This window comes from Prunus persica, chromosome G2 (genome assembly GCF_000346465.2).
Source record: "Prunus persica cultivar Lovell chromosome G2, Prunus_persica_NCBIv2, whole genome shotgun sequence".
NCBI lineage: Eukaryota > Viridiplantae > Streptophyta > Magnoliopsida > Rosales > Rosaceae > Prunus > Prunus persica.
In genome coordinates this window covers 9,446,666-9,518,754 of record NC_034010.1, presented here as the reverse complement: position 1 = coordinate 9,518,754, position 72,089 = coordinate 9,446,666, and the positions used below count along the sequence as shown (strand labels likewise).

The following is a 72,089-nucleotide window of genomic DNA, read 5'->3' as shown; positions in this document are numbered from 1 at the left end:
GAACCCTGACCACCTGTACAACCTGTTGAAGGAAAATTGTGATCTTCCCAATATAATTTCACCACCACTAATTAAATAATGGGGTTTTATTATTTTAGGTTCGACCCATTCGAGACGCAAGTCTCTTAATTACAATCCCTTGCTTCAAGGGAAAACCCTTTGATTCCATCATAAAGAAACAGAACGTGTGTGTTTGATTTTGCAGCTGCTCCCAAGTCCAACCTCAGGATGCCTACGTATCCCTTGCGGGAATCAAGCCACTCGTAGTTCAAAGATTCATGATGAATAAATGACTCATCGCAAAACGAAGAATTTGAATGAGTTTGATTGAGGAGTGTTTGAGTGAATTTAGCTGAATAAACCAGGGATTCGATATGGAAATATGTTTGGGATGGTTGCATCTAGATTGAATCTCTAGATTGCCTACGTACCCTTTTAAGGGATCAAACCAACGTAGTTCGAAAATTTAGAAATTAATGGGTAAGTGTGGCCCAATAATTTAGAGTTGGTGTCTTTGAGACGATTTGAAGATTTTCATAGGTAGATGACCTATGGGAAAAATTTGGAAATTAATGGGTATGTATGACCCAATAATTAAGAATTTGTATCTTTGAGATAATTTGGGGATTTTCATAGGTAGGTGACCTATGGGAAAATTTTTGAAATTAATGGGTAAGTGTGGCCCATTAATTGAGAATTTGTGTTTGAGATATTCGAATCTAATCTCATTGGAATTTTCATGGGTAGATGACCCATGGGAAAATTTTGGATGGTTTTGTACCACTTTTTCTTTTTGTCAATGTCCCAGAAAATTAATGAGCAATTTTGATTAACCCACTAATTTTCTAAAGTTGACATTTGCACTTGGACCCAAATATGGCTACAAGGATTTTTTTATAACTAATCCATTAACCATATGATAGGAAATTTGGGCTTTAGGAAATTTAATGGGTAATTATTTAGGTTACCCATTAATTGTATGGGCTTCTGAGAGTCAATGGATAATTATTCCCTGACAGCCCATGAGCAAAGAGCCCAGAAAACTTTGATCCAGCAGGCGATTAAAACAACCTGATAGCTATCCAACTCTTTATAGAGTTTGTTTCTAAGTAAAATCAGACCTTGCAGTCCCATCTTTATCTGGAATACTTGTGATCAGCCCGAATTAAAAGCAAACATTGTTACTGTTCAGTCTTTAAATAAAAGTTCACGAAGTCCCAATCGGTATTGCAAACAACGGGAGAAAACCAGAAGAAGAAAAAAAGACTGCTGCAACACATCAAGAGGTTTCAGACTTTTTTTGTCTTTTTCCTCTTTTTTTCTCTGCAACATCAAGTTCCTTGTGTCCTTTTGTTTTTTCTTTTCTTCCAATCTCCAACAAAGTGGCGTCATCCACCTCCTTCTTCTTCTTTTTTTTTTTTTTTGCTTTGACTTTTCTCCTTTTTTATGACTGTAGCAAACCTCTTTTTTTTTTTTTTTTTTATTGTCATACATCATGATCTATATTTTAGTTGTTTGCTAAGAAACCAACAGATGGGGGATTCAATGCATGGGCTGCCCCAACGTGGCCCTTCCCAAGTTCTGCTCCTTTTAACCCAGCGAAGTGGCGTACAGCTACCTTCTTTCCTTTTTTTTTTTTTTTTCCAAAGCTGCCATATGGAACTGGCAACAAAAACGTGGCCACTCTTTTTTTAAAAATTTCTTTCACACACCCAGAGCCCAACTAGTTTTAAGTTTTGTTTGTTGTGGCCAACAGTACCCCCCGAAGCTTTCTCCCCTTTTCTCTTTCGACAGGAGTCTTCCTTCTTCTTTGTTATTTGCTGCTGCTATCTGCAGCATCAGGCCGAGCCACAGCCAACATGGTTGTCTTCCTTTTCAAGCACAGTTTATTTTTTTGTTTGCTGTGAGATTAAACCCTCAGTGATTTTGTTTGTGGGTTTTGTACCCAAATTGGATTTGTGCTCTTGAGAACTCACTGAATGAGTTTTATGCCCATGTTTTCTTTTAGCTGTCTTTTTTTGTTTGTTATTGCTATATACAACACCAAGCCCTCCTCCCGAAACGGGGCTGTTTTCCTGCTTTAATTTTTTCCTGTCTGTTGTGATTGTGTGCCCAACAAGAGGATCATCTAAGAGAGAGAGGGAGAGAGGCTGTGACAGAAAAACATGGCCTCTATTTTCTTTCCCCTTTTTTTTACAGATCTTCATTTTTTTTTCTGCCTATTCTTTTCTTCATGACTAACATCCTTTACATTTTTTTGATGGAGTTTGCTCAGAGAGAAAAATAAAGGCCTTCTTAAGCAGAGATGGAGAGGAGTGGTGAGAGAGCCCAAGAGGTAATTCACGCTCTTTTTTTTTTGTGTACATTTTTGGAATTAGCCCTCCAAACACCATTTTCATTTCAAAGGATTTCCTTTTGCTCGGCAGAGCTTTGTTAAACAGGAATCCTCTCATGGATTTGTTGTTCATGATTTAAGGGTTGCCACCCATTATGGATTTATCATCCAAGAGTTTTATTTGAGGGTTGCCACCCAATATGGATTCATCATCCAAGAAAAATGATTTGAGGGTTGCCACCCAACAAGAATTAATTGACAGGATCCATATACCTGTGAAAATGTCTCCTCTTGTATTTGTGCTCCTGCAATTTTCCTCCTGCAGCAGTTTTCTTCTTCTGTCGTCTTCTGCCCTCTTTCTTTTTTAGTGCAGAATATTTATACTGAAAACTGAATAATCAGCTCCCCCAAAAATAGGAGCCACTAAACTCTCTTAAACGTTTTCATTGGTTTAGACCCCCACCTTTTTCCAAACTTCCCCCCCACCAATCCAATCCCACGTTCCAATACTTTTTGTGATTTTTATGATTTTTTTATTCCAACAGATGCCCCCTCAAGCTTTGTGCGTGTGGCACTTTTACGCGTGCAAAGCTTGAGATGTCTTTAACTAGCATTATAAGCTAACATATGTATATATATATTTTTTTATCTTTGATTTCAGGTGATGGATGCTTATGGAAATCTTCACAAGGAACATGCTTCTGATGAATATGGTAGGGCCATCGCCTTTGGCCCCCAGTACATGAGATCTTGTCCTCTGAATTCGCTCAGGCTTATGGTACCTCCTGAGAGTCGGACAACATGGTTCACCACAGATCACGTGAGTAATGGACATCTCAAATTCAACCCCATGAAGAAGACCGAGTTATTCAAATTTCTCAAGCAAAGGGCCCATGTTTTCTAGCCCACTCTTTGATGAAAGTAAACAATGAGATTGAAGGAGATAAACAGTGTCTTCCTAGAGATGAATTTTATCCGGTTATGCACAGGATGCTTCGTAACAAAATTTCATGGGGAAGCAATTTCAGATTTTTCGGTTGGGCTAACTTTCGATCCTTTGTACTGGAGTGGACGGAGTCTATTTTGAGTGACTTTGGTGATGTCCTTCATCAAGCTGATATATATGGGGCTGTGGCCATTTCTCGGTACTCCTATGATTTTTGCCCTAATGTTTGGAGAGCATTCTGCAAGTTATGGGGGCCTTTATCCAACACATTTCATCACGGGAACGGTGAAATGGGCATTTCCTTATACGACCTAAAAGTTATTGGCGGGTTACCAATTTTGGGTCTCCCCTATGATGAATTTATCCCTTTAAACAGAGAATTATGCCGTGAAGACTTGTATCCTTCAACCATTGGTGAACTTTTGAAAATCCATGCTCAACTATGTGTTTTCCATAAGAAAGGGAAAGTTTTCCACGATCAATGGATTGAGCATTTCTTTGGAGGGGAAGCCATATATGGTGCTGCGGGGAATAAAAATAACATAGTTCCCAAACATAAGGCCAAAGACCTCAAATTTCCCTTGAACATTTCACGTGAAGGACAGTTGGCTGCTTTTTTAGCTTTTTGGCTTAGCCGTTTTGTTTTGCCCCTTGATAATGCTATAAGGCCAGAATGTTTCTATATGGAAAGTTTGATGGCGAGAGGGTTTAGAGTTTCACTTGCTCCAGCAGTGTTGGGACTTATTTATCATGCCCTCGGTACAGTTGCTACTCATCGTAGGGGTCCTGGTTTAGCAAATGCATATCTTCCCATTCATTATGTGATTGGATGGTTAGGGGAGCACTTTCCTGATCTGATCGACCGTCGGAGTGACAATGATTTTCCAGCACATTACCCTCTTCTAGCGAGGTATAGTCAGATTGAAGCCAAATATGTCAGCTCTAATCAAGCTAGAATCATCTTCAGGAGTGAGTTTATGGTTTATCGTCCCAGTGTCTTCCTTGCACAAGAAGATTGCATTCTTTTAGACACAGAGAGCCTTGCGGACGATGCCTTTGAATTCTTGGTTTGTATGCGCTCTGCACTACTTCCTGTAAGGTTAGGTGGCGATCTTTGGTTGGAGCCTTACTACCCAAATAGATTTGCTCGCCAGTTTGGCTTTGATCAAGGAGTTCCGGAGAACAAACTTTTATTTAGTGTATGTGAGAGGCAGCGATGCGGGATTGAGAAGTTGGCGAGAGCCCAAGTAGTCCTTCTGCGCAAAGATACCACAGCGCGTTTCTATATTCCGTGCTCCACCCGCATTGGGGAATGCTCTTGGTGGTATTGTAGATGGTGGATGACTGCATGTGCACCTTATATGGGCTTTTCTGTGTCAAAAATTTTCTCAGTGGTAGACAGGCATGTCCCAAGGAAGGACCACGTCTTTGTGACTGATAATTTGAAAAGTATTTCGACCGGCATGAGCAAAAGCGGCTTTAATTCATCTTCACTTCCTCGTGGTGCTTCTTTGAGCAGAGGACACAAGAAGAGAATTCCCAATGCTAAAGGGGAACATTTCTCAGGGGTTAATCACGTGATGCACCAATCCCAAAGGATTAATCGAGACTCACACCACAAACGGGCGCGACATGCAGATCACAACAAGGTTAAGGATGAAAGCTCTAGCCATGTTCTTGACGAAGAGAGTTCTAATCCGGTGCAGGGGGAAATGAGATTTGACGACATCCTTTTTTCTCGTGAAATGGAGCCTATTAACGTGGATAACCTAGCCTTTGAAGTCATTTCTTCAGGTGAAGAGGAAAATATTCATCATGAGAGTGCTAACCCCAACATGGGTGGTAGTGGGTCAGACTTCCTGGCTGAAGTGTTTGAATTTCAACAAGTTCAGAATAGCCCAGCTGATGATCAGTTTCCTGAAAGTGTTGGGCCTATAGTAGTTGTGCGGCCCCTCCAAAATTTGGTATCAGTTGAGAACTTTGTTCATCAGATTTTTGGGAATGGGGTAAACCAGAATAGGCGGGAGTTTATCAGTAGAGAAATTGAAGGTATCTTTAGCAGACTTTACTCCTCAGAGACACCTGCTCAACTTCATATGCACCATTCTGAGATCATCAAGGCCCTTCGACTTTTGGGGTCAACCGTTGACATTCTTGGGTGTGGTGAAACTGCATTTAAGCAGTTTGCCCAGCTTGTTGATTGGATTTTTGAGCTTGCCAGGCGACATTCCAAGAGCAGTGCCTATATTGAAGCCTTAGGAGATGTGAATATTGATGTGATTCATGATTTGATCTGCCAACACGAGGAATGTTTAAACACCAAGCTGGCTCTTGAGGGAGAACTTACAGAGGTTGCTAAAGAGATTGAAGACTTGGATGTCAAGGAAGTTACCATCAGGGAAGCAGAAGAGAGAGTTCGCCAAATGCAGGAAGAGCATGAAGCTAAGAAAACTTCCCTTAATATGCAAAAGATGAACTTGGAGATTTCTTTGGAGCATCAGAATGAACAAGCAATATAGCTTCAACAATCCAGAATTGATGCTAAAGAAGATCTACTTCCCCATATCGGGAGCACTCGACTGTCAATGAAGGCTCAAGAGCAAGAGATCCACCGCCTAATCAATGCCCTGTTTTCTTCTTGTAGCGAGCTCTAAGTGATGAGCCTACTATCATTATTATTTTTTTGTTTAGCATGATTTTTCCCTTCAATAAATGTTCTTGTGGTATGGTTTATCCACCAAAAATTTGTAGGTAGGCCTTTGCTTCAGTATTCTTTTGCTCTTGTAATGTAATTTTTCCACCAAGAACAATTTTCAGAATAAAGATTTTGTCGGATTTTGGTTTTCTATTTCACAGTTTATACTCGTGCGAAATTGGAGTTTTTTGCGTAGTATACAACAGTTTAACCACGTGCTAACACCATCGGTGGACAAGAATGAATTCATGATAGTTTACGGCTGCATCTAGCTTTTGGGCTAGCTTGCCTACGTACCCTGTGAAGGGATCAAGCCGAACGTAGTTCACCCTCCTTGAATTGAGGTAATGAAGGGGGATTTTGGGTCTTGTGACTGAATCTAGCTTTTTAGAGACTAGACTGCCTACTTACCCCTTTTTTAGGGATCAAGTCAACAGTAGTTCTTTGCTTGGGCCGCCCTTTCGGGTTTTCAACCCACAAAGCCTAATATTAATTTTTTTTTTTTTGGTGCTCTAATTTTTGCTTGGGCCGCCCTTTCGGGTTTTCAGCCCAACGAGCATTTTTTAATTTACCCTAACTTTTGCTTGAACAGCCCTTTTGGGTTTTCAGTCCAACGGGTCTGTTTTTGGTGGGCCCTTTCAGGTTTTCAGCCTAACGAGCTTTTTTTTAAACATCAGGCGTAAAACTTCTTGACGAATTTCCCGTTCACACAAGGATATACGCACTTGCCTTCGGAGTTTGATAACTCGTAGGCACCCTTGGAGAAAACCTTAGTAATGACGTAGGGCCCCTCCCACTTGGGTTCAAACTTACCATGCATTTTCCTAGTAATGACGAAGGGTCTTCGGACAGTTAAAACCAAGTCTCCAATTGAGAAAGATCTGAACTTAACTTTTTTGTTGAATGCCCCTGCCACCTGAGCCTGATATATTTCGAGCCTTTGTTGAGCCGTCAATCTTTTCTCATCGAGAGCTTCCAGTTCTGCCAGTCTCACATTTGCGTTCTCGTCGGGGTTTGTTAGCTGTAATGCTACCCTTAACAATGGCAATTGGACTTCTAACGGTAGAACAGCCTCGGAACCAAACACCAAATTATACGGTGTACATCCTGTTGAGTTGCGTATGGTCGTCCTGTAAGCCCATAATGCTTCAGGGAGGCGTTCATGCCAATCTCTTTTGTTTCCTGAGACCATCTTCTTTAGGATATTGCACAATACTTTATTGAAAGCTTCAGCTTGACCATTTGACGACGGATTGTAACTCACGGAGAACGAGTGTTGAAACTTATACTTTTTGCACAACTTGGTCATGGACTTGCATTTGAAATACAATGCATTGTCAGATATAATCTTCGATGGAACCCCATAACGGTAGATGATGTGGTTCCTTATGAAGTTTGTAACATCGTCTGCTCATACCTCATTTAAAGGAATTGCTTCAGCCCATTTAGAGAAGTAATTAGTCGCGGCCAAGATGTATTGGTGTTGACGTGATGACTTAGGCTTTATCATGCCAATAACATCTAATCCCCAAGCTTCAAATGGCCAAGACAAAGTTGTCGGATGCAATTGTTGGGGAGGTTGGTGAATAAAGTCTCCATGTAATTGGCAATCTTTACATGTGGTTGCAAATTTTATTGAGTCTCGGACCATTGTTGGCCAGTAATAACCCAATCTCTTCAGTTGGTTCGAAAGTTTTGGACCAGCTTGATGAGCACCACAAGTGCCAGCATGAGTATCATGAAAGGCCTTAGTTGCATCTTGTTTCGACAGACACCTTAACAACATACCATCAAATGATCTTTTGTACAAGGTATCATTTAAGTACAGAAATCGAGTGGCTCTGCGTCGGACTTCAGCCTTTTTCCTTGAGTCATTTGGCAACTTGCCAAGTAGTAGATACTCGATTATGGGATGGCGCCAATCAAGATCATCCGGTTCCTCCTCACATTCGGAGGACGTAATAACATTTGAATCCACAACTTCTTCAATTCTCTCTATAGCTGGGGGTAGTAAATAACGTTCCCCAACGGTGACTTGGATATCCCTTTCGCTAGGTAGTGTTAACGATGCAGCCAAATTAGCTAGTGCATCAGCTTTATCATTTTCTAACCTCGGGATGTGACTAACATGAATGTCTTGAAACTGTGACATGAGATACTTCGCCCTTTCATGGTATGGGACAAGAGTAGCATTTCTGACTGCATATTGACGATTCAACTGTCTGACGGCCAACTGTGAATCACCATATGCTTGCAAACAATCAATATGCATCTCGAGGGCAATTTCAAGGCCAATGATGAGTGCCTCGTATTCTGCCACATTATTCGAACATAAAGCTAGTAAGGAGAATGAGTATGGGATTAAGCCCCCAGACGGCGTGATGAATACTGATCCTGCCCCAGCTCCGTTTCTTCTTGCTGCCCCATCAAAATATAGTTGCCATGTAAGTGCTTCTATTGTGAACACCTCCTCATCAGGCAAATCTGCAGGTAACTCCATGTTGTCGGGAGTAGGATGAGCAGCCAAGAAATCAGCAAGAGCTTGCCCTTTGATCGCCTTTTGTGGCACAAATTTTATCTCAAACTCAAAGAGGAGGAGTGACCACTTGGCTATTTGCCCAGAGAGCACAGGCTTGGACATTAAATATCGGAGCGGATCTGCCTTGGAAATCAAGATGACTCTATGAGAGAGGATGTAGTGTCGTAGTTTCTGGACAGCAAACACTAATGCAAGGCAGACCTTTTTGATAGGGGTGTAATTTTGTTCTGCCCCTACGAGTTTTCTACTCAAGTAGTAGAGTGCATTTTCCTTTCCATCATCATTGTGTTGAGCGAGCAATGCCCCCAACGAGCGTTCTAACGCTGCAATATACAAGATTAAAGGCTTCCCTTTAATTGGCGCCATAAGAACTGGCGGATTTAATAGGTATTGTTTAATGCTTTCCAAGGCATTTTGACATGCTTGATCCCATACAAACGGAACATCCTTCTTCATGAGCCTCGAGAATGGTTGGCACCTTCCAGAGAGATTTGAGATGAACCGTCGTATATAGGCTAGTCTCCCTTGCAACCCTCGCAACTCCCTTAAATTTTGAGGGGGAGGCATTTCACAGATTGCCTTGATTTTTGAGGGATCAATTTCAATTCCTCGATGTCGGACGACGAAGCCAAGGAATTTGCCTGAAGTTACCCCAAATGCACACTTCAAGGGGTTCATTTTCAACTGGTGCTTTTGGAGTCTATCAAAAACTCGTTTTAAGTCACTCAAATGATGTTCCCTTTTCCTGGTTTTAACCACCAAATCATCAACGTAACACTCAATAGTATTGTGAAGCATGTCATTGAAAATTGTTGTCATAGCTCTTTGGTAAGTTGCCCCAGCATTTTTCAACCCAAAAGGCATCACAGTGTAGCAATATATTCCTTTTGGAGTGCGAAAGGCAGTTTTTTCTTGATCCTCTGGAGCCATTTTTATTTGGTTGTAACCTGAGAATCCATCCATGAACGATAGAGCACCAAAACCGGTTGTTGCATCTACCAATAATTCTGTGACTGGGAGCGGAAACTCATCTTTTGGGCATGCGTCATTGACATCTCTATAGTCCACGCATATACGCAGTGCCCCAGTTTTTTTTTTTAAGGACTGGAACAATATTGGACAACCAAGTGGGATAGTGGACTTCTCGAATAAAACCGGCAGCAATAAGCTTATCAATCTCAATTTCTATTTGGATTGTTAGCTCTGGCCGAAAACGGCGTGGCGCTTGCTTCACCCATCGAACCTCGTTAGGTATCCCAAGTTTGTGAACTGCAACGTTTGGGTCTAACCCTGGCATGTCTTGATAACTCCATGCAAATACGTCTCGGTACTCTTGCAACAGTTGTGTGTATTCTTCTAACTCTTGCGGTGTTAACGAAGCACTGACAAAGATAGGTTTTGGGTCGTCAACTGTACCAAGATTAACTTCTTGCAGATCATCAATTGTGGCTTGACCACCCTCCTCCATTTGGGGTGGAGCTGGTTGGACTATGTCAATGAATCCCTCGATATCTGGAGGATCATCATCTTGGCCCACTGCTTCTTTGAAAGAGGTGCAATTGACTTGGACAAGGTCATCCTTTATTTTCACCCTTTTGACCTTCTCGATCACGGCTTTCTCTTGACTCCTAACCTTCCATTTTCTTTTATTATGGACTTTCCCTTGTTGAGAATTGGAAGGGTTTTCCAAGCGGTGAAAGACTGAGATGCGGGATGGCTGTCTGCTCCCTAAGCGTTTGAACACAGAGACGCGGAGCGGCCTTATATTCACCTCATCTTCTCTAAACATAGCTTGTTCCATATTAGTGAGTATCTCGGACTCGGAAACTTCCAGCTGTGGCCTTCGAAGAAACACTTTGAGCACACCACTCTCATTTTGAACTGTGAGGCCAGCATTGCTTTTCTTTGTTTTACGGCCTGTAAGTTTTATCTTTAATGGAGTAAATGTTGTTTCTGGCAATGATTCTTTTTTGTGAAGAACTATACGTTCACTCAGGCCCTTGTTTTTGCCAAAAGTAGTCAAAATGACCAAATCGTCCCCTGGGATAGACTGATTGATCTTACGAAGAGGACGAATGTAGCTTGCCGTCATCAGTGACTCCATTGTTTGTTTCGAGGAGCTTGTTTCCTTTTCACTAGGCTCCCTTTTTAAAGTCTTGACAATTATCTTTGGCTTGGGAGCCTTTGCAGTCGGGATGTCTTCCACTTTTGAGAATGACGTACCACGAGGTTTTAGCTTCACTCGAATTACGTTTGAAGGTTTGGGTACTTCTACCTTTTGTGCCTTTCCTGTTTCAACAGTCACTCTTTCCTCTTTATCAACCTTTGATGGCTGTGTGAATGAGATACCTGGTGGACTGTAAAATTTTGCATCCGAGTAATTTACCTCTTCGCCTCTGAACGGGTCCATGTCAGCTGAAACGCTCTTGACTTCCCCATCCATCGAGTATTTGAAGCACTGGTGAAGTGTGGAAGGGACTACGCCATATGTATGGAGCCATGGGCGTCCTAGGAGAACATTGTATGAAGTGTCAGCATCGATCACATGGAATAGGGCATCTGAATATAGTTCCCCTATTTCCACTTGCAGTGCGATAGAACCCATGGCTTTTTGCCCAAGTTGATTGAACCCTTGAATAGTCAGCATAGATGGAGATAATTGTCGGGCACTCATCCCTATAGCATGGAGTGTCTTTAAAGGGATAAGATTCACAGCCGAACCACAATCTAACAAGATTCGATTGATGATCGTGCCTCCAACTTCGCCAGTGACATAAAGAGGTCGATTATGGAATTTGGATCCAATCAAGAAGTCATCTTCACCGAAGGTAATTGCTGCCAGACACGATGCACAAAACTTCGAGGTTTCAGTTGTATGGACATCTATTGATTTGAAACATGATTTGTACAAATCCGGGCTCTTTAAAGCCATTACAAGTGCTTCTCTAAGCTCTCTCGACATTTGTAAAGCGTCATAAACACTTAAAGGAGCAGGGATACGCTTAAGATGAGCCAAGATATCATACTTAAGTGCATGTGATTGTGAAGGCTCTTTTGTTTTACTAGTGTCGGGCTTAAGGTCTTTTGCTTTTGAAGAGGACGGTGGAACTTCCACTGCAACAGCTTTTTCCGACAAGGAGACCTCAATCTCTTTCACCTTTGACTTCTTCTCGGTTTTAAAGGGATCAGCTTCCTCATTTTCTTGTTGTTTATTGGCAGATGGGATGCTCCGACCGGAGCGGAGGTTAATCTCATCAACCTCTGCATCAACCTCATATTCTCCCTCAGAAACCATATTGCATTGGATAATTTCTTCCTCAACCTCGGATTCACTCGAGAAGAACTCAACTGGCAAGAATTCAATGAGTGTGACAGGGACCCTTGCGGGTTGCTCATATTCATCCTCTTGAGGGATATGAACCTTCTTTTGCACCTTCTTCTTTTTCCTTTTATTCTTCAAGGCTGGCATTCCTCGAATCTTGACACCAGGACGAGAAACAGATTTGTGATTGGGTGGGAAATGTTTGGCCATGTGCTTGGCTCTTTTAACAAATGTCTTCCACCCCTCAGCAGATTCGTCGGCCGAAGAATCTTCCCATACCTCTAGACTGGGTGCAGTCATAAGCTCATGAAGAGCGGAAATTTGAAGATCACTAGACCACGGTGCATTTGGATAGGCATGTACAATTGTAACCCCATTGTCAGTATTAATACCTGTAAGTTTCACTCCGTCTAGTGGTGTAGTGGTAGGTGTGAGCTTTTCCTCTATCATATTTGCCGCAGCTGAATGATGTTGGGGAGAAGAGTCTATCACCAAGCCACCATTGTTGAGGAGCTCTTGAATTTTGTCTTTCAGGATATAACAATCCTTGAGCGTATGACTGATGAGGCGGTGATACCGACAATACCTAGGGTCATTTGTCTTGTTAGCCTCAGCAGGACGCTTTGATTCTGGCAAAGCAATACCATTGGAGGCCAAGAGTTGGTCAAAGATTTCTTCTACATCCTCATCGTCGAAAGAATATTTAACCTCTTTGCGCTCTTTGAGAGTGAGCCTTTTGGGTGGGTCTTTGCTTTGGCCTTTGTCATTTCTCTTTTCTGTTTTGACAAAAGTGGCCAATGACTCTCCTTTTGCAGACTTCTATCATTTTTCTTCTCCCCAAATTGAATTTTTTGGGTCGCGGACTTTTGACGAGCAATTTGTCTTTCAACATTGCTCGCCTTTGACACCAAGGCATCAAATGATTGGGGTTCAGCAGTGGCAACAAAAGTCGCAATATCTGGTATGAGGTTGTTGTAGCACATTTGCACGGCTGATTGCTCGGTAATTTTCTCCGGGCATTGAAGATTGAGGCTCCTCCATCTCATTATGAAGTCATTAGCACTTTTCCCTGGCTTTTGGGTAGTTTGAGCTAGGTCCATGATCGAGACCTTCTTCTTCGAACTGACAAACTGTGCCAAAAATGCTTTTTGCATGTCGTCCCGTGTCAGGATGGAACCTGGCGGCAGTTGTGTATACCAAGTGAAAGCTGACCCTTTTAGGGATTGGACAAATTGACGCACCAGAAGAGCGTCTGACTGAGATGTCTCGCCACATGCTGAGTAAAAATGTGCCAAATGTTCATGGGGTGAGCTACTTATGCCATCAAATTTATCAAATATAGGCCGTTGATAACCCTTCGGGAATGGTATGGCATCATAGTGAGAAGGGAAAGGTTTTTGATACCCTTGAACAGGAGGTGCTATAGACAATTGGAACTCACGAATTCCTTCAGCAATTAACACGTTTATGTCATTTGGGGAAATTATGCTCGTAGAGCTTTCTGCTTTTTCCTCTTTTGTTTGTTGTTCATGGGCGGTCGATTCATTTGTTTTGCCCATGTCTTGCTCACCTATGATGTTTTTTCCTTTCAGCCGAGCGGATAGTAACGCTATTTCCGCGTCTTTTTCTGCCAACTTCTGCTGCATTTCCCTTCGCAGGTCTTGCATCATTTCTTGGATTAAAGGTAACTGGTCCTCAGTATTAGAAGTACCAGTCATCATGAATTGCATGCTTTCCACTCCCTCATGAAGTTTGGCCCCGTGGGATGATATACAATCATTCTCTTGAGTTTGAGATACAGGATCATCATAGAGAGGATTCCATTGCAAATAATCATCCAAGGTTGAGCTTAGACTGGATAACTCGGGAATAATCGTCCCAACCATGTTTCGGGATTTAGAACGAGTCAATGGACCCACGTAGGTCCTCAACTGATCTTGAGGTTTTGGGACTCCCCCTTGTGATACGGGAATTTGATCCCTTGAAACATCAGTTATCTTCACCTTTTTCACTCGTTTCCTTTGTGGATGAGGTATGTTCACCACCTTCTTTTTCATGACGATGGCTCTGCTTTTACCCTTAGGAGAACATGGGTAAACCTCTTGTAATGTGGATTCCACCACATGGGCTCTAAGGCTTGATGGAGGTTCGGCCCCTTGGACCTCGACATTCTTCACGAAGTCGTCCTTTTGACCTTCACCTCTAGCTTCGTTGGTGGAAGTCATCAGAACAGAATCTGTAGGATATAGATTGACTGGAATTGATCCAATCATGATTTGGACAAATCGGGAAGTTTTTGTTCTCTTGGGAGTCGGCACAGCCAGGGTGGTTAAGGTGTTCTTGCCCTCAGTCATTATTGGGCTTGTCCCAGAAAGCTGGGATAAGATTGCCTCAATAGACTCCTTTTTTGCTTCTTTCTTTCTTAAAGCACGCGCAGCCCTCTTTCTTCCATTTCGGAGAGCGTTCTTGGACGGAGTTTTCTTCAATTGGGTTTTGACGACCTTAGGAGTGGCCTGAGGTCTGGCCCTCTGAGTGGGCTTTGGAACAGCGCACTTGATGAGGCTCACACCAACAATGAAAGTCTTTTTGAACCCTACTCGTTTGGTGCACGCATTCTTGGTAGTTTCAATTTTGTGGAAGAAAATCGTTACTTGTGGTGCCATCGTATCTGGTTTTGTTAACCTGTGAAAAACATAAATAAATAAAACAAACATTAGTCACTTTATGATTGGAGATGAAAAGGTAAATGGGTCCCACTGGGCGTGCCAAAAATTATGTTGAAGGAAAATTGTGATCTTCCCAATATAATTTCACCACCACTAATTAAATAATGGGGTTTTATTATTTTAGGTTCGACCCATTCGAGACGCAAGTCTCTTAATTACAATCCCTTGCTTCAAGGGAAAACCCTTTGATTCCATCATAAAGAAACAGAACGTGTGTGTTTGATTTTGCAGCTGCTCCCAAGTCCAACCTCAGGATGCCTAAGTATCCCTTGCGGGAATTAAGCCACTCGTAGTTCAAAGATTCATGATGAATAAATGACTCATCGCAAAACGAAGAATTTGAATGAGTTTGATTGAGGAGTGTTTGAGTGAATTTAGCTGAATAAACCAGGGATTCGATAAGGAAATATGTTTGGGATGGTTGCATCTAGATTGAATCTCTAGATTGCCTACGTACCCTTTTAAGGGATCAAACCAACGTAGTTCGAAAATTCAGAAATTAATGGGTAAGTGTGGCCCAATAATTTAGAGTTGGTGTCTTTGAGACGATTTGAAGATTTTCATAGGTAGATGACCTATGGAAAAATTTTGGAAATTAATGGGTATGTATGACCCAATAATTAAGAATTTGTATCTTTGAGATAATTTGGGGATTTTCATAGGTAGGTGACCTATGGGAAAATTTTTGAAATTAATGGGTAAGTGTGGCCCATTAATTGAGAATTTGTGTTTGAGATATTCGAATTTAATCTCATTGGAATTTTCATGGGTAGATGACCCATGGGAAAATTTTGGATGGTTTTGTACCACTTTTTCTTTTTGTCAATGTCCCAGAAAATTAATGAGCAATTTTGATTAACCCACTAATTTTCTAAAGTTGACATTTGCACTTGGACCCAAATATGGCTACAAGGATTTTTTTATAACTAATCCATTAACCATATGATAGGAAATTTGGGCTTTAGGAAATTTAATGGGTAATTATTTAGGTTACCCATTAATTGTATGGGCTTCTGAGAGTCAATGGATAATTATTCCCTGACAGCCCATGAGCAAAGAGCCCAGAAAACTTTGATCCAGCAGGCGATTAAAACAACCTGATAGCTATCCAACTCTTTATAGAGTTTGTTTCTAAGTAAAATCAGACCTTGCAGTCCCATCTTTATCTGGAATACTTGTGATCAGCCCGAATTAAAAGCAAACATTGTTACTGTTCAGTCTTTAAATAAAAGTTCACGAAGTCCCAATCGGTATTGCAAACAACGGGAGAAAACCAGAAGAAGAAAAAAAGACTGCTGCAACACATCAAGAGGTTTCAGACTTTTTTTGTCTTTTTCCTCTTTTTTTCTCTGCAACATCAAGTTCCTTGTGTCCTTATTTTTTTTTCTTTTCTTCCAATCTCCAACAAAGTGGCGTCATCCACCTCCTTCTTCTTTTTTTTTTTTTTTTGCTTTGACTTTTCTCCTTCTTTTTTATGACTGTAGCAAACCTCTTTTTTTTTTTTTATTGTCATACATCATGATCTATATTTTAGTTGTTTGCTAAGAAACCAACAGATGGGGGATTCAATGCATGGGCTGCCCCAACGTGGCCCTTCCCAAGTTCTGCTCCTTTTAACCCAGCGAAGTGGCGTACAGCCACCTTCTTTCCTTTTTTTTTTTTTTTTTTTTCCAAAGCTGCCATATGGAACTGGCAACAAAAACGTGGCCACTCTTTTTTTTTAAATTTCTTTCACACACCCAGAGCCCAACTAGTTTTAAGTTTTGTTTGTTGTGGCCAACAGTACCCCCCGAAGCTTTCTCCCCTTTTCTCTTTCGACAGGAGTCTTCCTTCTTCTTTGTTATTTGCTGCTGCTATCTGCAGCATCAGGCCGAGCCACAGCCAACATGGTTGTCTTCCTTTTCAAGCACAGTTTATTTTTTTATTTGCTGTGAGATTAAACCCTCAGTGATTTTGTTTGTGGGTTTTGTACCCAAATTGGATTTGTGCTCTTGAGAACTCACTGAATGAGTTTTATGCCCATGTTTTCTTTTGGCTGTCTTTTTTTGTTTGTTATTGCTATATACAACACCAAGCCCTCCTCCCGAAACGGGGCTGTTTTCCTGCTTTAATTTTTTCCTGTCTGTTGTGATTGTGTGCCCAACAAGAGGATCATCTAAGAGAGAGAGGGAGAGAGGCTGTGACAGAAAAACTTGGCCTCTATTTTCTTTCCCCTTTTTTTTACAGATCTTCATTTTTTTTCTGCCTATTCTTTTCTTCATGACTAACATCCTTTACATTTTTTTGATGTAGTTTGCTCAGAGAGAAAAATAAAGGCCTTCTTAAGCAGAGATGGAGAGGAGTGGTGAGAGAGCCCAAGAGGTAATTCACGCTCTTTTTTTTTTTTTTGTACATTTTTGGAATTAACCCTCCAAACACCATTTTCATTTCAAAGGATTTCCTTTTGCTCGGCAGAGCTTTGTTAAACAGGAATCCTCTCATGGATTTGTTGTTCATGATTTAAGGGTTGCCACCCATTATGGATTTATCATCCAAGAGTTTTATTTGAGGGTTGCCACCCAATATGGATTCATCATCCAAGAAAAATGATTTGAGGGTTGCCACCCAACAAGAATTAATTGACAGGATCCATATACCTGTGAAAATGTCTCCTCTTGTATTTGTGCTCCTGCAATTTTCCTCCTGCAGCAGTTTTCTTCTTCTGTCGTCTTCTGCCCTCTTTCTTTTTTAGTGCAGAATATTTATACTGAAAACTGAATAATCAGCTCCCCCAAAAATAGGAGCCACTAAACTCTCTTAAACGTTTTCATTGGTTTAGACCCCCACCTTTTTCCAAACTTCCCCCCCACCAATCCAATCCCACATTCCAATATTTTTTGTGATTTTTGTGATTTTTTTATTCCAACACAACCTGCGCAAGAAACCTGATGAATCCCTTCAAGATTACATCAAGAGATTCAAAGCAGAAAAGGCAAACATCGTAGGGAGTGATGATCGAATCGTATCCTCTGCATTCAAGAAAGGTCTTCCAGCTGAACACGACTTATACCACGAGCTGACTATCACTCCCAGCCAGACTCTGGCAGAGGTCTTCACGACCTAACAACGCTACGCGCTTTGGGATGACGATCAAATCGCTGTGAAGTCCACTGAGCAAGAAGATCAGCCGACCAAGCAGGCAGACCAAAGAAGCGACAGGCTTGGCAACAAGGATAAAAACAAATGCAAGTCGCGCCCATAAGGAGACGCTACGACAAAGGAGAACTATACCAAGTTCTCCATCCCTATACATCAAATTTTAGCACAAGTGAAGGACAAACCTTGGGTAAAAAGACTATCACCCTTAAAAGGAGATCCGGACAAGAGGGATACCAGAAAATATTGTGCTTTCCATGAAACGCACAGGCACAATACTAATAATTGCTTTACTTGGAAAGCGCACCTCAAAGAACTAATGAGAGAAGGTCACTGCACGGAGTTCATCGTGAAGCTAGCCATACAGCAGATTGAGGACCGCAATACTGCCAAGGAGCCACCCCAGAAGGTCATAAGGATTAACATAATCCTAGCTGACTCTGAGAAGTCTGGACTGACTAGCCACCATGATCTCCCAGGTCTCCACTAGTCTCTCATTGGCTAATGACGATCTTGTGATCGGTTTTCAAAAGAAAGATCTAATCGGCCTTGACCTACCACACAACAACACCCTTGTCATCAACATTCAAATTGCTCAGGCCATGGTCGACTGAATCCATTCAGACGAGGGCAGTGCAGCCAACATCCTAAAATGGCAGTCATCCAACAGATGGGCTTAGAGACAAAGATCAATAAATCAGCTAAGCTGCTGACTAGCTCCAATGGCGCAACAACGGTTATTGTAGGCACGATAGATATCGACGTCTACTCCCTACTTGTAATCAGCTCACAAACATTCATGGTCATTGACGAAGTCTCACCCTACAATGGCATTCTGGGAAGACCATGGATCGACAAGATCAATGCCATCACCTCCGCCACACATCAGAAGATCTGCTACCCAATCCCTAGGGGCGGTCTCAGCTTGATTAACAGCGATCAGACAACATCGAGGAAATGCTCAGCACAAGGGATGAAGAGAAGCAAGTAAACACAGTTCCTTCTTATGAATCAGGCAGATCTAAAGAGAGTAGAACAAGCAGAGGAGAAAACAAATCTAGTTCCTGAAGGCCGAACAGACCAGAAAGGAAGGGGAATAGCTACTCGCCATAGCAATCAAAGAATCAAGACCAAGTCGAGGGAATTCATCTGGAGGTCTCTCCTGAAGAAGGATGGAAACCCGAAGAAGACATCGAGCTAGTACCCCTTGATCTTGACAAGCCAGAGAGAAAAGTGCAGATCGGCTCGCGCCTAAACCAAGAGAAAAAGGCAGAGCTTGCAGTCTTACTCAAGAACAACAAAGACGTATTTGCATGGTCGCCATCCGACATGCCAAGCATCGATCCCCAGATCATCTGCCATCACCTACGCATCAATCCAGCTATCAAGCCTGTAGCGCAGAAGAGACACAACTTCGCCCCCGAGGGGGTTGCCATCTTTGAAGCTGAGATCGACAGGCTTCTAGCTGCCGATTTCATTGAAGAGGTCTCCTATGTAAAATGGCTAGCGAACGTTGTTCTAGTAGCAAGAAAAGATTAGGGCATGGGGAGAGTGTGCGTCGACTACACTAACCTCAACAAGGCATGCCCTAAAGACAACTTTCCACTACCAAGAATTGATCAACTCATCTATTCAACTTCCACCAATCAACTGCTAAACTTCATAGAAGCCTACTCCGGCTACAATCAAATCATGATGCATGAAGATGACAAGGCAAAGACCTCCTTCATCATTGAAAGAGGTACATACTGCTACAAAGTCATGCCCTTTGGGCTGAAGAACGCTGGAGCAACCTACCAAAGGCTAGTGAACAAAATTTTCAATGAGCAAATCGGTAAGACTATGGAGGTCTACGTAGACGACATGCTAGTCAAAGCTCCCGAGCAAGCGGGCCACATCAAGAACTTGCTGAGGCATTCAGCCTACTTCGAAAATACAACACGAAGTTGAACCTGAGCAAATGCACATTTGGAGTCTCGTTCAGTCGATTCCTAGGATATTTAGTCACCCATAGAGGAATTGAGGCACATCCATATCAAATCAGGGCTATACTCAACATGAAGTCACCTGCCACAACAAAGGAGATACAAAGTCTAACAGGTAGAATGAAAGCTCTCAACCGATTCCTCTCAAGATCTATTGACAAGTGCAGGTCATTCTTCAAAACCTTGAAGAAAGGACACAAAGACAAGTGGGATGATGAGTGTGAAGTAGCTCTTCAAAACTTGAAAACCTACCTCACTTAACCTCCCTTACTCTCAAAATCGATACCAGGCGAAGACTTGTACATTTACCTGGCGGTGTCTGACTCAGCTGTCAGCTCAGCTCCCATATGAGAAGAGCTGGGGGCACCACATTTCGGTGTTCTACACTTCGAAAGCTCTCCTCGATGCAAAAACTCGCTATCCGAAAATGGAGAAGTTCATTTTTTCGCTTGTGGTTTTCTCGAGAAAACTAAGGCCCTACTATCAAGCACACCGGATAATTGTCCTGATATAATTTTCTTAGAGATCGATCCTCCACAGCCCTGAAGCTTCTCAGCAACTCATGAAATGGGCTATCAAACTCAGTAATACGACCTCCTCTACCGGCTGAAGACTGCTATAAAAGCTCAAGCTTTAACATATTTTGTTGTAGAGTTTACTCCGATAGTTGAAGAAGAGAAACTGGTCACGAAAAGCAAGGAAAAAGCAGACGATACCTCCCCCATCGATTCAAACCTACCTAACGACATGTGGCAGTTGCATGTAGACGGAGCTTCAAATCATAAGGCAGCGGGGGCAGGTGTCGTCATAATCACCCTAGACGGAACTTTGTTGGAACAAGCTAGGCTTTTCTGCTTCAAACAACGAGGCAGAATATGAGGCGTTGCTCGCAAGACTATGCTTAGCAAAAGAACTATCAATCAAGAGATTGGCCATCTACTCAGACTCCCAGCTGATCACGAATCAAGCCTCAGGCGAGTACATGGAAAAACATCCAAGAATGGTCCAGTATGTCGACAAAGTCCAAGGACTTTTGAAAGAATTCCCTACTTTCACTATGCAACAAGTTCCACGAGCAGAGAACATTGATGCGGATGTGTTGGCAAGCCTAGGATCAGCACTAGACACCTAGTTCAAACGCTTCATCCCAGTCGAACACCTTAACCGGTCAAGCATCGAAGAAATAGAGCCAATCGACTCAATTTAGATTGATGAAGACCCCAGCTGGCAAGACCCCATCATCGACTACTTGGTGAATGGAAATCTACCAACGGATAAGTCCGAAGCTAGGAAGCTCCAACAAAAAGCTGCGAGATACTACATGTAATGCGACAAGCTCATTCATAGATCATACTCCGGCCCTCATCTCACCTGCATAAAATACCCTCAAACGTTTGAGATCCTCTGCAAAATTCACGGCGGTGATTGTGGCAACCACTTTGGGGGAAGATCACTAGCCCAGAAGGCTCTAAACATAGGCTATTTCTGGCCTACTATGTGCCAAGACTCTACTGACTATGTCAAAATATGTGATCACTGCCAACAGTACAAACCAGTTCCTAATCTGCCAGCCGAAATCTACCATTCGTAGAATAGTCTATGACCTTTCATGCAATGGGCCATCAACTTAGTAGGCCCTATGCCGCTGGCACCTTCCAAAGAAAGAAATGATCATTGTAGCCACTGATTACTTTTCTAAATGGATCAAGGACGAAGCTCAATCCTCTATTAAAGAAGCCGATATAGAACGATTTATCTAGAGAAACATTATCTGTCAGTTTGGCTGCCCACAATCACTAGTTACCAACAATGGCTCACAATTCGCGGGCAAGCAAATCACCGCATTCTTCAAAAAAATGGCATCAAGCAGCATGTATCTACCACGAGATATCCTCAGGGCAACGGCCAGGCCGAAGCATCCAACAAAATAATACTTGATTGCCTAAAAAAGAGATTAGAAGGCCCCGAAGGAAAATGGGTAGATAAGCTCCCTGGAGTACTATAGGGTTATCGCACCACCAAGCGAAGATCAACTGGCGAAACCCCGTTTTCCCTCGCCTATGAGACTGAAGTGATCATTCTTCCTCACGTCATTGTCCCCTCTATAGGCAATGAACTGGGCAATATTGAGCAGAACTCCGAGCAGATGAGGCTCAACCTTGACCTACTTGAAGGTGAGCGCGAGAAGGCCATTGTCCGAGTCTCCTCCTATCAACAGCGGTTAAAGTCTTACTATGAAAAAAGAGCTAAGATCAGACAATGTCAACCAGGCGACCTTGTGCAAAGAAAGACCTTCATCACTGCACAATGACAAGGATCAAAAAATATGAAACCCAATTGGGAAGGCCCTTACGTGGTCAACCGATTCGGGGGGAGAGGAAGCTATACACTTGACACTATGGAAGGAAGGAGATTTCACGACAATGGAAAGCCTGCCACCTCCAAAGATATTATCCATGACGCTTCCTCCTACTTGCTCAGTCCCTAGCAGATTACTGAGCACTGCACATTTCTGAAGAAGAGAAGCAATTTCTAGAAGCGATGTAATCTCATAAACATCAATAAAAGTTCAGTTGCCCATAAGCAGCATCCTTCGGGAGACTCTGGGCGATGACCAGAAGCTCATTCGGCAGACGCAGCGTGCAAAGAAGCGTCCTAAGGGAGACGCAGAGTGCGCCATGAATTTTCTAAGGGAAGTATCCAGGTTCCTATACATTTTCTAAGGGGGGCAAGATAGTCATGCAGTTGCCCATAAAAAGCGTCCTAAGGGAGACACAGGGCGATGACCAAAAGGGTCTTTCAGGAGACGCAGCCCGCAAAGCAGCGTCCTACAGGAGACGCAGCCCGCAAAGCAGCGTCCTACAGGAGACGCAGGGTGCACCAGGAATTTCTTAAAATAAGGTCTCCATGCTTCCTGCAGGAAGTACCCAGGTTCCTATTCATTTCCTAAGGGGGGCAGGATAGTCAAACAGTTGCCCAAAAAAAGTTTCCAAAGGGAGACGTATGGCGACGACCAGAAGTATCCTAAGGGAGATACAGGGTGCGCCAGGAATTTCCTAAGAGAGGTATCCAAGTTCCTATCTGTTTCCTAAGGGGGGAAGGATGGTCATACATTTGTCCATAAGCATCGTTCTAAGGGAGACACAGGGCAACGACCAAAAGAGTCCTTCAGGGGACATAGCCGGCAAAGAAGCATCCAAAGGGAGACGCGAGGTGCGCCTGGAATTTCCTAAGGGAGGTATCCAGGTTTTTTATCCATTTCCTAAAGGGGGCAGGATAGTCATACAATTGTCCATAAACAGCATCTTAAGGGAGACGCAGGGCAACGACCAGAAGCATCCTTCGGGAGATGCAGCCCATAAAGAAACGTCCTAAGCATTCTCCGAAAAATTCAAAACACGCTCAAAGTCCCCCAATGGGGACCCTGGCTTTTGCTAAAATCCTAAGGGAAATGTATAACCAAGACACTAGCCGGTTATTAAGCAATTCATAAGACAATATGTAAATTGAAGTTTAAAAAATAATAACTGAAATTTCCATAGCAAAGTAACAAACTGGCCAAGTTCAAACAAAAAGAAGATGGTCAAACAAGACCAATTATTATAAATAAAAAACAGACTACAAAAGCTGAAAAGAAATAAAGGAGTCTTCATCTACTCCAAAACGCCAGCAGGAGATCCCAGATCTGTCACCTCTTTAGCTTCCACCTGATCAGCCACCCTCTCAGTAGCTCCATATGCCTGATTTATGACGTCAGCAGCTCCACTTTGTGGGACAGCTACATCCTCTTCAACCACCTACTCCTCAGCTCCTTCCATGTTCACAGTATTAACCTACTCACTTTGCATCGGGAGCAAGTCAGGACAAAGCATCTCGATGTCTTCATCTCTAATGGCATAGAAAGGATCATTTCCATTTATGCAGTCCAGGTAGCCCAGCTTGTACGCATCCATGGTAGCTTCGGACTTGGATTCTTCAACAGACTTATGATAGGCACGAAATCTAGCAAAAAGCTTGTCATATCTATGAGAGATGTTGGCATTCCTGCGCTCAAGATGGAAGTAAGCATCTTTTCAAGGAAACAGTAGAAGAGTTAAGCTTGGAATCCTTCTCAGCAAGGGAACTCTTCAGCTCAGATATCATCACCCTCAAATCAGACGTCTTCTTCTCATAATGGGTCTGCTCGACAGAAAGCTTGCTAACTAGCTCTGCATTCTTCTTCTCCAACTTACTGAGCTAAACATAAGAGGGGGCAACAGCAGACGAGTTTTGAAAGGTCTCAGCAGCAAAAACTACTCCTTTTTGAAGCAAATGAAATATTGATTCCCTTTGTTTTTCCAAGGAAAGACTTGAAAAAGTATCAAGATTGCCAGCCAGACGGATTTGATCAACCAGCTCAGCACAAGCGAATGGACTTGATAGAAAGTGTGTCTTAAGCAGGTAAGACATGCCTCCATTCCCTGCAGGGCTGGACTTGTCCACCTTTGGATCAGCCGCTGACGTTGCAGAAGAACCTTTCGCCCAAGCAAATGACTCTCTTGCTTTCCTAGCCTTTGCCGACCTCACTTTCAAAGGAATTGGCGACGACAAATCCACTTCATCCTTGACTGCTCGTGACTGAACAATTGGATCATGATGGTTGGATGGATGAGCAGACCTCCTACATCGACCTCCACTCTTCGATCAGTGCAAACGACCTGAACTTCGAAGAAGAACGTCTACTTCTCTTTACCTTTCAATGGTTGAGCTAGACCGCACACAGACTACTTCGAGGAGCAGAGCATGATCTCCAAAGTCATCAGCAAGAGGCTTAAGGGGAACATCCCTAATGTTGCGCATATTGCCAATCTTCTTCCTATCTGATAACTCATATATTTATACATTTATACCATCCATTTCTAGTCTATTTGTGATGTTTTTGAGTTAAACTTATGGCATTTTACCTTATTTTGTGTTAGTATGCAATTGCATCTACTTTAGGATCAAGTTGAAGGTAAAAGAAATGAAAACATGCCATTTTTGGAGCTGACCCTTATTCAAACGTGGAAACAAGTGTCGTGGCCTGTTTTGAAGTCCAAATAAAGAATCCAAGGCGAACCTGGCTTGTTTGAGGACTAAGAGCAAAATGGAAAAGCAATGAGGATCTCTACTTGATTTGGAGGTGCCAAATAAGGCAAAAACGTGCAAAACAAAGGCTAATTTGTTAGGATCATTTTGGAATATCTTGTAGACATGTAAATGAATGTTCTCTTGCATGCTAATGACTCTTAACACGGAACCAAAGTTGAACATCCCAATTAGGTTGCAGATTAGGAGAATTTGATCAAAACCACACCTCATATGGCTAATCATATATATGTAAAATGAACTCTGAAAACAGGTTGGTAGTTGAATAAGGTTTAACCTTATAAACATGGAATTGGTTTTGCAATGGTGAATTCGAAATCCCTGGTCTCATCTCTATTCTTTTTACATCAATATATCATTCACTGCTACATTCTTCTTGTATCTTAAGTTATTTTTCATTTACAACACAAAAACTACTTTCAAATAGTCACTTTCATTTTTAGCTAGGGTTCTTTCAAAACTAGTAATTTATAGAGGTCCAATCGGTCCCTGCATTTCAACACCCTTACTTGTACCACTATACTAACCATATATTGGCACTTAGAAGGAACACAACAAAATTTTGGAGCCGTTGCCAGGGATTGATTTCAATCCCCTATAATTGCTTGTTCTCAATATCTATGTTCTTTTTAATCTTAGATACCTTAATTTGATTTATTTTTGTTTCTCGGGTAGCATATGTCAAATAAACTTGCTGAGATAGGCCAAAGGCTTAAACAGTTAAAGAGGATTTTTGAGAATTCTGTATCAGCTAGTGCCTAGACTAGCCGTGTAGAAGAGGACAATGGTTCTTGTAGCTCAGCAAGTGTAGATTCTTTCGATAACTCTAATTCTGACAAAGAAGAAGAGATGGCTGGCAATAACGATGACAACCGAGCTTTAGAAGATTATTCTCAACCGGTTATACCAAATTCACCTTCATGCATCTTGTTGCCTACTGAAGCTAGAAATTATGATCTCAAATCTTCACATTTTCACATGCTTCCTTCTTTTTATGGTTTACCTAACGAAGATCCATTAGCCCATATTAAGGAATTCTACAATGTTTTGAGTGGTTTACCTTTGCAGGGAGTGAGTGAAGGAAATCTGAGGATGAGGGTTTTTCCTTATACATTGAAAGATAGAGCAAAGGGTTGGCTAATGACTTTAGCACCTGGTTCGCTCACCACTTGGGATGCCGTAGCTAAGAAATTTTTGGAGAAGTTTTTCTCTACTCAAAAGACAGTTACTTTGAAAGGGCAAATCTTTAACTTTAAACAAGATGATGGAGAACCTTTCAATGAATGTTGGGAGTATTTCAAAGGGTTGTTGCTGCAATGTCCGCATCATGGGTTACCTCTTTACTTACAAATGCAAATTTTTTATGATGGACTAACCCAAACATGTCCATCAACTGTTGATAATGCAGCAGGTGGAGCTTTGAAGAAAAAAAAATGCTCAAGAGTCATATAACATTTATGAGATGTTGGGATCTAATGCTCAACACAAAGATACAAGAGGTAAACGAGTTGGAGTGTATGAAATGAGTTCTAATGATGATCTTACCTTGCAGGTGGCTAGTTTGGAAAAGGAGCTCAATTCTATGCTCAATATGATGCCTAAGATAGCTGAGGTGGGTGCCATTTGCAACATACCAGGTCATCCTACTTATCAATGCTCAGCTAGTGAGGCTTATCCCGAATTCGTTCAAGAGCAAGTGAATCTCATGAATTTTTACAATTAGAGGCTGAGGAATGACCCGTTCTCTAATACATATAACCCTGGTTGGAGAGATCATCCCAATCTATCATGGAAGAATAACAATCAATTTCAAAATTTCCAACCAAAGCCTGCCACTACGCTTGAAGATACGGTCAAAATGCTAGCTCAAAACACCGTTCAATTCCAACAAACTACCAATAGTACTCTCCAATAACATTCAACTGCTCTAACCAAAATGGAGACATAATTAGGTCAGATTGTTGATGCTTTGAGTCAAAAAGAACTCGAGAAATTTTCAAGCCAACCGGTGATACTTCAAAGGAACCAAGAGCAAGCCAAAGCGGTCATAACAGTTAGAAGTGGTAAGGTTATTAATAATGGAGTTGGCAATGAACTTACTAATGAATCTGATCATGTGAATGCAAGTCCCACTTAAGAAGAGAATGAGAAACTGAATGACGATCCAAGCAATGCGACTTCTTTGTCTGAAGCTCCAAATTTTCACAAGGCTGAAAAACCTTACACTCTTCCCATCCCATTTCCTGGAAGGCTTGCCAAAAGCATGCAGGATAAGTCATTCAAAGAAATTTTTGATATTTTAAGTAAAGTGAATGTTAATTTACCTTTGCTTGATGTCATTAGGAATATGCCAGCGTATGAGAAATTTTTCAAGGAGCTAAACACTTATAAGAGGAAGTATGGACCTAATGAGAAGGCGATGGTGTCTGAAAATGTGAGTGTTGTGCTTCAAAGAAAGCTCCCACCAAAAATTAAGGATCTAGGCAGTTTTTCTATCAATATCACCATTAGAGACAAGCTTGTTGAAAAGGCTATGCTTGACTTGGGGGCTAGCATCAACTTAAGCTAGTTGAAAAGGCAACAACTATTTCATTGCAACTTGCTGATATATCAGTGAAATATCTAAGAGGCATAGTGGAAGATATCGTAGTTCAAGTTGACAAACTAATTTTGCCTGCTGATTTTGTAGTGTTGGACATGGAAGAGACTCCTATACATGATCATGAGTTACCTATTTTGCTTGGGAGACCCTTTATGGCCACGGAAAAAACTATCATAGATGTGCAAAATGGTCTCCTCACCATGACCTTGCTAGGAGAAACTGTACAATTCAAAGTGTTTGAATCTCTTTCTCACCCTTCTAGTTCAATTGATTGTTGTTCGATTGATGTGCTTAATTCACTTGTTTTCTCTAAGTTTTTTCTGGCACAATCCAATGATCCATTACAATATGTTTTGAGTCAATCTCAAAATGACTTTGATGAAGAAGTGATCATGGAGATGGTGGCTGCCTTGGAAGTATTAAAACCATATCCCTCCACTTTTTCACCTCTTATAGAGCCATTAGAACCATCTGCCACACATCTGATCCCTTCTGTTGTTAAACCTTAAAAACTTGAACTTAAACCACTTCCATCACATCTAAAATATACTTACCTAGCTAAGTATGAAACTCTCCCAGTTATCATAGCATCTGACCTCACCCCTTTGGAAGAAGATAAGCTAATTAGGGTGCTAAAAGAGTTCAAATCAGTCATTGGTTGGTCTATTGCAGATATCAAGGGAATAAGCCCTAGCATGTGCATGCATCAAATTTTATTGGAGGAGGGAGCAAAACCAACTCGTGAACCATAAAGAAGGCTCAATCCACACATGAAGGAAGTAGTGAGAGCTGAAGTGCTGAAGTTGCTAGATGTGGGTATCATATACCCGATTTCTGATAGCAAATGGGTTAGCGCTGTTCACGTAGTGCCTAAGAAGATTGGAATCACAGTGGTAAAAAATGAGAGCATAAAGAGCTTGTTCAAATGAGACTTGCAGCTAGTTGGCGTGTTTGCACCGATTACAGGAAGTTGAATTCGGACACTAGAAAAGATTATTTTCCTATGCCTTTTATTGATCAAATGCTTGAGCGATTAGCTAGTCACGCATATTATTGTTTTCTTGATGGATATTCAGGTTATAATCAAATTGCGATTGCTTCGGAAGATCAAGAGAAGACTACATTCACCTGTCTTTTTGGCACTTTTGCATATAGGAGGATGCCTTTTGGCCTTTGCAATGCCCCAGCAACAGTCCAAAGATGTCTGTATGCAATCTTTTCATATATGTTTGAGAGATTTATTGAGGTATTCATGGACGATTTTTAGTTTTAGGTTCTTCTTTTGATAATTGTCTTAACCATCTCTCTCTAGTGCTTCAAAGATGTCAAGAAACAAATTTGATTATCAATTGGGAAAAGTGTCAATTTATGGTGAAACAAGGTGTTGTGTTGGGGCATGTAATATCCAACAAGGGTATTGAAGTTGACAAAGCAAAAATTGACATCATCTCAAATATGACTGCCCCTACTTCAATGAAGGGAGTGAGAAGCTTTCTAGGACATGCTAGTTTTTATCGTCGTGTCGTTAAGGATTTTTCCAAGATCACTCATCCATTGTGCAATCTTTTAGCCAAAGATGTTGTATTTCACTTTGAGAAAGATTGTATGAATGCATTTAATACCGTGAAACGTGAACTAACCTCTGCTCCTATCATAATGGCACCAGATTGGTCTTTCCCTTTTGAGCTAATGTGTTATGCCTCTGACTATGCTATTGGTGCTGTTTTAGGTCAAAGAGTAAATAAGCTACCACACGTAATCTACTATGCAAGTCGAACATTAAACGATGCTCAACTTAATTACTCTACAACTGAGAAGGAGTTGCTTGCTGTTGTTTTTGCTTTAGAGAAATTTCGTTCATATCTTGTTGGCTCTAAAGTTATTGTTTACTCTGATCATACAGCTCTTAGGTTTTTGTTGACCAAGTAAGATGCTAAACCACGTTTGATCAGATGGATACTCTTGTTACAAGAGTTTGACCTAGAAATTCGAGACAAGAAAGGGAGTGAGAATGTTGTTGTTGATCACTTGTCACGCCTTGTTGATGAAAACCATGGAGATAGACAAATTTTGCCTCTCAACGAATCATTCCCGGATGAACAACTCTTTGTCATTCAAGATAAAGAGCCATGGTATGCTAATTTTGTCAATTATCTTGCTTCTGGTGTAATTAGAGATGATTTGACTTTTCATGAGAGAAATAAGTTCTTTTCAATCGTGAAACACTACATGTGGGATGAGCTCTATTTGTTCAAGTATTGCCTTGACCAAATCATTCGAAGATGTGTTCTGGAAAGTGAGCAACAAAGCATACTAACATTCAGTCATGCACTGGCATGCGGAGGTCATTTTAGTGCTAAAAAGATAGCTTTAAAGGTTTTACAATCTGGTTTCTTTTGGCCTACATTGTTTAAAGATGCTTTTGATTTTTGCTCTAAGTGTGATAGGTGTCAGAAAATGGGGAGTATTAGTGGGAAGAATGAAATCCCATTAAACAACATTTTAGTGGTAAAGCTGTTTGATGTGTGGGGAATTGACTTCATGGGACCATTCCCATCTTCTTTTGGATATACATACATACTAGTGGTAGTAGTTTATGTATCAAAATGGGTTGAGGGAACAGCTACACGAACTAATGATCACAAAGTTATTTTGAATTTTCTCGAAGATATAATTTTCACTAGGTTTGGAACTCCGAGAGCTATCATTAGCGATGGTGGCAGTCACTTCTGCAACAAACCTTTCGAGGCATTGATGAAGAAGTACAACATCACACATAAAGTGGCAACTCCATACCATCCTCAAACCTTTGGACCAGTGGAAATCAGTAATAAAGAAATAAAGAACATCTTGATGAAAACCGTCAGCCCTACAAGGAAGGATTGGTCACGAAGGTTGAATGATGCACTTTGGGCGTATCGAATAGCATACAAGACCCTAATTGGAATGAGCCCTTATCAACTGGTGTTTGGAAAGGCATGTCATTTGCCAATGGAGCTCGAGCACCGTGCATATTGGCCCATAAAGAAGTTCAATTTTGATCTCAAAAAAGCTGGTACAGTAAGGAAGCTCCAACTCAATGAGTTGGAAGAGCTCAGAAATGAATCATCTGAGAATGCAAGGATCTACAAAGAATGAACCAAGCTCTACCATGACAAAGCAATTCTTAGGAAGGAGTTTCAACTAGGTATGAAAGTACTTTTGCATGACTCACGTTTGTGACTTTTTCTAAGTAAATTGAAGTCTAGATGGGTTGGACCATTCAAAGTGCTTCAAGTATTTCCCCATGGAGCTATGGAGATAGAAAACATCAAGAACGGCACCCGTTTTAAGATCAATGGACAACGTTTGAAGCCTTATTTGGAGAATGTTTCACAGGAGCAGGTTTATGTAGTTATGGATTCTCTCGAGTTTATGACAACTTAGACACACTACCATGTCTTGCCTAGACATGAAATAAAGTGCTTGCTAGGAGGCAACCTAGTTGGGTTTGTGTTCTTTCCTTTTATTTGTGTTAGTTTTTAGTTTTTATTTTATTTCATTCCATGCACACTGTGCCAATTTGCATTGCATCCATTTCATTCATATTTTTTTTAAGCATCGAGGACAATACTTAGTTTAGGTTTGGGGGTGTATGGGATTTTCGTTTGTTTTTAGTTCTGGTTAAAGTTTGCTTTTGCTTACTAATGTGAATGTATATGAGGGCTATGGTTTACAATGAGGACTACTGTGTTGTCATGAAAAAGTTCGTATCATATATATGTATATATTTCAAAGCTAGAAGAAGAATTGTGGAGACTACCCTAGTGAGTGATTTTGAGCCGATTTACTTCTTTGAGAGGGTTTAAAGTGTTTGTACTCCTATATTTTGCTTCAAGTTCATTTTAGATGATCTCATTATTTTTGTTTGATTGAATGCTAAGAATTGTTCTCTTTCACAGATACCATGTGTTTGGTAACACTTTTGAATGAACTCATTGAGACAATGTTAGGCTATGCATGTCTTAACCACCAAAAGGCCTAATTTCTTACCTTTATGTGTGTGCCATTACCCCGTTTTGAAGCCAATCACTTTTAGCCGTTTTCTTTTCTCACATTTTTTTCCCCATATCCTTTTATCTCAATATGAGATATTTAGCCCATTACAACTATACCCTATAGATTGGGGAACACTGATGAAAACAAAGATAATTCGAGCTCTACATCAAGAAAGTGGTGTGTACCGAGGTATGTGTGCTGGAATTGTAGAAAAAAAGAAACAAAGTTTTAGGAAAAGAAAAGAAAAGAATAAGAATAAAAGAGGATGTAATTTCTAAATCCTTCCATTACCGCTCGGGACCTGGATGCCACGAACAAACAACAAAAATTAATTCAAGAGGAGAGCTTACTGTTTTCACAAGGAAGACACTTTGGTATGTCCCAAGCTTGAGTATTTCCTATCCTTTCTTACATAGCCCCTGACCTAAGCCTTACATTACAAACCTTGTGAAAGACCTAGCTGATCTTTGAGGATGTATTCATTTGTGCTGCTAAGTATGTGTGCTATCTATATTCTTAGTGTTTGATTCCTTTCATGAGATCTGTTATGAAATTGTGCTTTTATTTCATATTTCATATGTGAGGATTTTGATTCCCTTTTGCATAACTTCACTCACGTATGTTTGAGGAGAGACCACACCTTAGGATCTGAGTGAAAATTTGAGTGATATTTGTGAGGACTAGAGTTGAGGCGATTTATATCTTTGGCATTTGAGTATGGTGTCTTTGAAGTCATGGGACATGTAGTAATTTTTTTTTTTTACACTATACTTATGATATGATTATTTGAAGTGGCAGACTAGTTGTTCGAATGTATGACTAAGCTTTCATGGGTTCTTATTAGTTTGCTATAAGTATGCTTTAACCAATTTGCTTGCAAGTATGCAGATGTTTGTGGGCGTCATCACTGTAAACCCTCAGGAGACACAACTCCTCCTACTAAGGATACCTAGGTGTTTAAAGGCTTGTTGCACATGCTCAGTGCAATCGTTTAGCAAGCGAAAGTGGTCTTGTTAGATGTTATGTCCTATGTGTTTTTAGTTTCAGTTTTGCTCGAGGACTAGCCAAAATCATGTTTGGGGGTATTTGATAACTTATATATTTATACATTTATACCATGCATTTCTAGTCTATTTGTGATGTTTTTGAGTTAAACTTGTGGCGTTTTACCCAATTTTGAATTAGTATGCAGTTGCATCTACTTTAGGATCAAGTTGAAGGCAAAAGAAATGAAAACATGCCATTTTTGGAGCTGACCCTTATTCAAACGTGGAAACAAATGTTGTGACCTGTTTTGAAGTCCAAATGAAGAATCCAAGGCGAACCTGGCTTGTTTGAAGGCTAAGAGCAGAATAGGAAAGAAATGACGATCTCTAGCCTGATTTGGAAGTGCCAAATAAGGCAAAAACGTGCAAAATAAAGGCTAATTTGTTAGAATCTCTTTGGAATATCTTGCAGCCTCTTTTACCCCATAAAAACTTTCCTTTTAGCCACTTTTACAAACCCTATTTATTCTGGATGAATTTCACAACCAAAATTTTTGTTATTCTCTCCTTTCATCCACACTTAAACCCTAGTCGTTCCATATATTTCCACCATTAGGACTCATCACAGGAGGCTGTTCTTGGAGAAGTTCAACATCAGAATTGGTTGAAGGGTTTCATCTCTTGAATTTATTTTCACTCATGTTGTTTATTTTCGTTTTAATCTCTGTGAACATGATGTGTAACTTAATTCATAGCTAGGGATTTTGATGTAGCCTTGCAACATTGATCCATGTTTCTAAGTTAAAGTATTCAGTTCTCCAATCTGCTTCTTGTTTCATTCATTGAATCTATTGTTCAATTTGTTTGTCAATTTTAATGTTTGATCACCATTAGGGTTGCCTATAGATTATCTGGACAAGGTTATAGTAAACACCATGCTTAATCTCGGTAGACATGTGAATGAATGAAGAGAATGCTATGCAAACATTCTGCCGTGTATTTTCTTTGGTTCTTTAACGTTTTCTTGCATGCTAATGACTGTTAACATGGAACCAAAGTTGAACATCCCAATTAGGTTGCAGATTAGGAGAATTTGATCAAAACCAGACATCATATGGCTGATCATATATATGTAAAATGAACTCTGAAAACAGGTTGGTAGTTGAATATGGTTTAACTTTATAAACATGGAATTGGTTTTGCAATGGTGAATTCGAAATCCCTGGTCTCATCCCTATTCTTTCTACATCAATATATCATTCACTGCTACATTCTTCTTGCATCTTAAGTTATTTTTCATTTACAACAAAAAAACTACTTTCAAATTGTCACTTTCATTTTTAGTTAGGGTTCTTTCAAAGCTAGTAATTTATAGAGGTCTAATTGGTCCCTGTGGATCGACACCCTTATTTGTACCACTATACTAACCATATATTGGCACCTGGAAGGAACACAACACTATCTGCACCAACGAGATGTTTGACCTTGGCATATGAGGCGGGAACAGCTCCAACTTGCCTCTTCTCAGTAGAAGGGAGCTTTGGCTTCTTCCTCAATGGAGACACATTCCTTGCCTATGAAGAAGTAGCTTGTGTTATGACAGACTTGACATCAGTCTTCCTCTTTGAGAAGGGGTCAACGGAGCACTCCTCATGTCCAGCAGGTAGATCATCAGGGTCCGAACAATCCTGCTTCTATCTCTCGACATCCTCGGCAGGGGGCAATCCACCGTCTTCCTCCCGATACTCGCTTAACAGCTAACGCCACTCGTGAAACCTTGGGGGGATGTTCAAAGCACAACGGACCTTAGCCATGTCCAGTCCAACCTCCAATTTCTTGCTGATGTTACTCGCTACAAGTATAAGATAGAAGTTAGTTAGCCACACTTCAAGAAATTCAAATAAAACATATCAAAAACCGCAAAAAGGCGTACCGTTGCAATAGGTGATGGGAACAAGTGGACCATCACCAACGTCGCCTTTCCACCGTCCGCTGACTTCCAACACATCATCGTGCCACACACGATCTCCTTGACTGAGACTATCAAATAGCTTGACATTGTAGATGCGAACTTGGGCGTACACCTCGAAGCGCCTCACTTCGAAAAAATAGAAGAACTCTTGCACCATCAGCTCCTACATGAAGAAACGGCTCAGATTTTCAAAACACATGATTACTCGGTAGACGTTCAGAATACATTGACTTGGAGCACACCCCATTGCGCAGAACACCTCCTTGAAAAGCTTTGGTAGCTGGAATGTGAAGCCCAAGGAGAAATAAAAGGGACGGAAGGTGATTATTCTGGCATTTGGATCATTTGCATCCACGCAGGGCACGTCGTCAGTCAAGGGCTTCGCTAGCTTGATATGCACGTCAGCAAGAATTGCAGAAGCATAAACTGCCTGCCACCTCTGGAACTGAGCTTCAGTTGTAACGCAGTGTAGATTGGCCACAAACCTCTTCTTCTACACTTGGGAGCCTCCCCACAGGTACAAAGGTACTTGGAAGCTTGGTGACTTGCTACCATCTTCAGAAGACATGATCAACGGACAACTGCAAGAGAAGAAGAAAATTCTACAAGTTAGAATACAAAAAAGAAAAGAAAAAAAAAAGGGCTGGTAGAAATTTAAAAATAAAATAAAAAAGGAGAAAGAAGGGGCTGGCAGAAAAAGAAAAAAAAAGAGGAAGTGGCCAAGCTTGGAGTAGCCCAGGGAGAGCAACCTAGCCCACCTTCTAGCTCAAGCCCATCTCTCTAGCAGCGCACGTGGCCCAGCTCCAACTAGCAAAGCCCGCTTGCCTGGCGCAAGCCCATGTCGACGGCAAAGGCCCAACGCCTCCATCCTTCTGCTCTGAGCCTAGCTCTTCCATGCTCTCTCTTCGAGCCCAACACGTGCACCAGCCCTGCATCACGCCAGCTCCAGCCTAGACCAGGTCGCTCCAAGCGTGCATGCTGTATTTGGATCCAGCACGAATTCTCCAGCCCTTGACCACCTCCTTGCTGCCGAAAATCAAAAAAATTAATAATATATATATGTATATATTTACGAGCTCGACTTAAATTTGGGATGCACGGAAACTCCTCTATTTTCTATAAGCAGTACAAATTCTGCAAGATCTTTCTCAAGTTAGAAGGTAGAGAAGTTAAGTTTGCGATGTGAGAAAGAATGAAGAGAATACCTATATTTATACAAGTTGAACAACTCGGGTAAAAAAAGGGATCACAAGTTCATCCCTACTTGGAATCCAACTCCAAGAACAGTCAGAAGCTTGCTCCAATTGGGAATCCGATTTGCAAAAGGAGTCCAATTCACAAAATAAAGCCTAGATACAATTGGAGAGCCCGAAAAATAATTTCATCTCCTACATGCCACAAAAGGGCCATGCAGAAGCTTGGGGGCCATTTGTGGGAGCAAATATTTTCGTCTCCAATCACATCACGCCACGTAGAAAAAAAGATTATCTCCTAAATTAATTAATTAAGTGAACCAATTATTTGGCCAATTAATTAATAGGGATAATATCTTAATTATAGGATATTATCTTATACTTAATATAGATAATATCATTAATTCAGATAATATCCAAATAAAGAGATATAATCAAGTCCGACTCAATCCCTACGAATTTGGGCAAAGAATAAACTCCTCCTATTAAGAGTTTATTCTCTACTAAATCCTAGCCCGAGGCTCCTATAAATAGATGATTTCATTCATCATTCAAGGTACTTCGAAAAACCTACATCTATACCTACTTCGAAAAACCTACTCCTTATACCCGAGAAAAATACCTGAAGCTCTCTCTCCCTCTCTACTCTCCACTCTCCATTTTTTCTCCACACGGCTCCGGCCACCACACACAGCTTTGGCCGCCTGTTTCACATCATACATACAACACCGTACCCTTTTGTTAGCTATTGTTTTCCTACAAACACTGGAACTAACTTAAGTATTGAAGGGCTTTGGCCAACACCAACCGGGTGTGGTCTATTTACTCCGGTCTTTTTTACAAGAATCAAGGAAGAGAGAGAAGGAAGATCGAAGGTTGAAGGATCTAGAAGCGAATATTCTCCCACAAGATTATTTGCCCAAACAGTAATAATAAATCGCATAAGGGGAACTGGTTGAATATGATCGAATAGAAACGTACGTAAGAAGAGAAATAAAAAGAGAAACTTGAAAAGCTTACGTTGCACTTCAATGTGAAACCTTAAGCAACTCTTTGGACATGTACTTCCCCTTCCCCCAAGCTTACTAATCCATCAGTAAACTGATTCAAAAACAGGCTTGGTCAGTACTGAAGAAAAGAAAAATAAAAGTGAGGGAAAAGTGAAAAAATATTTGAGAAGAAATTACCCGTGACGTTTGGAACATGAGAAATCTTGGGCCATTCTAGGCCAACCTTTTTTGCACATCTTTCCTCTAAACGGGTACATCCATCAACCACTAGCTCTTGTAATTTGTCGAGGCGTTGCATAGCTTTGACCAGATGTAGATGCATCAGATTCTCGCACCTCTGAATACCTAGGAATGTAAGAGATGTAAGGTTACCCAACCATTCTGGCAAAGTCTCCACTTGGTTAAAAGATATTATAGACAAAGATGTGAGAGAAGTGAAGTGTTGAATTTGTTGAGGCAGAGACTTGAGCTTTGGCCATCCCTACAACCTTATTTTTTGAACTCTTGGTGGAGCCTCAAAATCAGGGAAACAATCAAGCTCCTTCGAGAACTCACCGATTGTTAGAAGTTCAAAACGAGTCAGAAACTTCAGGCCAGTCGGCAAACATTATAACTTCCCACAATAAAATATTGATAAACGAGTCAGGGATTGCGGCCTAGATACATCCTCTACAATAGATACCAAGTTGGGGCATGAGTCGATTAACAAATTGGTAAGAGATATGCAGGAGGCTAGCCCACTTGCTATAAATATGCAACTCAAGGAGGGATGTTAGGTTGTCTAAATTGGGAACATCTTCTAGATTAGGGCAATAACATATTCTCAGCTCCTCAAGAAAAAGGAGGGTTTGCAGCCCATCAATTGGTAAATGCATCAAGTCTGGACAAGTATTATGTCACATCTTGGGATGTGCTCCACCGTAGCAAGATATTGTCCGCTTTGGGCCCCCCTCTCTACCCTCACGGTTTTGTTTCTGGGAACTCACGAGCAACTTCCCAGTGGTTCACCCATCTTGGGATTGCTCTAGCCCCAACTCGCTTAACTTCGGAGTTCCCATGACTCCGAAGCCAGTAAGGTCCCAAAAGGCCTCGTACTAGATGGAGGTGGGCATGTACATATAAGGCACACCACCCCCACTCCATTGGTCGATGTAGGATGTTACAATCCACCCCTCTTAGGGGCCTGACGTCCTCATTGGCACACTCGCACCATATGGCAAAGTGGCTCTGATACCAAATTGTCACACTCCCTCTCTATTGGTCGATGTGGGATGTTACATATTAACACACAGTGAACAAAGAGAAGTATAATATTTTAGCCCCCTAAATATACTTGTGACCTTGCAATTTCGAATGTTCAAATCACAGAGGGATGTGCAACCAAGTAAAGACAACTCCTCCAGAGAACTACTGATGGATTTCGGTCCGTAATTATAAATAAACAAATTGTGGAGGGAGGTGAGACTGTGAATTGAAATGGATGTTAGCTTAGGGCAATAAGCTATACTGAACTGTTGAAGGGTGGTAAGACATTCAAGACCACCTGCTAAGCTTGTTAATGCACAACAAAATTCAACTTCCAACAGAAGGAGGGATGGTGGGAGGACTTGTGGAATTGGAATTGATGGGCAACGACTTATACTCAACATCTGAAGAGAGGTGCAATATTTTAACCCACTCGGCAAGCTTGATAGTTTCTTACAATCCTTAATGTTTAGTTCCCGGAGACATAGTACGCCTTCTGTAATTGGAATGAGTTTTATATTAGGGCAACTTGATATAAACAACTCATCAAGAAGAGGAAGTTTGTGTAGCAGTCCATTAGGTAAGTGCATCAGGTTTTCAAAATGGCCGATAATCAGTGACTGAAGATTCTGGTTCTTTTTCACCATCCCTACTAGCAGAGAAGTAAGCTCCTTAATCCCTTGCACATAGAAGGAAGTGAGTGTGGTTAGTTGGCTGCATATGTTTTCTATTGGCATGACATTGTCAAGAACATGTATGTTCAACTTCCAGAGAGATGGAAAATGACTGGGAGCATTTTTCAATTGCATCAAAGAATTGAGACTCAACTCCTCAAGGCAGGGAAACACCACTACTGTTGACATCGTAGTTGCTTCCTTCCATTCAATTAAAGCGTGGCAAGAAACAAATCCAAAGGTTTTCAATGCTGGGAACAAAGCTGCCCTGGTTTGGTTATAACCATAAAACTCATCTCCTAGACATTTAAGCTTATCCATAAAGTAAAAGTCAACATGTCTAAGATTTGGTAAATGGCCAAGTGTTGGGACAACTTCACAGCCGTAGAAGTAATTGATGATTAACTTCTTAATAAACCAGGAATCTTTCCCTAATATCCCTGTCACCAGGAAGATAGACAACCCCAATTCTTTGACCTTGCGTATAATAGTTCCCTCTCAATACTCTATTCAACATCATATGTTGTCTAATCTGCAGGAGGCACTAGCTTCACCAAAAATCGGTTACATACCTTGAAGTTTGGTCGGCAGCTTTTGGTGGGTTAAGCAGCAAGTCCGGTAGCAAGGTGGGTTTGGTGGTCTGATGGAGTATTCGGCAACAGGGGGAACCAACAATTTTTCAACGGGTAGGCTAGCTACATTTATTAGCTAAAATTCTAATGATCATTGTTTTTGTACTTACAATTTCTAATCTTTGTAGAAATAGAAGTACACATTAAATCATGTAAATTACGCTAGTTCATAGCTCAATTGATTAATTTTCAATAATTTAAAAAAAAATTATTTGGATACAAGCGATATTGGGGGAGGGAAAATTGAACCTTAGACAAGGGTAAATGGTTTTATCTATTTGAGCTACAAACCCCGTGCAATTTCCAATAAGCTTTAAGTTCAAACAAATACATATTAAATGCAACCAAAATCATATATTATCAAAATAAAAACATGTTCAACAACAAAATTGAAAGTGTACCTATTTTAATGTGTTGTACTTTTGTTGTTGCCATGCAACTAAATTCATAAAGAATTGAATTTTTTTGAAACTTAGTAGGTTAATACATACTAGGCTATATTTGAAAGAAGACAAATATGTAGGTTTGTTTTTTTTTTTTTCCCAAAAACCTCACTGGGCTATGGTCCACTGTAGCCCCTATGGTAGTTCCGCCATATTCGGCAGTAAGGTGGATTTGGTAGTCTAATAATGTTCGATATCCAACTCTTGAATGAGTTTGGTGTTGTGTGATAGCATTTAGTAGGGTGTATCAATGGTCTTTTTTGTAGTTAAATAGGATGTACTTAGTTAATTTTACATTTGGTCTAAATATTAGGGTGTAACAAACCCTATAAAAAGATGTTTTATTGATAGTAAAAAAAGGACAAACTACATAAAACCCCCTAAACTATAGAGTCATTTTCAAATTCATACCCAATTTTGGGGGCATTTATGATTACACACTCAAACTCCTAGAAACCCTACAAATTGCCCCCTTTGTTAGCCAAAAGTTGGACCTATGTTTTTGATAATGTGGACTTCCACGTGGACCACAAAGTAATGAAAAAATTATTTTACTGTTTAAATTATTTAAAAAAATCTCTCTCTCTCTCTCTCTCTCCTTCAAAATTTAGTCACATTCAAAACACCAAAGTTCATCACCGACACCGACCTTGCATTCTTGGCCCAAACATGCCCCAAAATCGACGTAATCAACCTGAGTCTGGAAACCCCACATGAAATTTCATACCAATTTGATGAAGTATTGATCTTTGATAATGTTGGGGACGAAGGTCTTTGCGCTTTGGCAAAGGGGTGTCCCACATTATCCAAGGTTTTGCTGAAAAAGAGAAAGAATTTTGGGAATTTTGGAGTTGTTTCGCTGCTGAATTTATCACATAATTTGACGTATTTGGATTTGGGATTTTGTAGCTTGGTGTCGAACCAAGCCCTAGAAGCAATTGGGTCTGCAAATTCGATTAGCGTTTTGAGTTTGCAAGGTTGTTCATTGATTACACATCATGGATAGGGGTTTTTGGCAAATGGGTCTTGCAGGGTGTGATAGAATCACAAATTTTGGGGTCTTGCTTTTGGAGCAAAATGTATTGCTGGGTTTGATCATATGGAGAAAGTTTCAATTGTTGGGCTTGTTGTTCAGGGCAGGCGAGGCTAGGTTTGTGGGTCGTGGGGTGGTTGGGGTTTGTGGATTGCAGTGTGGCTGGGGTTGCCGAGGGGTTAGGTTCGTGAGTTGTAGCAAGGCTGTGTTCATGGATTGTTGGGTGGCTGGGGTTGCGACGGGGTTGGGTTCGTGAGTTGCGACGATGATGGTTGGAGGAGGGGGTGGGGTTATGGCTTGAATGGTTCTAGGTTCGTTGCAGGCTGGGATGGTTCTGGGTTCACAGAGAGAGAGAGAGAGAGAGAGATTTTTTAAAATAATTTATTATTAATTTTTTGTCCTTGTGGAAGTTCACGTCATTAAAAAATGGGTTTCACTTTTGACACGTCAGTATTTAACAAACTCATTAGCGGTTTAGGTAACGAAAGGGGGCAATTTGTAGGATTTTTGGGAGTTTGGGTATGCACTTATAAATATCTCTAAAATTGAGTATGAACTTGAAAATGACCCTATAGTTCAGGGGATTTTATGTAATTTGTCCTTAAAAAAAAGATGATTTATTGGTCCTTTCACAAACTGGGTTCATTCATTCTCTCTGAGGATCTTGGTGTGTGTTTCTTCATTTCTGATTTTCGTTTTCTGGGCTTTGACACTATTTCTTAAGAAAAAAAACCAAAAAATAGTGTTGGGGAGAGTTTTGGGTAGAGCAAAGATGGGTGTCGGCCTATCAGTTCTGATAGGGTTGAAAGCAGCAGTGCTCTTCTTCTTCTTCGCAAACCTGAGAAGGTTAGGTTTCACTCTGCTATCAATTCCATTTTTGTATGGCTCTTTGGTATCCATGTTGGTTTCCTTAGCTTCTCACCCATCCATAGACCTTCCCATGCTGTTGGGCAAGAACCCAGATGGGAGTTTCCCAATTTGGTCAATCATTATGTTCAGCCCATATTTGTATTTTGTCCGATTCTTCTCGGCATTGCGAAGATTGCTCAGTGGAGAGGCTCCTTATAGTGAAATCTGCGAGGGTTTGTATGTCGGCGGATGGCCTTCTTCCCCTGATAAACTGCCACCAGATGACCCTGCCATTGTTGATTGCACCTGTGAGTTGCCAAGAAGGCCGGAGTTTTCAGGGCATTCTTATTTGTGTGTCCCGACATGGGACACAAGGGCTCCTCAGCCGGCCGCCATTGAATCCGCTGTCAAATGGGCTTGTCGAAAGAGGGACCAGAAAAGGCCTGTTTTGGTCCACTGTGCATACGGTATGCTGCAAAATGAGTTCATTTTTGTTAATATATCATGCTGATGATGAGAGCCACTTCTTGTTGCAATGCATATTTGATAATTCTAATTCATTCTGAGCTCTTCTTGCTTTAGATATATTATATAAGAAGTGTCTGGTATTTTGGTTTTAGATACCTATATAGTTCAGAAGGGGTATTTGTGTTGCAATGCGCATATAAGTTGGCCTTAGAATTAAGCCCTGAGGACACTGTCTTATCGTTTCAGTCACCTTCATTCAGCCAAGAATTTCTCGCCTTCTGATCAACCACTGCTCCTGCAAGATAAGAAACGGGGAATAGTTTATGTACAAAGCTTTTTGAATTCCTTCACAACCTTCTCTTTTTGTGAGACAAATTACTCAACACCTCTTTCTCAATGGACTCATAAGCTTCATTGAGCCCAACATCCCGACACTTTGGACAACATTCATCCACCAATATACCAAGGTTCTCATGTTTCATTCAAGTGGCTAAAACCTAAAATAATTAGGAATCTTATCTGACTCCAAGAGAGACATAGGAGGACAATAATTTGACGTTTTGAACAGGTTTCTGACAATGTCTGATATAAACCCCATTGCGTACCCATCTCCGTAACAACTCTTCCACCCTGTATCAATCATCTCCGTAACAACTCTTCCAGTTTCTCAGCCTTTGGACCATGTGAACTTGGGTCCTGTGAATCCAAATTAATGATAGGCTCCCTATCAATCCATTGCCTAAAACCTTTCATTGTGCTTGCGGACACACCCCATTGTTCTCACTGCTAAAATGAATTCCATTAAAAGTATCCAGGCAGCACCTAAAACAATGAATGGCTCTCAGAAGCCTCAACAAGGAACTTCCACAACCCAGTTCTTTAAGTAGGCCAGGGCTATCATGTGCAACGCAAAAAGCCAGTTCTTACCACTGCAGAAGCAGTGCTTGCTGTGATGACATGTTCATTAGTAGTCATGATCTTAGTAGATACTCTTCTGACTTCCCATAATATCCAAATACCTCTTGCAAAACCACTGGCATCCTTTGCTTGATCTTTGGGAAACTCCAACTTGTTGATCATTGTACCAGTTTTATCCTTACTTATCCAAGGTTCAAAAATAGCAAACACCTCCATTTCATAGTACTTGATCACCTCTCTACCAGAGGCCAGGAGCGTTTACTGCCTGCACAGCACCCTGCACATTCCTGCAAACTATGTTCCTAAAGAAGAAAACAAAAACAAAGGAAAGCCAACAGGGTAAAGACAAGGAATCTTATGCTTGGCATATTTCCGAGTGGGGCCCTCATAATCATAGTCCTCATCATTTAGGTCCATATCAGTGCTGATTATCATGAGAAAAGAATGGCCCTGTGTCTTAACCTTCCAATTTGGAAAATTGTTTCTGTTGGTATCTTCTTCCACTGCCAAAGGACACAGCCCCTCACCCAAAACTATGTTTAATGGTTCGTGCCCTTTCCTAGCAATCTCTTCCTCCATAGAATTGGAAGGACATTCGTAGAGAACTTACCAGGGCTTTGTTTAATCATCTAAACTTTATTAGGCATATTATCCTGAACCCCCAGACTTCCTCTCCTCGACAGCTTTATCTGATATCCCTTAATTTCCGTGGAAGGTTACTGAGGTTGGAAACTTGCACCTAATACAAAACATTTGTAACAGCATTGACAAAGTTTGTTGGTTTACCACTTTACCAAAAAGCTTAAGCTTTTATATTCTCTAATGGCCCCTCACATATGGGTCTGTCTCCACTGTCTGAGATCACTACGTGGACTCAAACTTATATAGGAACGATGCAATTGCAGGGATTCAAACTCAGGATCTCCTGCTCTCATACCACGATAAAGTTTCTAATTAGCACCCTTATTACTGTCGTTGAGCTAGAAGCCCTCTTCTAGCTCCTTGCTCCCTCTGGTACCTCATTCTACCTATCCAAACTCAAGCCACTAAGTTTCCAACCTAAGCAACCTCCCTCTGTTACCTCTTTGTAATTATCTTTCCTTCTTTAATAAAATTATGTTTCTTTGCCCAAAGAAAGAAGAAAAAACTAAAAAAACTCCATCCTCCATTGTTTACCACTTCCTCACTTCCTTCCCCAAACCCGATGGCATTCTAATAGCGTAAGTTCCACCTCTGTGCCAGCTATGTGAAATTTAAATTCCCTTGAAATGTTCATGCAACATAAAACGAAAATATTTATACAACGGAAGTGTTATAATCCACCCCTGTTCAAAAAGAGGGTGAAATGATTCACACTGCTTTCGGTTCTCGATACATCTTTGAAACGCTCGGCACTATGAACTTATGTATTATCTTTTTTAAAAAAATGTAAAAAAGAAAACTTAACGGGCATATCATATCGTATACTTTTTTAATTCTAATTTCCCTTGAAACTGTTGCGACTGTCTCTCTTTGAAGAGAGATACGACCTTGCCCAGTGATTTCTTTTCGGAAAAAATGTTGCCACAGCTTTTGGTTCTGCAGTAAATGATGCAGGGCAGCTGCTATAAGCTGCTGGTCAGCGACCCAAACTACCCAAAATACAGGGAATAGAAGGATAAAGCAATGAAATAGAAGAAGGAACGAAGATAGTTGAGTTTTAGGGAAAAATCCCATTAGAAACTCTATAGACTTAAGTCTGAAATTATATTCATCAACAAAAACTGAATACAAGAGTCTCTTAATAGCCTATTTATACTAGAATACATAAAACCTAATTAACATAGGAAATTAAAAACCTAAACAGGAAATTAAGCCAAATCCTAGTTACAATAGGAGAACAAAAGAAGAAACCAGAACCCTAGCCCAATTGACTAACGGCCCAAGTACTTTTAGAGAGCCTTGTAGATGCTCCTGCATCAGTACATCTCACACACACACTTGTTAAATGTAATTTTTGTACTTTTAAGCATGTAATTGTGAGTATAATGAATTGAATATACCCTGAAATGGGCAGAGGACTATTCAAATTTTTAGCTTGTAAACACACTAACAAACACACAAACAGCTTTTTATTTTTTCAGCTTCTTGGTGAGGACTTGTTTCATTAAGATATGGGTTATATAACCTGGTTATTCTAGTATAGTAATACTGGAAATGATGCAATTAGACTGAGATTTGAGAATGATTTGGCCAGAAAAACTCAAACAAGATGGAGCTTCCCAGATTTCTAGTATTTGGATCAGCCATTGCCAAACATGCTAAAGATGCTAAGGTTGGAGATTTGGGGTGATTTTTAGGGCTTGCCCCTACATATAGTCCTTTAGACTGTAATCCCTAACTGTCTGGTTATAGAGTTTTTTGCAGTCAGGACACTTCCATGTTCCCCAAGGAATCAATAAGAAAAAGAAATTCTGCAAACTGGATTGGTTTTTCTGGATTCCAATCAATCTAAATCCATTTACCCCAGATGAACTGAAACCATTTTGAATTTTTCTTGTCCATCCATAACTAACAGTATCAAAACTGTCTTTTTATGTTCTTATAATATTTTATGCAAATACTTTAAAGTAAATTGTTATATCTAAGTCCTTTGATTTAAAAACACAAACCCTAGTAAAATTTATGCAAACACCCATTCTCGAAGTGGTGGAGTTTGAAGAATCATTTATATTTCTCATTACAAATTCTTATGTATTTGCTTTCTCTTAAACGATGTTTGATGGCTGATGGTAGTGAGTTGTAATTATCCGTTCTCTTTTATGTTGTCTGTTTTAGGTCATGGAAGAAGTGTGGCTGTCATGTGTGCACTATTAGTTGCTCTTGGGGTGGCAGAGGATTGGAAAAACGCTGAGAAATTAATTCGAGAAAAGCGTCCTTACATTAGGATGAATGCTCTACACCGCAGGGCTCTGGAAGAGTGGTCAAAACATCGGTTGTCTCCTTCTCAGAAGAATGGATAAACGAATGTAACTTCAGCCATTGAATCTATTTTAGTGCAAGAAAAAAAAAACAGATTGATAAGACATAAGATGATTTCTTATTTTCAACGTATTAAATTGTGCAATGATTGTTATTGTTTATCCCAGATTTCTGTTAGTCTTCTAACCCTCATCCTTACCCTCTTTGTTCATTCCTGATTTCCTGGTCTGTTTGCATTGCTGGTGTCGTAAAAATTGATCATATGATGCACACCCATTTTGCTTCTCAGCTTCAGAAGAGTTATTCATGGTCCCCTTACTCCATTCTGTTGATGACCTCTCTCCTCTCGAACACAGATTGCCATTGAGCTTCGCTGCGTAGTGTTAAATTTCCAAATTATTAGTGATTTGTTTTTTTTTAAAGATTGGGGAGTTTATTTTTTATTTTTAATAATGCTATATGTTGGTGTTGAGGCCCAAAAAAATCCACGCTTCGGCCCAAATAAATGCTCAGCCCAATGCAATACCTTACCGAGAAGAAACCCAATTTAGGCACGCGAAAGTTCGCCATATGCGCTTGTACACATACCACGCCAAGCAAATAAACAGCGCGCCATGCTACAAGCTTAAGTGGGCTCAAGCCACGCAAGATGCCCGGGGCTTGCTTGAGTGGGTTGTGGTATGGAAGGTAATAGGTCGTCATGAGGCCCATTGATGGGACGAGAAATGGAGATTCCAGGTTGCTTGGGAGCCTCGGAACCCAAGCCCATTTCTTAAGCCCAAATATATGGGTGAGCAAAAAGGGAAAATAACCGAACCAAAATAACTCAACCAAAATTAGCCCAATCAAAGAATAGCCCAACCAAGAAGCCCATCATTCAACAAAAATAGCCCATTTACTTAGTGAACCTTGGCCCATACAATTGTCATAGATGAACCACAAGCTCCAGCACCTAGCTGGAATAGAAGCCACGAAAAGGAAGTTTGAAAGTTCATTGAATAAGGCTGCTGGGAAGTGCCAGCACATGGGAATGGATCAAGTTCCAAAACAAAACACCAGAGAAACCAAGGGATGTTAACATGCAAGCTACCAGGAAGAGAGACACTCTTCAAACCAACATACACATCCCAACTCCTTCCCTATCAAAACTGGTTATAGGAAAGAGTGAGAAAGAAAGGAAGAAAATGGCTGGAAGTAGAAATCTTCTACTGAAGCAGCCGCAGGAAAGGAGGCCTTGAGCTCCAAAATCCCTGATTTTGTGCAAATATATAGAGAAAAATCTCACTAAAACAGGAAAAGTCAAGAGAGGAAAGGAAAAGGGAAGGAAAACCTTGCTAAGTTGGGGAAGAAACCATTAGGGTTTCTTGGGGAATGAAGGTTTCCCACAACTATAAAAGGAGGTCCCCTCCACCTAGCAAAAACCAACCCAGGCTGAGAGAGCAAGCTCTCTCTCTTACTTGCAAAAATCCAGTAGCCCTATTCACTCTTCTTCTTCGTTCTTCTCTGTTAACAGACTATTTTCAGAGTCTGTCAAGCTGCCGGAAGAAGTAATGCCCTTCCTTTACCCCTTTTTAGCCAAGATCATCCTGCAAACCTTGTCTCCCTCATCTTAAACACTCCCATTTCTCCCTAGGAAGCCTTATTTTCCTCTTTGGTGCTCAACTCATGCTGACCTTGCTCCCATGCCACAATCTCCTCATGCTAAGCTAAAACTTTATCTGTAAGCAAGCATAAATCACCTGTAAGCAGCCATCATTTTCGTTGGTGAAGGTAACCAGAACACTTCCTAAGGCTTTACTGCCCTTTCGAAGTGCTTTTGGGGCTTAATTTTCGAACTCAGGCACAGGGGGCAATTTCAGTAATTTCCTCTTTACGGCAGCCCAGCCCATTTGCAGCTGTCGGAAGAAAAAGACCCCCACATAATTTGGCGACTCTGCTGGGGATTAAGCCGTTATCTTCATCAATGCCTCCAAGGAAGAAGGACAGAGCCAAGCTTGTCATTCAAACACCATCGTTGGAAGAGCTGCTGCTAGAAGCAATAAACCAAAGAAAATAAATAGATAAGAGCATTCCTTCTTTCCTTTTCTTTTTTTGGCTATCTGCTTTGCAGAACAAACATGATATCGATTGCTCACATGCTCCCCTTGTTTATGCCTTAGATCTCCATTCTCAAGTAAAACAAGATCTTGTAAGAGGGCTGGGGGCTTTGGCAAATTCATCATTCATGCCTTTGAGCGAACTACACATGCAAACTCCAAAATACTTGGGGGTTTCGTGCCAAGCAAATCTGTAAAAAAAAAAAAGAGGAGTCAAAATTCAATTCCAAATGACTTGGGGGCTTTCTGCCAATTAAAAAAAAAAAAAAAAAAGTTAAGCACAAGCACTTCAAAGTTTCTCATGCTAAACTAAGCTATGCCTTGGTTCTAAGAGTTGTGTGAACATTATTCACATCAGCAAGTCCAACTATATCATTCCAAGCCAAGTTACATTCTTCCAGCTCCTACTCTACAAGCAAAGAATTTATGGCACTTACCTCATTTCAAATCTTCTTAACCCCTGCCCTATTTCAAACATCATACTAGTATATATGCTCCTTAACCCCCAAAGCTCAATTTATCCATGCAACTCAAGATTGAACAAGTCCTCTTTGGAACGCTGCTTGCATCACCTCCATCTTTAGTACTGCCCACAGAATGCCCTGACTTTCTATGCCAATCTCGGTTCCACACTCCACATGCTGACTTTCTATGCCAATCTCGGTTCCACACTCCACATGCTCTCTATTGGAGGCCAAAGATAAGAAAATCTTTCTTTTTCTTTCCTACCTTTTTAAGATTTCACAATAAAATATATATTATCATGCCATATGCCATACTTGTAAAAGCAGCACAAGCATGTCATCTATTCAAATATAAACATGTAATGATAAATTTTTTTTTCTTATATATATATAAATCATGTTTTAGGCCAATACCAACAGAGTGAAGTTGGGCTATTCAGCTTCCTTTATTTCTTGTCTTTCACTTTGAAAGGAATACAAACACTAGGCATTTACACACTACTCAAAGCACGAGTATCATCACGTGCTTTAATAATTTCCAAAGCATCACATGCTTGCATATTACTGAAAGCAACCTATGTTGGTTTAATATTGATGTGTGATTCATTCGTTAGTTAATGATGTTGGATGACATTCATTTGAAATCGACAAATATCAATTATATTCATTTACAAGCTGCAACACATGTATTATTTTAACCACCATCTGCTTTGGTCATGCAGAAATTATATATCTGTCAAGCACTTTGTCCTTTTAAAGACGATGAGTACACTTCTCTACACCTCAAGCCTCAAGGAGCATGGGACCCTATGTTCCTGCACCGATCAGCATCTCAACATGCTCAGTGGCGCCAAGCCATGCCAACAACAAAATTATGCCATAGGAGATGGTCTAAAGAGGAATCATGCCAAGAAGAAACAATCCAACTCCAAAATCATGCAACTCAAACATTTCACTTGATGCAATCATTTCAAGCAAAATCAGATATCACAAGATCAAGCTTTTCAAGCAACACAATCAACATAAAAATGAGAACTTGGTGTTTCTAGCTGCCGGAAGCGTAGAGAAGAAGCCATGCTATCATGCCAAATTGTCAACATTGCAATAGAGGGATATCCTAAGTTCATCACGCCATGCAATGACCCAAAGCCATCGAAGGCTATTTGGGAGCCTTGTGGAAACATGGAAAAAGCTTACGGGTGTAAATATTCAAAACCTTCAAGTTATAGCACCCCATGGCCACTTACTGATGGATGGGAGAATGGTTCCAGCAGCAAAGTATTCACATTGGACATGCCGGAAGAACGCCACTTGGGGGCTTCATTTGGTTAGCAAGATTATCAAGAGACAGCTGCCGTAACCTCTCATAACCTCACAAAAGTTGAAGAAAGTGCAATGGGTTATGAGCTGCAAATCACTCTTTGATTAGTTGGGTTATGATCTGTATAATGTAAAGCAGCAGCTGTGGCTCTGTTAAATATCTCTGCAGAGCATGACAGCCTACTGCAACACATGCCAAATACATGCCAATCTAAGCCACAACCTTTCATGCTATTGCAAGACATGCACACTCCTTGGCCCTTTCATACTTGGGGGCTTAATTTGATTGGAGTATTCATCAATGCAAAATGGCTCAAAGCCTTACTATTGTTGAGTTGCTTTTGCACCACCAAAAAAAAAAAAAAAAAAAAAAAAAAAAAAAGAAAAAGAAAAAGCACGCCACTTAGCAGTAAGACATGCCAAGCAAAGTCACTTGGATGGGGTCCCGGCCATCAACAAGCAGCACGCCAAAGCAAAATAATATGGGGCATGCATTCTTGAGCTGCTAGAACAACAAAACCATTGTCCCCTTTTGATAAGCAACCAGAATATGCAAAACATCTAGGAATTTTACAAAGAACATGCATATACTAGTCAGACCCTTTTTAGGTATGACAAGAGGGTGTTTTTCAGGCCTAGTGGTCAGACAAAATTTTGGCAGCATATACCTTGTTTTTAAGGATATCCAACCTGTCAGAGAATCTCCAGCAGTTCATAAAAACAAATTTTGCCAACCAAGCTATATATATATATATATATATAAGACATGCAGATTACAACATGCCTCAAGCATTCAGAAATTAATACAAGCTCCAGTGATTCAACACTACATTACAAAGTTATAACGACATGGTCGTTAAAGTGTCCAAAAGAAAAAGAAAAAAAAAACTACAGTCAAAGCAAGATAAAACTGCACATGCTAAAGATCCATGCAGCCTATGGTCTCCAAGGGAACAGAACCATGTGCCAAGATAATCGATCACCAAGCCAAGAGGAGACAACCTGCAAGAAGAAGATGTGTGTCAAGACCAAGTGATGCTAGAAGGAGTAGCCTGAAAAAAAAAAAAAGAAAAAAAAAGAAAAGAGGAATTATATACCTTGAAGCTATGAAGAATGCCCAAAAAGAACGAAAGAAGCCCTAGGAGATGATCTGACTATTGCTTCTGGCACACACTCAGCATTGTCGGCAGAAATACCCTTAGCAAGGAGAAGGGCATGCACTTCCCTGCGCTGGATGTCCAATTCCTGTTGCTTAATGTTCAAAATGTCGGCAGCAGCTTTCACCTCACTGGAACCATGTGATAATTTCATGCTATGAATGGCCCGCTCTCCAAAGACAGCACATGCTAGGTTCCTCACGAGATTAATGAGGAAGTCCACATTAAAGCCCAGAGTTATGGCCTCACATATCGCGTCCACCAACAAAGTAGTTTGTGATTAGTAATATCAAGGAGCTCCATGGTATCTATCCCATGAAGTACCAAGCCAAGAGCCCAGAAGGCGGCACTTCTCGAGGAGGAGGAGATGACCCCCGTGACCTCCATGAAACTCCCATATCAATCCATAAATTTCCTCAAAACCGCAACCGTCTCTGGATGCCTTGAAAGGGTGCCTAACCATCGAACCTGCGACAAAGCGGAAGAAGCTCATCGATAGATCAAAGGATCTTAGCACCACCATCAAAGAAGGCCTTGAACGCCATGAAGGAATTCTCTCAATCTTGCCAAGACATGCTTTTCCACATCATCGTCTTTATGGCTGTCATCAATAATCTCACCATGAGGCGGCGCTGCTGGAAGCTGTGGAGAGGTGCCGGAAGTTGTGTCGGATGTGCTTAGGAAAGGAGGCAGCACTGCTGGAAGCTGTGGAGAGGTGCCAGCAGTTGTGTCGGATGTGCTTAGGAAAGGAGGCGGCACTGCTGGAAGCTGTGGAGAGGTGCCGGAAGTTGTGTCAGATGTGCTTAGGAAAGGAGGAGTAGGAGGCAGCACTGCTGGAAGCTGTGGAGAGGTGCCGGCAGTTGTGTCAGATGTGCTTGGAAAAGGATGAGTAGGAGGCTGCGCTGCTGGAGGGCGCAGGGCAGTGTCGGCAGCTACGCCGGACGTCCCAAGAGGAGGAGTAGGAAGTGTGTCCTCCGCGACTTGTGAGATGTTCTCAACCTAAAAAAAATTGGCAGCATGTACCTTGCACCTACCACAACCTGACCTGATAAAATCTCAAGCAACTCATGCATTTCAACCAAGCGGAGTGTACAAAACAAGCTGGAAATCTTTATCTCAATGCATTCCAAACCGCAACAATTCATGCATTTCATTATTTCCAACCAAGCAAAACGTACAAAACAGGCCGAAGCTCAATATCTCAAGCATTCTACATCAAAAGTTCTGACAGAAAGTATGCAACAATGTTGTGTTCCAAGTTCCCGACAACATGAGCATTAGGCTCTCAAAAAAAAAAAAGGGGTACAACTCGGGCCCAAATGCAGTCAACTATGCTAAAGATCGATACACCCTGCAGTTTCAAAAGGAAAAGCTACTACACACTGAGCCAGCCAGCCCCTACAACAAAGAAATGCAGCCTGCAAAGCGAAATAAGGACAAGTGTTAGAGAAAGATGGTGCAGGAAGATATGCCCTTTCTATTAAAAGAATATATATATATATTACGGTGCAAAGAAGGAGAACCGGGTACCTCAATTAGATCACGGTGCATGACTAAAACAGAATAGAAGAAGCACTATTAGATGATCCTTTCGATGTTTCCACCATGCACCGAGCGCCATTCTCAATCGCTTATTTGTCAAGGAGAAGGTCTCATAGCTTACGGCACTGGCTCTCCAATTCATGTTCCTGAAGGCTTAACGCATTAACGACAACTCTTGCTTAAGGGGATCATGCATACATCTTCATACTACAAGCAGCTCGTGCTTTAAAAAAAAATAATAATAATGTGTGCTTCTTCTAAGTATTCAGCCGGAAGTCCATGCAAAATCCTAATAAGACACACGCTTAAGCCCTTTCAGCACGCTGCTGTAAGGTCAAAAACGATGTTTCCTTGACAAAACATCTTTGGTAGTCGGGGCTGTCAACTCGCGATCGAACCACTGTGGCCAGCCCTTAGTGATGCTGCAAGGGTATTAAAAAATAAGGTGGCCGCCGGAAACATGTCTTTCTTCTATACAACACCTGGAAATGAGAGTAGCTTCCTAAGCTTACTCAATGCCTATGATCGAGTCTTGGTAAGTGTTTCTAAACTATGAAGGTAGTTGTCCATTCTTCAACCCGTCGTGCAAGGGGAAATAGGCCATCACTCATCACAAAGGTCATTGGGACTTATTATGTGAGTCCCTGCAAGAATTACCAACGAGGAATATGCTGTAAAAGGGCAAAGTATGAAGCAGGTTCTCCGTGTTAAAGCCAAGAAATCTCCACGCTAGCATGCAAGCTATATGAACTTCACAGGCCAAGCAAAGCAAGCCATCTCATGCCAAGCGAAATGCATAAACAAAAAAACAAAAAAAATTTGAAGCATCATGCAATCTATTACTCGAGCTTATGACAAGCAAAGTTCCCATTTCATGCTCAATCAATCATTCCAGCAGACCCTTTCACAAAGCAAGTGTTACAAACTGAACACCACTTACCTCCTAGTAACCTTTTTCACAAAAACAAAAAAATCCGTATGAGTTACATGACAATCTTGCAGACCCATCATATACATGTTTATATCTATCCCTATAAAGCCAAGAAAAAAAAGTTAGCCATGTCCAAACTCTAAGCTCAAAAGAGGAAACAAATGGTGCTCTCCTCCAGCTTTCAACAGCCTCTAACCCTATGTATTAATCATGCAGTTACAAGCATATGCTCGTGATGCATATAGTTCAATCAAAGAAGGTGGTCAAGAACATAGCACACGCAAAGTATACGCCAAGCATGCAAGTCAAGCTCACGCCAAAGAAAAGGCTTAAGCAAATATCAAAGCAGCATGCAATTTATCCATGGCAAGCAAAATTCTCAAGCAATTCCCATGACAAGCAAATTCTCCCTCAAAATACAAAAAGATTCAAGCATTGCAGAGCATGCATTCTGTCAATTTCTATTTCCACAAGATCGGAGAAAAGTCCAGATTTAATTAAGCGTGTGTTCACAAGAAAAACAAGCCTAGGCCAAACACCAGTCTATGTCTATTCCTACAAAGCCAAAAGAAAGACTCAAGATTCCAGTGAAGGAGCAGAACTATTTACTGAGAAATCGAGATAGAAATCCAAATTGCCAAGTTGCGAAATTGGTAAACTCGAAGCTTCCAGCGACAATGGATACAACGCAGGCTTTTGGCACCCTCCCCTGCCTGTGCCAGAGACGTATACACCTACATAGAAAAAAATGCATCATGCAAAGTTCAGCCTTTTCACCAGCTCAAAAAAGGGCCACCACATGATAAAAGGGGATGCCGAAAGCATAATCGCTATTGAAGCATAATTTCCAAAGACAAGTTGCAAGAGACCAAAACTCACTTTCATGCTATCAAAATCCTAGGAAATTAGACTTCTCATGCTTTCTCATGCTTTGGAGATTCTAAACAAGAGAATATGTTAGCCAAAATCAGACGCCGGAAAGGTGCTCATACGCAAAGGGAGGCACTGGAAGCATAATTTTCTCAAAGTGCAAGCAAACTCATCTATCAAGCATCTGACAAAATTCAAAAGGCGTGATACCAATCCACATGCTAAAAAATTTCATTTCATTCAAGCATTTCAAGCAATTTGAAGAACTCATGCTCTTACGACAATACCTTTCAACATCATGCTCTCACAACAATATTGCTCAAGAACATGCTCTAGCAATACTCAGATCAGCACTCAATGCCAACAGAAAGGACATGCTAAATTCCCAAGAAAAAGCAACATGCCAAGCAAAACTTATACACAAGCTTTCCAACCATCCTAGCTAGAACATCCCACCTTTAGAAAATCACTATAAATCAAGCTTACAACCAACAAATCCCAAACTTTCCAGCTTAGAACTAGACATATCAAGTTTCATTTTTCCAAAATTTCGTTGCATTTCGAGCTAGGGAAGCATGTCAAACAGATTCCTAAAATAGCCCATGCCAGAGGAACTGCACAGCTCCAATAGCTTAGCCCTTACTTTGAAATTCCAACAAAAATTCATTTTTTCTTCAAGTGACACAAGACCAATTCCAACATAGCCATTGAGAAGTCCATTTTTTATAAAGATCCAACTCAGATTCGAAAAGAAACATTTCAAAAGTTCAAAAAACAACCAGCAGGCTACTTTGAGATATTTTGACAAACACTTGGCATGCATAGCCAAGTGAACTCGTATGACTCTTGTTTATCACCAAGCTAGAATGCTAAACCAGAAACTCAACCTCGGAATTCGATTTCTAGTTCACAAATTCTGGAAAATGAAGAGGAACTCAAGCATTCATGCATAGAAAGCAAAGGCATCAACATCAACTCCTGAACATGCTTCAGAAAAATGGAGGCAGTGATCACTACGGGTGGATGATCCTCAATTTCGGATATGCTATAAACAACATGATTTCGAGAAAATTTTGTGAAGTAAGCACAGTCATCCGAGTATCAGAAGTTAAAGATACATGCAGAAGCAGAATCTGCAGAACCTCACCAGCCATGGATGAACACAGAAGTTGCAGACCAGCTTTGAGGCATCAGAAAAATTCAAAGAATTCAGAAAATTTTACAGGCTATAGTACTCGAGCAGATGAGCAACTTTCGTGAAGGAAGTTTTCTGATCCGAGCTTCCAAAATATGACTTATGTACTGATGCACAATACCCACGGGTTTGGGTCTTGAAGAAGAAGAAGAAAGAAGAGAATGAGAGAAAACCAGAAGTAAATCATGTCAAGACAAGTCACGTGCTTCAGGCACATGCCCTATCCCATTTCAAACAAAACATTTTTCAGTACCTGCTCTACTTCAAACATCCTTCCAGCATATGCCCTATTTAAAATATTTTTTCAGCACCTGCCCTGTTTCAAATATCCTTCCAGCACATGCCCTATTCCAAATACCCTCCCAGCACATGCCCTACTTCAAGCATTCTTCCAATATCTAGCCATCATGTCGCACACTATCACGTTCACTAAGGTTTTGTTTGCCAAATTCAAGTGTTATGGGGCTGGTGCTGTAAACTCAATACAAGCCAAAGCCAAGCAATACCAAGCATACATGCAAAAATCAAGCATACATGCCAATGCCAAGCATCCAAGCATACATGCCAATGCTAAGTATCCAAGCATACAAGTCAAAGCCAAGCATATATGTCAATGCCAAGCGTTAAGCCAGATACCAAGAATACATGCCAACATCAAGCATGCAAATCAATACAACTCTTGCGAATCACAACTATGCAAAATCAAGTCTCTCTAGTCACTCAAGCAAATAAATCATGCAAGCTAAGTTATTTTGAGCTAATCCACCAAGCATTTTCTCCTATATCATGCCACAAAATAGGTCAACTGTTGTTAACTCTAGTAAGTAATCTCCAAAATTACAGTGTCTAGGAAAGTTCTTCAAGGCAACACCCTCGGTGTTTAAGAAGGATTGGGTTTTAAGCGGGACCATTGCGACCCCTCCAACCTTCCCGGAAAAAACCTGGCTGTAATTTCAGAGACACTTAACTGGTCATCCTTGAGTTGCTCCTAAACCCATGCCATGCCATGCCACTGCATTTTATTTTTGGGCTAGAAATTGATTATTTGGGCCATTTCAATACACATTCATGGCCCCAATAATCAAGGGGGCTAATGTTGAGGCCCAAAAAAATCCACGCTTCGGCCCAAATAAATGCTCAGCCCAATGCAATACCTTACCGAGAAGAAACCCAATTTAGGCACGCGAAAGTTCGCCATATGCGCTTGTACACATACCACGCCAAGCAAATAAACAGCACGCCATGCTACAAGCTTAAGTGGGCCCAAGCCACGCAAGATGCCCGGGGCTTGCTTGAGTGGGTTGTGGTATGGAAGGTAATAGGTCGTCATGAGGCCCATTGATGGGACGAGAAATGGAGATTCCAGGTTGCTTGGGAGCCTCGGAACCCAAGCCCATTTCTTAAGCCCAAATATATGGGTGAGCAAAAAGGGAAAATAACCCAACCAAAATAACTCAACCAAAATTAGCCCAATCAAAGAATAGCCCAACCAAGAAGCCCATCATTCAACAAAAATAGCCATTTACTTAGTGAACCTTGGCCCATACAATTGCCATAGATGAACCACAAGCTCCAGCACCTAGCTGGAATAGAAGCCACGAAAAGGAAGTTTGAAAGTTCATTGAATAAGGCTGCTGGGAAGTGCCAGCACATGGGAATGGATCAAGTTCCAAAACAAAACACCAGAGAAACCAAGGGATGTTAACATGCAAGCTACCAGGAAGAGAGACACTCTTCAAACCAACATACACATCCCAACTCCTTCCCTATCAAAACTGGTTATAGGAAAGAGTGAGAAAGAAAGGAAGAAAATGGCTGGAAGTAGAAATCTTCTACTGAAGCAGCCGCAGGAAAGGAGGCCTTGAGCTCCAAAATCCCTGATTTTGTGCAAATAGATAGAGAAAAATCTCACTAAAACAGGAAAAGTCAAGAGAGGAAAGGAAAAGGGAAGGAAAACCTTGCTAAGTTGGGGAAGAAACCATTAGGGTTTCTTGGGGAATGAAGGTTTCCCACAGCTGTAAAAGGAGGTCCCCTCCATCTAGCAAAAACCAACCCAGGCTGAGAGAGCAAGCTCCCTCTCTTACTTGCAAAAATCCAGTAGCCCTATTCACTCTTCTTCTTCGTTCTTCTCTGTTAACAGACTATTTTCAGAGTCTGTCAAGCTGCCGGAAGAAGTAATGCCCTTCCTTTACCCCTTTTTAGCCAAGATCATCCTGCAAACCTTGTCTCCCTCATCTTAAACACTCCCATTTCTCCCTAGGAAGCCTTATTTTCCTCTTTGGTGCTCAACTCATGCTGACCTTGCTCCCATGCCACAATCTCCTCATGCTAAGCTAAAACTTTATCTGTAAGCAAGCATAAATCACCTGTAAGCAGCCATCATTTTCGTTGGTGAAGGTAACCAGAACACTTCCTAAGGCTTTACTGTCCTTTCGAAGTGCTTTTGGGGCTTAATTTTCGAACTCAGGCATAGGGGGCAATTTCAGTAATTTCCTCTTTACGGCAGCCCAGCCCATTTGCAGCTGCCGGAAGAAAAAGACCCCCACAGTTGGCAACAGTAAAGGACTTGTAGCTCAATTCGTTAAGAACATTTACCTATGCACCCAAAGTCCAGGTTCAATTCTTCCTTACCCTAATATGATTTGTATATATATATATATATGTTGACGCTATACAACCTGCTTTCATGCTCTTTTTCAAGTTATTGATTGATTTTTCGCAAAAATATCATTGATCTGATACTTTCCATCTATCCATTATAAGCATGTAAAATGGGTTGGGTTGGGCTGCCCTATCTAAAATAGACAAAGCCCAAATCCTATTAAGGACCAAAAAGTTTCAGGCCAATATGTTCCCCCCTATCACATGGGGTGGTTATCTAGTGAGAATGCTTATGTGAGAACCTTATATGAGAATCAAATTTAGCTATCCAAATTATCTGAATGGCTAAAGAGAAAAAGCAAGCTTACGGAAAAACGGGTAGGCTGCAGTTCCCCTTAGTCCAAGTCTCAAGTCGCACCTGTTTCGAAAAAAATGCGCCTTTCTATGATAATGGTTATGCAAATATCACATCACTACTTATGGAGGTAAACTTCGTTGCATTTGAACATGACCAAGTGAATAATTTAATTGGCAAATATGAAACTAAATATCAACGCACCATTAATAGTAAAGAAAATGAAAACAGTGTTTATGATACTAATAATGCAATTATGACATCACCAATTATGAAGGTAATCTGAATTTAACATGACCAAGTAAACAATTTCATCTTGTCAAATATGATACTAAATATGAACTCATATCACCAGTAAAGAAAAAGAAAAATGTGTTTATAGTACTGATAATGCAAATATCATATCACAAGTTGTGAATATAACTTACATTTGAACATGACCAAGTCAACAGTTTCATTTTGGCAAATATGATACTAAATACGAACGATAAAGAAAATGTTAATATTGTTTATGATACAAATAATGAAAATATGACATCACTAGTTCTAACGGTAACTACAGTTGCAGCTTCCCACTCCAAGTCAACATTGGCATTTTGGCAGGTAAAATGAATATGGGGATTGCTCTATAAATACCAATGTAAGAGTATTTTACCTCCCATTGCACCTTGCTCCAAACAACCCTAAACTCACAATGGGTTCCCCTACAAAAATCCCCCCCATACTTATAACAACTCTAGCAAAAAATGTAGAGCCTTTGTCACAGAGGAATAATAAAGCTGAAGATGCTGCTGATGGAGCTGCAAAATCCATAAACTTTTCATCTGAGGACCACGATGATGCAGCTCGGATCATGGAATCAAACGGCAGAAGATACGTCTAAGATGGTATCAAGAAACATTGGGGAAGGAGAAAAATAAAGTGAAATTCCACCTTCAATCAGTCCAAATAATGAAAGTGAGGGTTAGGCTTGCGAAAGGAAAAGGTTTTTGAAGGTTCAGTGCTTCGAATGAGTCTGTGCAGATGAGGGAAGTAGAAGCATGCAAAGGGTTTGACCTATTCCGCGAGTTTGCAAGATGTGTTGTCCCAAGCTACAACTGGGACGGGATCACCATGGAGTAAACTGTCACTGGAGAAAGTTAATTTTGGGTTTTTTTTCAGTATTTTGTTTGGAACAAATGTGTGGTTCATTTTGAGTACGGTTTTTGGCATTTTGTGTGGGCTCCTGAAGGTGTAAAAACTTTGCTTTGGACACTTCATATGTATCTTATATGTATCGAAACTGTAAGATGTGAAGGAAAACTATAAACAAATGGGGAAACTGTTTTGGGTTTATTAAGCGTACTTTTCTCTACATAAATTGTGCTTTTACGAAGTTTGTTTATATTATTTTATGTGAACATATTTCTTTGTGTTATAAAAATGCCTCAAAGGCATGGAATAGAAACAACAGAGGTGGATTTGTTGATAATCCAGGTATTTATGTCGCATTGTAATCAAGTAATGGAGGGTTGGCTTTATCTCGTTCGTTTAGGGATGGCAATGGGTTGAATCGGGGGTGGGTATACCATTTCCATGCCCCGCCCCATTAGGGAAGAAAAAACCAATTATATAACAACTTTGTTGAAAAGAAAAAAAAAAGGTACTAAGACAAGATAATGAATATATATAATACATACTTAGAAGACAATATAAGAATGTTTATATATATGTTGGAAGTTAACTAAATAAATAAGTAGTGTGGCTTAAGATTTGTATAAAATATAATCTACTAATATAAAATATGAAATTTAGTCGATACTCTGTATGTTAATAGCATATTTATATATGACGTAAATGCTCGTGTGTTTCCATTTTGGTTCATTTGAATAAAATAAAGCAGCTATGCAGAAAAATATATTACTAAATACAGTACTGAAGAAATTTATTTGGAAGTCTGTTTTTGTTTCCCCTTTTTTAAGTAATTGGGTGAATTTTGAGGTTTGAGCATTTATTTGATCTCTTATATGGTAGGTAATTATGTTCGTAACTTGGCATTTCAGAGGTTTGGTTATTGGTTTCAAATATATAATTTTACTAATGAAATAACAAGAACTGTATTTGTGTCTGTCAATTGAAAGGAGAAAATTAGAAATATTTTTCCAAACAATTATATATGAAGCAAATGAAACTAATACTTGTGTTCTTATAAATTAGATAATGAACACTAAGGAAGTATACTTCTAATTTTTGCATAATATAATGTTACTGTTGAAAGGAAAGCAAGTTGTCACCATATTCCGAACATGAAGTGTGCACTCTGTATTGTCACATCAGATGAACTTTGGATGATTTGTAACTTCCCCCAGTTTTGTAGCGGCACATGGAGCTTGAAGCAATTTTCGAGGCATTTTTCCGATTTTTCTCCTATTTATTACCATTTTTTAAAAATTTTGCATTCAAAAATTTCAAACATAAAGAAATAAGACACATGGAAAGAGCTAATCGCATCCCCCTTCAGTAGGTGCACACGTGTACATCAGTGACCATTGACACATCCTTCCTTTGAAACCGAAATTATTATTATATTGCCATTTTCTTAGAAAATTCATAACTAAATATACAAAAATCGGGAAAATATTTCACAAATTGCTACGAACTCATTGAAACTTGATAAATCAAAATTCAAGTATGTGCTAATATTTGAACTAATCATATGAGGCTCCTGTGATTAATACAAGGCTTTAATCCGAATTGAACCTATCTAAATCAAATACTCTGATTACTTAAAAATAAATAAATAAATAAAGTGATGGGACAAAAAGAGAAAATGGAAAACTTCCGGACATAATATATAAACGTTGTTTTATGGCTATGGGATACTCTTGCCTTACATCCAAATCTTCTTTCTTTTCTCTCTTTTCTTCTTTCGAGTTGTCTTTTTTGCATACAAACCTTCAACCGAATCCCCTAATCTGACATTTTTTCAACATGTCCGCCAGTTCAAGCGCCAATGCGAATCAGGAGGACTCCGATGGGTCATGGGAATATGCCCCCGATTATCCAAGGTCCCCTCTACCACCGCTGCTTCTTCCAATCTCCTCTGCAAGCGAGGGGGACTCCGATGATCCCGTTGTGGAAATAAATGATATGAAGAACAAACTGGAACACAACTCTTCCTTGGTCCATTATTGGAATCAAAAGTGTGTCGGAGTTGAGCAGAAGTTGGCTTATTTGACTCAGCAAGTTAACAAAGTCCGTTATAGAAAAGAGAAGCAGAGAATTCGTGCCCAGAGAAGAAAGCACAAAGCAGAGGATTTGCAAATGACAGAGGAGGATGCTACGTACGAATCGTTGAGCATCCACAAAGGAGGTGACAACCATGGCTAGGCAATGTCTATGGCTTTCAACGAAGGTTTTGAGAAATTCCGACAGTTCGCTACAAATGTCGACAAAGATATTGATTGGGAAGCCATAACCCCGTCTGCTGCACATGAAATCATCTTCAGCAGTGCACACCCAACAGAGCGAGGCCACCAACCAGCAAAAGGCAACGATAATGACTGGTGATAGCCATATCAATCCATAGGCAATTCCTCAGCAGTTGTTTCTTTTTGTTAATGCCCAATCTGAGTTAGTGTTTAAATGTTAATGCCCAATCTTGGTTACATGCAGCTTATTTCTTTTTACACTGCTATCCGAGCTAGAGTTCAATCACAGTTTGATCACTAACTTCTGGATTGGCAGCGTTTATTTTGTAATAGTGCTCACATTTTTTTTGTTTAATTCATTGTCACTGGGGAGACAATTTGTTTCAAGATTCTCTGACACAGATATTCGGTTGTTTGAGACTTTACTGAGACATAGTGATGGTTTCAAGATTCTCTTACTAACACATAGTCATGGTTTTAAGATTCCCTTGGATATTTTCATATTCATTGCAATCGTTACAAATTTGTGTATAAAACCCCTTGCATGATTGCCCCAAACTCATTCTCCTTCAAACCCCAAAGCCCCAGAGGACATCCGGGACATACACCTTCAACCAAAGATGGATCTGAAACTTCGAGTTACACCTAATTATTGCAAGCATGGTGCCGTTCACGACCGTCCTTGTGGGACGTGCAGGGATCTATTTGCAGTAGGTCCAAACAATGTTCAATACTATCGGTCCCCAACCCCTTCTCCCTCAAAGCCCCCATCTCCCATTGTTTGCAAGTGTAAACCCCCAAACTTAGAGTGGTGCTAGGATTGCTACAATGACAAACTCATTCCAGATTGGGAGGAACATGGCCGCTTTGAGTCAAGTGATGACTCTGACGCTGAGAACTAAGTGGCTCTTCAAGTAAGTTATTGTTGACTTTAATTTCGTTTGTTTTTTTTAATCTCCGAATGTAAGTCATGCGGTACTGACGCTTCCAGATAGTTATGTGTTTAATAAACCATACATCAGTATCAATGGACATGAGGCATTTACCTAATATTCACTAACGCTTCTAGATACTTTCAAAAAAGATGTAAATAAGTATCAATAAATGTTCAAACTCTGGGACCATAAATGAAATCAAACTCTTGCATAAATGACTCTGTCATAATAAGCTCACTATCCTGCGTGCTCTGAGTGGGCTGCAAATTCTCAGCAACTGGACCACAAAATTCTGTGTCGGAAGATGAAGAGCTGCCACATCCGAAAAAAATAAAATTAAACAACAACAACATAAAATTCGAAGCACAATATAACACATATTCACTTACAGGCTCGCAAGTTTTGGATAACTTCGTCTATCATGATCAGTCTTCCTACATTCAGTGCACCGACGTTTATGTCGTTCCGCCGCCTTCTCTTTTTCTTCTTTAACTCTTTTCGCACGGCCTTTTGCTTTGACTCGATGTGGATCTTTGATTCTCACTTGGGGATAACTAGTTCCGACATCTCCATTGGGTTCTTCTTCGACATGAGCTCTTGATGACACCAACCTTGTAAGCTTCCCACGAATGTCGTCAAAAGATTTTTCCAGCAACTCAAAACATACACAACAAAGCCGAATCAATCAAATCACTTGCAACTTTGCAAACTTTCGATCTCTTAACCAAAAGAAAACCATCAACGCAATCGTTAACTTCTTTGTGATTCTTATCATATATTACACCGCTTTTTTCACTTTGAAGCCATCATTTCAATATGTACTTGTCTAGCAAGTGCTCAACCTGCTTCATTCTTAAGAATGCTTGGATGTGTAGGCAAGGAATACCCCAAAATTCAAATCCTTTGCAGTTACAATAAGCTTTATCGGCATCTTTATCATGCACAAGCTCCTTCATCCGTGTCACCCCCGAATTTACCCGCTCACTTACTTTGTATCTGCAATGTGTCTCATCTTGCTCTACAAGTTCGAACAAGCATAAAATACTTCTGAAGTCTTCCCTCTCAACGTTTCAAGAATTGCCCGAGTGTAAATGCGTGCCATTTGATGTTGCATTGGTGTTTGAAATGGCAATGGAGGTTTTTCATTATTATCAACATGATCAGCCATTAACTCCTTGTGTCTCTGTGAACCAAGAGCTCTTTCAAAACGTACAATGAATTTCATTAATGTGTTTTTCCAGTTAATATATTGTTTTACATATGACGGAACCCAATTCTCTTGCATAGCATGAATTGAGCTAAGCCATGGATGGTCTTTCAGCCCATTGTTTGTGATGATTTTCTCTCATTTTGCATCAAATTCTTCTTCCGTGTCCATAACCCATATGCATTTATACATTTCCAAAAAAAACATTCTCCAATGCCAGGTTTCTCTGTACACTTATTCAAGATATGCCATATGCAATATCTATGAAATGTTGTCTGGAGAGTTACAGCAATTGCCTTTGACATGGCTGCATCTTGATCAGTGATGATCATTTTGGGTGGCTCACCCGGCATGGCTTTCTTGAATTCCGTAACAACCATACAAATGAATCCGTGGTTTCACTAGTTAGGAATGCACAACCAAACAACACTGTCTGCCAATGGTTATTAACGCCTAACAAAGGCGTAAAGACCATCCTATAGCGGTTCGTGTTGAACGTCGTATCAAATACCACCACATAAGCTCGTCTTGACCTTGCATCTAACCAGAACACATTACCTATCCTTCATTCCGAATCGACCTTCATCTTGAAATAAAAGGATTCATTCTTTTCTTGCTCAGCCAAAAAATGCTCCTTAAGCAACTCTGCATCATGCCCAATCACCTCTCCATGCACGTCCCTTAGATAATTATAGACATCTCTCTTAACAAACCCAACATTTTCCAATCCCTCTACTTGCAACTCAAGAAGGCTTACCTGCTTATGTACAGGGATATTAACTTTGCTCATATTTGCACTATAGACCTTTGTAGATAGTGTTAAGTTACGTTGAGATCTCAATAGATGGACTTTATCAACTGTGGTCATGTCATGGTTGTGTACCTCATTGAATCCTGCAACAATGTACTTATTCTTGTCTTTTACCTTCAAAATCGCAAGTTTAGCCTTGCAACCAGTTCAAGTACAACTTCGCCATCTTCTCTTACGACTAACAATGCTTGTCAACGAATACCCCTATTTACAACATACAGATTCCTTCCTTGTTACCTCTCCTGTCAATGTGCACGTTCTCGTTCTAGAACACCGAATGCCGAATCCGGCTGTCGCAGCATAAATATTGTAGAAATTGAACACATCATCACAGCAATCAAATTCAAGTCCCAATTTTGGTTTCAACTCCGAACTTACTTTCGGTGTCACTTGTCCTTCACACTCCATTTCACAGTTCTTGCAATTTAACCATGAATTGACCACCATTATACCAACATTGGCACATGTTTTCAAACAGCTTTAAAATATATATATATTAACTAACATATGATATGAAAATGATTCTCTGGTGAAACATTAAAGACCTACATAGAAACTAATGTAACTCATGCTTATGCCCAATACTAAAATTGACAAATACAGTATATCACTTACCTCGTGAGTCATTTTTAACTTCAAAATTTCTACAAATATGACAATGTCGCCCTTTTAAATTTGGACGTCAACCCCAAACACTTTTCCTCTTCCTCAACCCCTGTTTTGACCATGCTCAAGGATTTCAAAACCAAGAGAACAACACAACGGTCGCGGTCACCAGTTTCCAACTGAAGACATTACTCAAGGATTGACGAATGTTCCGACCAGAAAGACCGAACCACAAAGATGATAGTATAAAATACACGAATACTTTGTTTTGCCTGAATGAGAAACCCAGAAAAATGAGGGCTATACTTTTGTGTTCTTCCTTGAATTGAATAAGGAATAACATGGGCGCTCTCTTTTCAGTGTTATTGGTCTTGCTCAATCAAAGTTGATAAAAAAAATTGGCCACCTAATTGAACAAACCGAATAGCTGGATTAGAGGGGACTTCTATTTTGGAGGGGACGTCCGTTTTCGACTGAACATTTTGGAGGGAGGAGAGAGAAGAAGGCCTCGTTCTAATACAATACTTACACTTACAATTGCTTTCCATGTAGCCGTTAGATTAGATCCAATGGTGTTCTCATGTAATGTTCTCACATAAGCGTTCTCGCCTGATCCTTCTCGCTATCACATGGGTTCCTATTATGAAAAGAAAAAATTCGGCAATAGTGATATTCTTTTCCCTGTAGCCTTTTGGCGTATGAGAAATCAGACTGGTGAGATTAGCACCAAAAGCAAAATTTGGGTGGTAAATAGCTAAATTCTTTAATTTTTTAAATATATATATTTTTTTAATTTGTCATATTTAATAATTAAAATTTTTTTATCAATATTTTATTTGCATTAAGAAAATAAAAGCTCCATGTCTTCCATGCCATCAATTAACAGATTCCCTCATCATCAACCTCAGGGTAGAATTTTAATATTTTTTTTAAATATGAGTACTTAATTGTTGAAATTAAAAATATGTACACTTACACTTACTACTTTGCCACATAAGATTACATTCCTTTTGTAGTAGGCTGACTGGAAATTATTATTATTTTGTTCCCATATTACCCTTTTGGTTGAAAACGAGAAAGAATTGCTTATGACTATAATGATTTTGTATAATTCATTGTTTGTTTCTTTTTTTAGTTTTTTCATTCAATTAATTGCATTCATGATCAAATTAATAGCATTCTATGATTGTTTTGAATTAAGAGAAGGCCTATATAACGTTCTCCTTTTTTTTTCTTTAACCCAAAAAACTCATTGGCCTTTTTCTGGGTTCGGGTTATTAAGATTGTAACCTACATTATTTTGGTGTCAATTAATTTTGTTTGTTAAATTTTTTGATAATACAATTCCTCACTCATATGCTAACATTGTTTTTATTTGTTATTAGGTTTGATTTTGTTTTTTTTCGTTGAGCTCACTTTTCATGTTTTTCTTGCTTGAAGTTCATACGGTCTAATGTTCTTTCCCACCTTTACCAATGCAATTAACCACTAAAATAGGTTGTTATAGCTTTCTTCCCCACATCATTTTGGATTCGCTTATTTCTGCATGGAAATTATCTTCTCATTTTCCTCATTTTCCCTATGTCTTTGTTGTTGCCTTCATTATGGCTTGTTGGTTGTATCGATGAAATATCGCATACCACATGTTCATCATGTAAATTGAAAATAATACCTATATGTCAGATACATTATCTCAATTTCCATCAGATACTTTGGCCAAAGATTCACGAATTACATCTTTAGAGTATTCTCTCTTCTTATTAAGAGCAGAGATTCCTTATCGTACATTCACCTCTCTCTGCGTACATGCTGAGAATCCTAAGAAACACCTTTAAGTCACATTATTTTGATACGACTGTATGGTGCTCTTAAAGAGAAACAACATATATACAAGACAACTATGATGTCTCAGGTCCAAGGTTTAACTTGCATTATCACAACTTAGAATTCTTTGTTTGACACTTGGGAGTAAGACTTCCATACAAGAATTCCAGAGTTGATCGAGTTCAGTGGACTCCATCTTCTATGGAGCACCTACGCATCTGTCTTCGTGTCTCTACATGAATGACTTGAGGCTAGTCATCCTCGCAATTGAGCAGACATAATGTGTACCAGTCTTTGCGGGTCACCACTATCCAATTGGTGATCTTATGACCAGGAACATTTTAGAATATGATATTTATATGTATTGAAAGGTCTTGTGCATCTAACTTCTTTAGACCACTTTTCATTTATATCTTAATCCATGGACTTGTTACTTTGTGTACATTATGTATCTAAAGCAATGTTCATGCCCTTTTGATTATTATATATATATATATTATTTCCTTAGAATTATCCATTTTTATATTGGCTTCTAAGGCATATATCTAACATTGCTCCCAATGGCTCGTTTTCTCTATGGTAAGGGGCATAAACTGACAGGACCCGACCCAAATTCTCTTTGGAATCTGAGCCGAACCCTGTGCGTGTCTGACACCTGGCAGGTACAGGGCACACTTGACCAAAATGCCCATCTAACTCAGTCTCAAAATTCTTTTTCAAGTTTGACTTCTGCTGGAAATTCGACACAGTCTCCCCTGTAAATTGATCGTTTCCTAATAACTTTCCACCTGTAAATATACAATTATCATTGAAAAACAATTCCCAATCGTTAAGCATGCAACAGACGAATTACTTGAATGGCCTCAAGCCTCCATAAATCAAATAAAACATTCCACCCTCTGAAACTGAACTCAACCCTTAGAATAATGTAAATACTTAATCAGTTTCCAATAAAACCCAACTGAACAAATTTTCAACATTTGATCTTGTGGCTGCACCTAGTAACTCTAGGTTGCCTACGTACCCTTACAAAGGGATCAAGTGACAGGACCCGATTCAAATTCCGCTTTGGAATCTGAACCGGACCCTGTGCGTGTTCGACACCTGGCGAATGTCGGGCACAAATGACCTATTTGCCCTTCTATGCAAAGCACGATAAAATAACAAGGTTGACTTCTACCAAAAATTCGGCAGAGTTTCCCTTGTAACTGGCTCAATACCAAAACATTTTCACCTGCCAAACAAGTATATATATATATAACCAACTACCAGCATACATATATATACATGTCAACAGTTCAATTCTCAGTTTAGGGCAAAACATCAAAGCAACTACTAAGAATTTACAAAGGAGTTAATCCTTTTACAAAACAAAAATCCTACATCAAAGAAAAGGCGCGGAAGATGGAAACCGGTCCGGTGGTGGATTCCTGTGCACGTCTACTGCATGGGGACGCAAAACAACAAAAAGGGTGAGTGGACCCAAAACAAAATTTAGAAAATAGTATATGAACATACTAACCCCACTGTAAAAACAGTTATACAAACTAACTTATTCTCTTTATTTTTGAAATCAATGCACGTATATAATTATACAGGTATATAAACCAATCATATTCATGGTCAACATTCAATTCTTAAAGCATTGAAAACAGTTTAAAACTACCGCCTAGGTGTACCTTTTATTTCCGTCAATTCCTTGCATCACCATGGGTGACATATACTCGCAGGTCTCAGTGACACGAGGTCAATCTGTGCGGCAACTCGCAGGATTCAGGGGACCGTAGTCCATCTTTATCCGCATTACTCGCTCCACACGAGTTCGAGTACCAAGGAACTCGTGGGGCAACTGTCAAGCATGCTGACTAAATCGAAGGCAACCAATATAATCCGAAGGCAACATTTAATAGTTGGGTACAAGGTGGTTTAAAAAAAATATAAAGTTTCTGAAGCAAAGCTGTTGAATCCTTAACTTTCTGTAACCTTTAAAATTCTGCTGCCATTTATCTGATAATTAACGAGAATATCTTTTCCTATATTCTTTAAAAGAGCTTTCACTCGGCAACATGCAACATAAAATATTTAACAGAATAAAACAACTTATAACTAAAACTGAACTGCTTAAATTCATTTATAAAAACAAAGAGTCCACTCACTGGTAGTCCGAGCTCGCTGGACCTCTTGCTGGACCTCTTGAAGTAGAGACATTCTGATACTCACTTGATAACTGTTATTATATGCAAACTCCATAAGTGGTAACTTCTCATCCCAATCACCCCGAAATTGAAGTGCACAAGCTCTCAACATATCTTCTAATGTCTGAATTGTCCTCTCAGACTGACCATCTGTCTGGGGGTGAAATGTAGTACTGAACTGCAATTGGGTTCCAAAAGCTTCATTTAATTTGGTCCAAAAATGGGATGTAAACCGTGGGTCTCGATCTAACACAATGGATACTGGTACTCCATGAAGTGTCACTATCTCATTTATGAAAATCTTAGCCAGTTTGTTCAAACTATAATTTGCTCTTACCGGCAGAAAATGAGCGGACTAGGTGAGTCAATCCACGACTACCCACACTCCATCATGCTTACTCTGCATTCGGGGAAGTTTGAACATGAAATCCATCGTAATCCGCTCCCACTTCCATTCAGGAATCGGGAGTGGTTGCAACAACCCTGATGGTTTCTGTCGCTCAGCTTTCACGTGCTGACAAATTAAGCACCTTCTGACATACTCTGCTATTTCTTTCTTCATAAAAGGCCACCAGTAGTGCTCTCTTAGAGTATGGTATATTTTTGTGCTTCCAGGGTGCATTGCAAACACTGAATTCATGGGCCTCCTCAAGAATCTCCCTTTTTAAAACTTCATCATTAGGGACATATAACCTGTTACCTACCATTAACGCTCCATTATTTCTTACGGAACAATCAGTTCTGTCGCCATTTGCAACCTCTACTCGCAGCGTACACATCAAAGGATCCTGAGATTGAGCTGCGAGTATTCGTTCTGGTCTCACATGGAGAGTGGCTAACAGTGCTCCCTGATTATCTGTATCTAGCCAAACTCTGAGCTTCCTCATTTCTACCATCAATGGCAAATACCTTCCTCGAAGATAAGCTACAAATCCTGAAGATTTCCTACTGAGTGCATTCGCAACAACATTAGCTCTTCCTGGGTGATGCTCGATGGTACAGTCATAATCTTTTATCAGCTCTAACCATCTTCTTTGCCTCAAATTTAATTCCTTCTAGGTGAATAAATACTTTAAACTTTTGTGATATGTAAAGATCTGGCATGTTTCCCCATAAAGATAATGCCGCCAAATCTTTAAGGCAAAAACTACTGCAGCAAGTTCCAAACCATGAACAGGATAATTTAGCTCATGCTTCTTCAGTTGTCTAGAAGCATAAGCGATCACCCTACCATGTTGCATCAGCACGCACCCAAGTCCTTGTTGAGACGCATCACTGTCGATCACGAAGTTCCCACTATCATCCGGAAGTGCTAAAACCGGAGCAGTGGTCAGCCTGGTCTTGAGTTCAATGAAACCCTCTTCACACTTATCTGACCACACAAACTTAACTCCTTTCCTTGTCAAATAGGTGAGAGGTGCCGCTATGGTGGAGAACCCTTCCATGAAGCGACGGTAATACCCGGCTAACCCCAGAAAACTTCGTATCTCAGTAACACTGGTTGGTCGTAGCCAATTTACTACTGCTTCAATCTTTTGGGGATCAACATAAATGCCCTCTGCAGAGATCGCATGCCCCAAGAAACTCACTCTGTCTAACCAAAACTGACACTTGCTGAATTTGGCATAAAGTTGCCTCCTTCTCAGAGTCTTCAACACAATGTTTAAATGCTTCATATGTGCCTTCTGACTCTTAGAATACACCAGAATGTCATCTATGAACACAATCACGAAGCGATCTAAGTAACGTCGAAACACTCTGTTCATGAGGTCCATAAATGCAGCTAGCGCATTAGTTAATCCAAATGACATCACTAGGAACTCATAGTGCCCATACCTCGTTCGAAACGCTGTTTTAGGCACATCCTCTTCTCTAACCCGTAACTGATGATATCCAGACCTTAAGTCAATCTTAAAAAATACCTTGGCACCCTTCAGCTGATTAAACAAATCATCAATGTGAGGCAATGGATATCTATTCCGAACTGTGATCTTGTTCAGCTGTCTGTAATCAATGCATAACCTCATGGTGCCATCCTTTTTCTTAACAAATAACACTGGAGCACCCCAAAGAGAAAAACTAGGTCGGATGAAACCCTTATCTACTAGTTCCTGCAACTGAGTCTTTAATTCCTTCAACTCTGCTGGCGCCATTCTATACGATGCCTGAGAAATAGGATTCGTTCCTGAAGCGAGCTTAATAATGAACTCGATCTCCCTATGAGGAGGTAATCCAGGAAGATCCTCGGGGAATACATCTGGAAATTCCTGTACAACTGGAATATCTTCCAATCTCAGCCCATTATCTCTGGTATGAATGACATGTGCTATATATCCTGAGCACCCTTTTCAGAGCAACCGTTTTGCCATCATAGCTAAAATGAGGCAAGATGGAAGCACTCTACGTTCGCCATAAAAAGTTACTTCAGGTCGTCTGGGACTATGAAATATAACTTCTTTCTTGAAGCAATCTACTGAGGCACGAAGTCTGGCCAACCAATCCATCCCTAAGATGACATCCAAGTCAACCATGCCTAAGGGAATTAAATCTGCCTCCAAAAACACATTTCCCACCATCACTATACTATCTCGATACACTGTTCCTACCCTAAAAATCTCTCATGTAGGTACAGAGATCGCCAGTTCAGTCTGTAGAGCCGAAAGTCTTACATTGGCATGATGGGCAAAACTAGGTGTGACAAACGAGTGCGTAGCCCCAGGGTCAATCAAAACTCTA

At 40.4% G+C, this 72,089-nt stretch overlaps 2 protein-coding genes and 2 long non-coding RNA genes across 4 annotated transcripts; 1 reads left to right on the top strand and 3 right to left on the bottom strand.

The window, feature by feature from the left end:
• Positions 41,195–46,026, top strand: LOC18786480 (uncharacterized protein YnbD). Its single transcript, XM_007218143.2, has 2 exons — positions 41,195–41,954; positions 45,691–46,026. Exons 1-2 carry the CDS (start codon positions 41,411–41,413, stop codon positions 45,873–45,875), a joined length of 729 nt encoding a protein of 242 aa, XP_007218205.1. The 5' UTR covers positions 41,195–41,410; the 3' UTR covers positions 45,876–46,026.
• Positions 50,469–51,087, bottom strand: LOC109947491. Its single transcript, XR_002270271.1, has 2 exons — positions 50,812–51,087; positions 50,469–50,716 (listed from the first exon to the last, which is right to left on the bottom strand). It is a non-coding gene; the product is annotated as an uncharacterized LOC109947491 (long non-coding RNA).
• LOC109947295 (splicing factor 3A subunit 2-like) lies at positions 51,394–51,944 on the bottom strand. The gene is made up of 2 exons (XM_020557228.1): positions 51,912–51,944; positions 51,394–51,870 (listed from the first exon to the last, which is right to left on the bottom strand). Exons 1-2 carry the CDS (start codon positions 51,942–51,944, stop codon positions 51,394–51,396), a joined length of 510 nt encoding a protein of 169 aa, XP_020412817.1.
• On the bottom strand, positions 51,996–55,676 carry LOC109947490. Its single transcript, XR_002270270.1, has 3 exons — positions 55,362–55,676; positions 52,402–54,078; positions 51,996–52,289 (listed from the first exon to the last, which is right to left on the bottom strand). It is a non-coding gene; the product is annotated as an uncharacterized LOC109947490 (long non-coding RNA).

Bases quoted from the DNA above. Each gene is read 5' to 3' on its own strand.
- LOC109947295 (XM_020557228.1), bottom strand. From the start codon at position 51,944: ATGCATGAGTTGCTTGAGATTTTATCAGGTCAG. The intron at 51,871-51,911 runs GTTGTGGTAGGT...AATTTTTTTTAG, and splicing joins TTGAGATTTTATCAGGTCAG to GTTGAGAACATCTCACAAGT.
- LOC18786480 (XM_007218143.2), top strand. From the start codon at position 41,411: ATGGGTGTCGGCCTATCAGTTCTGATAGGGTTGAAAGCAGCAGTGCTC. The intron at 41,955-45,690 runs GTATGCTGCAAA...TGTCTGTTTTAG, and splicing joins TTTGGTCCACTGTGCATACG to GTCATGGAAGAAGTGTGGCT.